Source organism: Mirounga angustirostris, unplaced genomic scaffold (assembly GCF_029215605.1).
Source record: "Mirounga angustirostris isolate CCGP_5_RB_7025 unplaced genomic scaffold, mMirAng1.0.hap1 SCAF_16, whole genome shotgun sequence".
Taxonomy (NCBI): Eukaryota; Metazoa; Chordata; class Mammalia; order Carnivora; family Phocidae; genus Mirounga; species Mirounga angustirostris.
The window spans coordinates 58,984,367-59,054,924 of NW_026991724.1; the positions used below are offsets into that span (position 1 = coordinate 58,984,367).

General features: G+C 45.2%; 3 protein-coding genes, 1 long non-coding RNA gene and 2 pseudogenes across 5 annotated transcripts in view; all 6 read left to right on the plus strand.

The window, feature by feature from the left end:
• Positions 1 to 7,732: 7,732 nt before the first annotated feature.
• LOC123855127 (zinc finger and SCAN domain-containing protein 4-like) lies at positions 7,733 to 10,018 on the plus strand. The gene is made up of 3 exons (XM_045890493.3): positions 7,733 to 8,086; positions 8,688 to 8,853; positions 8,944 to 10,018. Exons 1-3 carry the CDS (start codon positions 7,733 to 7,735, stop codon positions 9,690 to 9,692), a joined length of 1,269 nt encoding a protein of 422 aa, XP_045746449.2. The 3' UTR covers positions 9,693 to 10,018.
• A 14,822-nt stretch (positions 10,019 to 24,840) lies between these two features.
• LOC135362842 (uncharacterized) lies at positions 24,841 to 30,559 on the plus strand. 2 transcript variants are annotated; one of them, XR_010408189.1, is made up of 3 exons: positions 24,841 to 25,440; positions 29,444 to 29,554; positions 30,546 to 30,559. It is a non-coding gene; the product is annotated as an uncharacterized LOC135362842 (long non-coding RNA). The 2 variants fall into 2 exon arrangements; XR_010408188.1 differs by lacking the exons at positions 29,444 to 29,554; positions 30,546 to 30,559 and adding exons at positions 26,901 to 26,953; positions 28,226 to 28,353.
• A 143-nt stretch (positions 30,560 to 30,702) lies between these two features.
• On the plus strand, positions 30,703 to 32,286 carry LOC135362841 (zinc finger protein 530-like; annotated as a pseudogene).
• Positions 32,287 to 37,030: 4,744 nt separating this feature from the next.
• On the plus strand, positions 37,031 to 48,548 carry LOC123855129 (zinc finger protein OZF-like). The gene is made up of 3 exons (XM_045890494.3): positions 37,031 to 42,012; positions 44,570 to 44,696; positions 46,007 to 48,548. Exons 1-3 carry the CDS (start codon positions 41,980 to 41,982, stop codon positions 47,272 to 47,274), a joined length of 1,428 nt encoding a protein of 475 aa, XP_045746450.2. The 5' UTR covers positions 37,031 to 41,979; the 3' UTR covers positions 47,275 to 48,548.
• A 12,838-nt stretch (positions 48,549 to 61,386) lies between these two features.
• Positions 61,387 to 62,420, plus strand: LOC123856227 (vomeronasal type-1 receptor 1-like; annotated as a pseudogene).
• Positions 62,421 to 62,736: 316 nt separating this feature from the next.
• The window catches only part of ZNF134 (zinc finger protein 134), an 11,506-nt gene continuing 3,684 nt past the window's right edge, over positions 62,737 to 70,558 (plus strand). The window contains exons 1-2 of the mRNA XM_054511704.2: positions 62,737 to 62,814; positions 66,862 to 67,261. Coding sequence (XP_054367679.2) covers positions 62,737 to 62,814; positions 66,862 to 67,261 — 478 coding nt within the window. The remainder of the gene's footprint in view (positions 62,815 to 66,861; positions 67,262 to 70,558) is intronic.

A 70,558-nucleotide genomic window follows, 5' to 3' on the forward strand; every position in this document is an offset into this window, starting at 1 on the left:
TCCTTATCTCCTTAATTATTTTTCTGTGCTTATCTTAATTTCATTATTCTTTTCCTCCCTTTGTTGTTTAATATGGACTTTTTTTGGTTTTTTTTTTTTTTTTTGGATTGTGTGCTTCCTCCCTCTCTTCTTACCCTGGGTGTATGAAATCCTGTCTCCTGTGTGCTTAGAGGAAGGGATACAGTTCAGCTATATGCTGTTAGATCTGGTGAGTGTGTAGTAACAAGGGGATCAGGAAGGACAATCCAGCTCCCTCCACAGTAGGTGGCCCCGCTGGTCAGTTTTCATCTTTACATGGCCGCAGAGAAGCAGCACTGGGCAGAGGTGTGTCTGTCAAACCCAAGTCATAGTCCCCCAGGTCTGCAAGATGAGAGGGGATGGTATGATAGCCCAGGGGCCAGTGATCAGTTTGACTTGCTGATAATCCTCAAACCCTCTAGACATCACAGTCTATTCTAGCAGTAAATGAGGTAGCTGCTGCCTGCCAGGTGATTTAAATGAGCAATTAAAGTGATTTTCTTAACTCCTTCCTTCCCGGCAGCCTTTAACTTGCATCCAGCCAAATCTAAGATAGGCCTTGATTGCTCCCAGGGTTTTCTCACAGGGCTTTGCTAGTTTCTAGAATCTAAGTTTCTTCTAACTTTTAATCTCTCTGTGGTGATTTTGGGACATAGCCAGTTGCCCACCTGTCAGTTCCCTGAAAGTGTCTTGAAATGGCTACTCCATAATTCCCTCTAGTCTAGTCTGATCCTCCCCTCCCTATTGCTGCCACACCATTTTTGGGAGGCTTTTCACCTTCTCTTGCTGGAACATGCATTTCAATTTGACACATAACTGAAGAAGACCTACCAAGTGCCAGGTTCCATATAGACAGCTGTGGGCAACGTTATAGATGAAAATCCTCGCCCTCCATTTGATTAAATTCCATGATGGAGGCAGGGAAGTGATAAACAAAAGCAAGGTAAATAGGTAGAATGTTGAGCTTGCCCAGTGGTGATAACGGTTAAGGAGAAAAATCAGCAGATGAGTGAATGGGGACTTTCAGGGCATAACTTCAAATTTTAGAAAGCATGTCCAGCACAGCTCTCACCATGGAGATGTTTGAACAAAGACCTGACAGGAATGCAGGAGAGCTGGGTGGGGAGGTATACTCCATAAAAGTGATGTAGGAAAGACGTTATTAGAGTTCGAAGCCTACGGCCAAGAAGGAATTCTTGAGATGTTTTTGGTGCAAAAAGCTGATTTCATTAAAGCACGGGAACATGACCCGTGGGCAGAAAGAGCCGTACTGGGGTCATGAGGAGTGCCCATTATGTACTTTCAAGTTGGGAGGGGGTTAGGGATAGCGTTAAGTCTCTAAGGAATTTTAGAAACAAGGTTTCCAGGACCTTGAGGGGGCTAGCTATTGTTGGGAAAAGGTCATTTATTACCATCTAATAAAACCTGAGTCATGAGACCCTTCAGATGTATATAGGTGGGCCATATGCTTGGGGGATGATTGCCAACACGTATCTTGGGGGTTTAGAGATAAAGGAAGTTTCCAAAGGAATTTTTATACATTAAAGTAGACTTACAGGATTGGGGGTTGGGCGAGGTCAGGCTAGGACTGCCTTTTGCCCTTAGCAAAGTATTAACATCGAGGCAGTTGAGTCCCTAAAGGAATGTCACTCTGCCTGTTTCAAGGACTTCTCAGTGGGCTATAGGTAGTAAGGAAATTTTAATTTTTCTTCTGCCTTTGATTCCCACATCAAAAGGAAGAGCTTATAAAAGAGATGGGAAAGAAGCTGCCGGATCCCAGTACCATGTGTGCCCAGTGAGGCTCAAGCAGCACAAAGGGGCGAGAAGAGGAGCTGAAGGGGACAGGACGTGGGGCCAGGTCAATAGGGTCTCCGGGCTACTGTTACGAATCTGGCTGTTACTCTAAGTCAGTACTCCTCAGAACATGGTCAGAGGACACTGCCCATCTCCACTCTCCACAGCAAGGCTAGTACATAAATAGTAAATGATCATTTGGAAACCATTAGAGCAAGTTGACTGAGTTTAAATCTAATGACATCAAAAGGTCTTCCATTTTGTGTAATGGCTTTTTTTGTTAGTAAATGGCTAATTTGTTATATTTCTAGTAAGTCATTTTATTGCATCTTGTGAAAGTGTGTCCATTGATGTGGTTTTGGAATATAGGTGAGGTTCGGTGGGGTGAGGTCCAGAGCCGACGACTGAGAGAATTTCTGAGACATCTTTGGTACAAAATGGTGGTTTTATTAAAGCACGGGGACAGGACCCGTGGGCAGAAAGAGCTGCTGCACGGGGCGGTTGAGGAGTGGTGATTACATACTTGAAAAAGGGAGGTTTCAAAAGAACTTTCATATGCTAAAGAGGACTGACCTACAAGATACCAGAGGTATCTTGTCAAGTTAAGGTTGTTTTCCCCTCTAGCAATGTATTAACCTTGAGATAGTTGGGAGATCCCTGGAAGAATGTCACACATGTCCCATGGGTGGGGGGAGTGGGGGGAGGTTGCAGGGTGTCAGCTTGTGCTTCGTCTTCAGCTATTCTTCAGCTAGCCTTCTGCTCCCTTATCATCATGACAGATGGGAAGGAATGAGGAGGGTGGAGATGGGCAGGTCCTTCACCAGAGGCAGTTGGGAAGCTCTGCCCTCAGTGACTGTAGGGTCCTCAGGGCGTTCCACAATGACAAGAGGAATGAGTCACACTTGGTTATAATATGGTCCCTCTAGTGGCTATTTTTGAGAATAGGCTGAAGGCTAGCTGGAGGAGAGGCCCGTCAGGAGTTAACGTCAATAATCCAAGATTGAGAGAGTGGGGACTGGGCTGAAAGTCCTGGCTGTAGAGCGGTGAAGGAGGTTTGATTCTGGACACAACTTGAAAGTAGAGGGAAGATGGGCAATGATTATGTTGCTGCACCAGTCCCTTGTCGAACCCAATCCTTTTGTTCCCCAAATTCTTCCCTCATCTTCTATGGAATGGTCTCATTCCCCATGAGTCAGGAAATGGAAGTGCTGAGTTTCATAGAATCTCTTCCTGTTGCCTTTCTTCCTACTCAGTACAGGACAGTCCCCCACCAGCCAGATTTTCAAACCAGGAGTCTCACACCATTGTAACTTCACCTTCACACTGTCCTTACATTAAGTCTCTCAGATATGATGTACTTTCTCAACATAAAGATAAGCACCAATTTCTCTCTTCCCATTGAAATGATCTTTGTTCCAGTCCCTGTGGGCTCTTTGCTGGACTAGGAACCTCTCCTCTGGAGTCCTGGGGTATCCTCTGATTCACCAGCCTGGGATTGACACGGGAAGAGGGAACATTAGCCTGGTTCTCTGCCACACTTGCGATCCACAAATCTCAGGGAATTAGGAAGTACCAGCAAGTTTGTGTGTGACTCACTTAAGACAAAACTTGGCCAGAATGTATGTGAGACTAACACTAATCTTTGTATTCTCCTTCAGTGTGAGTGTTGTCACATTTCACTGCAGAAATATTAGTGTGTTTGATTGTGGCCGATTGCTCCAGCCCCAGGGATATTATCTCATAATATATTGGAGAGCTGAAGGTAGAGCAAGATGGAGATCCCATCAGGGATTCCATCAACAGGAAGATTTTATCCAATCACGTCTGTAAATCCATCATTGACCCCATACCTTATAAAAGGGAGGAGCCAGTGCGGAGTGAGTCTCGCCGCAGCTCACCTTTTGGCCCAGGATTGCCCAGTTTGAAGTTCAATCTTCCTGAGTAGGTGAGTTTCCAGAATGAAAGGGAAATCTCCAGTTTTGTGCATGTGTATGTGGGTATAATTATTGGGGGAAAACTCCTAGGAACAAAAATACGGCGCTTATTCAGGCATTAGGTGTGGTGTCTCTCCGGGTTGGATGGGGGCCCCCAAATACAGGGCGACCAGATCGGGTGGAAATCGGTGGCCTGGGAGGTGAAAGGAGTCACCTGAGGCGGAACAAAGGTGATAGAAGTTTATTGAATACACTGCAAGGCAGCGACGGGCAGCTCAGCAGAGGAGAGACTGCTTGCAATAAAGGAAGGTGAGCTACGGTGATGGATAGAATTTTCTGGTTTTTTGGTAACTGTACCTGGTTGTAAGTAGCTCATTGATTAGTTAGGGCTTTTGGATAATTTGAGGTGAGTTGCCCAATGGGCCCGTCCATATTCAGCTAGGGGATCGCCGTGCTCCTTTCTACATTCCATTGCTCAAGCCTGTTGCCGAAAAGCGGCCTGTGTTCTATTGGGGATGGTCTATTTTGCCAGATGCTGTGGTTCAGTAGGGATTGATGTTGTGGACTCTGGAAAATCCTGGCGGGACTGAAAGAGTTCTCCCCTAGAAAGCATTTTTGTATGGCTCTGTTGTCTTGTTAATTTTGTTTCTAGTAAGACTTTTATTTTTTAAGATTTTATTTGACAGAGAGCTTGAGCACAAGCAGTGGGGAGGAACAGTGGGAGAGGGAGAAGCAGACTCCCTGCTGAGCGGGGAGCCTGAGACAGGGCTGGATCCCAGGAGCCTGGAATCATGACCTGAGTCAAAGGCAAGACACTTAACCGACTTGAGCCACCCAGGCGCCCTTCTAGTAAGACATTTTTATGGCATCTTGTTGAAGTGATGGTCCAGAGCGGATTGGGGTGGGGGTGGGGGCTAAGAGTCAAAGGGTAAGTATCAGCTATTTAGCATACCCTTACTAAGTGCTTAAACCTTAGGCTAGGTAGGGTCTGTCCATGTGCTTTACGTAATATTAACTCATTGAGTTCCAGTGACACACTGGGAATTCTGTGACAGGTGGGGACCTCATGGGTAATTTGCCTGGGCCAAACAGCTTGTTTCACATTGGAACCTGGCAGTCTGATTTTGAATTCCAAGGTCTTAATCACGATGCCCTACAGTGGTGTCCCTGTGGGATTGAGTACTTGTCTACAGGTGTGACCGTGTGGTTTGTGTGTGCCTGGGGTGGTCCTGAAAAAACTTGTGGGGAGGCCTAGATGAAGAGATCTTCAGGGGGAATAAAAGACCAGTGTACCAAGATGGGGCTGGAGAGGTGAGATGGCCCTGGCAAGGCCTCCTGAGACCAGGAAGGACTTAGTACTTCTTCCTGAGGGCAAGGGAAAGTAAAATGGGGTGTGACTCCAGGAGATTAGCATTATACTAAAGTCATCTGGATTAGGAAGAGGAAAAAATATATTCCATTTTCTTCTGTGATTCTGAATTCATCTTTACCTCATTTATAGATGGGATCAAGGTGGTTAATCCTGTCAGACTACCAGATGAGGTTGACACTGCGAAATATCACCTTAACAAAAATCAGTTCATTTTCTGTGCCCATGTAATACACCAATTCCTTGTCTTTTTGTTTTATAGTATGACATTTTTTAAAAACTTTATTTAATTTTTTAAAAGATTTGTCAGAAAGTACAAGTGGTGGGGAGTGGCAGGCAGAGGGAGAAGCAGACTCCCGGCCAAGCAGGGAGCCCAGTGCTGGACTCGATCCCAGGGTTGGGATCGTGACCTGAGCGGAAGGCAGATGCTTAGCTTAACCCACTGAGCCACCCAGGCATCCCTAAAAGATTTTGTTTTTAAGTAATCTCTACACCCAACATGGGGCTCAAACTCACAACCCTGAGATCAAGAGTCACACACACTACCGACTGAACCAGCCAGGCACCCCTAGTATGAAATCTTGAATTCCTTACCATATATAAGATTGAAAAGGACACAAAAATAGACAAATTACATAGAAAATAGATTTAGTTTTTTGAATTGGGGTATAATTGATAATACCACATTAGTTTGAGGAGTACAACATAATTCGATATTTATATTGTGATCACCACTAAATCTAGTTAATATCCATCACCATACATAGTTAGTTCTTTTCTTGTGATGAGAGCTTTTTGTTTGTTTTTTGTTTTTAAAGTTTTATTTATTGAAGTAATCTCTACACCCAACATGGGGCTCAACCTCATGACCCCAAGATCAAGAGTCCCATGCTCTTCTAACTGAGCCAGCCAGGCACCCCTGTGATGAGAACTTTTAAGATTTACTCTTAGCAACTTCCAAATATGCAATATAATATTAACTGTAGTCACCATGCTGTTTATTGTATCTCCATGAAAGTTTGTAACTTTTGATACCCTTCACCCATTTTGCCACCCCGAGGGTCCTGGGAATCGAGCCCCACATTGGGCTCCTGGCTCAGCGAGGAGCCTGCTTCTCCCTCTCCTTCTGCCTCTCCCCCTGCTCATGCTCGCTCTCTCTGTATCTGTGTCTCAAATGAATAAATAAAATCTTTAAAAAACCACAATGAGATCATATGGTATTTATCTTTCTGTCTCTGATTTATTTCATTTAGCCTAATTTTTTTAGGGACCTCCATATTGTTTCCATAGTGGCTGCACCAGTTTACGTTCCCGTCAACAGTGTACCTTTTCTTCTAATCTTACCTACTCGATCTTCCAAGGGTTGTGCCTATAGTTGCCCAAACAATATGGTTTGCAAGTAGAAATAAATATTAAGTAAGGCAAACTCAACTTCATCTGTACTGCTGCCTGAATAAACATTTTTACAAAGACTTACAGATGACTAACATACAGATGGAAAGATGCTCAACATCACTCATCAGGGAAATACAAATCAAAACTACAGTGAGATTCCACCTCACACCAGTCAGAATGGCTAAAATTAACAGCACAGGAAACAGGTATTGGCAAGGATGTGGAGAAAAAGGGAAGGAACCTCCACTCACACTGTTGGTGGGAATGCAAGCTGGTGCAACCACTCTGGAAAACAGTATGGAGGCTCCTCAAAAAGTTAAAAATAGTTACCCTACAACCCGGCAATTGCACTACTAGGTATTTACCTGAAGGATACAAAAATACTGATTGAAAGGGATACATGCACCCTGATGTTTATAGCAGTATTATAGCCAAATTATGGGGAAAGCCCAAATGTCAAGGGCAAAACTTAAAAGAATTTTTTCTATACTCATTTTGTAAATGCCTTATCACACAATGGAAGCTCCCTTCTACTCCTAGTTTACTAAATATCTTTCTTGGATTGAGTACTGACTTTTATTAAGCTTATTTAATGTATCTACTACTAAGATGATAGTATATTCTTGAAAATCAATAATGTGGTAAATTACATTGCTTTTTGAGATTTAACCCAAATTGTATATAGAAGATAAAATCCACCTATTCATGATGTATTATTTTCCTTATATATGACTGAGTTTGATTTTCAGATATTTAAGGATTTTTGCATCTATGTTCATGAGAATTACTTCCTAGTAGTGTTCCTTTGTACTAGTAAGGTTTATCAGTAAGCTGATTAATTAACCTCATTAAGTAAAAGAGGAGTGTCTTTTTATATGCTCTTGTATAAGACTAGTGTTACTTCTTTCTTAAATGTCCCATAAAATTCACCAGTGGAGTAATACGGGCCTGAAATTCATTTTCTTTTTTTTAAATCATTCCAGTGATAAAATGAAATATCTCTCCTATTTGTAGCTTAAGTTTTTAAGCATCCATCACTATCCACTCTATGTAACATTTGACTGTTGTCTAGCTAGTAAAAGAAGATCAGAAAATACATCTAATATTTATAGATGTCCTGATTTTGTTTTGAAACAGATCTCCAGAAACACAGGACTTAAAACTGAATCCAGGAAGTTGAGTCTCTGATACATATTACTAGTCATTTCTGTGTGAACCATCCATGGATGATCCTGGGTCAAAAAATAAAGACTTTAAACCCAGCCAAGGACCTGCTCTCCAAAAGGCAGAGGACATTTCTGAGTTCCAGGACCCTCGGCACAGCTTATTTCAAAATTGCAACAACTCATGTGCAAAGCAGGAACTGCAAAGACTCTATAAATCATTTTACGCGTGGCTGCAGCCAGAAAAACACAGCAAGGATGAAATTATTTTTCAAGTGGTCTTGGAACAATTTATGATCAACAGGCACTGCAGTGATTCGTCGACTTTGAAAAAGAAATGGGAATCCAGTGGCAGAAATTTTGAGAAATTCATGGAAGATCTGAGTGATAGTTCTGTGAAGCCACCTGACTTAGTGAGTAGAAGGTTCTTTTTATCCTGGGGTGAGGGGCCAAAAAGAGTAAGGAATAAGTAGTCAGTAGGAGATAGCTGGAAGTAGAGAAAGAAGTTATTGTAGATGCAGTTATTTGTCAGATCACACTATTCCTCACCAAGGGAAATTTTTTGCAACCAAAGTGAGCAAAAATAAAGTGTTATAGTCATTCTTTCAGTGGGACATAATATAGGAACCAACATATTTATTTCATTGAGTTTCATTGGAGAGATGGTGGAAGAACTCACTGAAAAGTTGTCAGTTGGGCAAAACCTCAAGGTTGAGAATGCCTGGACAAGAGCTGGATCTTCCCTCAGAAAACTTTAGTATTCATATATGTTTTTAAAGATTTTATTTGAGAGAGAGCCAGAGCAGGAGGGAAGGGTAGAGGGAGAGGAAGAAGCAGACTCCCCACTGAGCAGGAAGCCCGATGTAGGACTCAATCCCAGGACCCTGGGTTCATGATCTGAGCAAAAGGCAGATGCTTAACTGACTGAGCCACCCAGGCGCTCCTTCATCGTTATTCATTAGGAAAGACACATTAATGAAGACTATATAAGTGATCATTGTTTTTTTGTAACAGGTCCATGTCCACATGCAGGGACAGGAAGCCCTCTTTTCTGAGAATATGCCCTTAAAAGAAGTCATTGTCCATCTAACAAAACAGCTGTCAAAAGCATCCCCAGCAGGGACAAATATGAGGATGCCCTCCTGGACTCCCCAAGATACTTCCTTGGAAACAGGACAAGGTGAGTGGGGTAAGCCAAGGTACTAGAGGGGTGTTGTGTGTGGACTCTTTCTTGGGTACAACTTCACTGAGTCACTTTATCCCCACACAGGAGATAAAGATAAAAAAAATGGAGACTACATTTATCACATGAATGACAGTATTACTAGTCAAGGCAATGAAATACCTTCCCTGCTCATTATCCAGGAAGAGGACTGTCCTAGGCTTGAAGAGGACAGTGTTTCTTTGAAGAATCTGCTCAGCTCTGGAAGAGCAGGTCTAGGCACATCCAGGTCCAAGGAAGGGTCCTTGAAGGGACCCTCATATCAAGATGCCCTTATAGAGGGGGGACCAGGGTTTCTCTCTCAGTCAATCCAGGTCATCCCTGAGCCTGTTCCTACCCACCAGAGAACTGAGGGGAGCTCCACATGTGGGGGACACCAAGGAAGATGCCATGAAGCCCACAACGCATACAGATGTGAAAAGTGTCCCAAGACCTTTAGGTATTTCTCTCAGCTAAAAGCCCATCAGAGAAGACACGATAACGAGAGAACATTTACTTGTGCTGAGTGTAACAAAGGCTTCTTCCAAGCATCAGACCTACACGTGCATCAGAAGATTCATGCAGAAGAGAAGCCTTTCACGTGCAGCACGTGTGAAAAGTCCTTCAGCCACAAAACCAACCTCCTGGCACATGAGAGAATCCACACAGGAGAGAAGCCCTATGAATGTTCCCTCTGCCATAGAAGGTACCGCCAGTCGTCCACCTACCACCGCCACCTGAGGACTCACCAGAAAAGTGCCTTCAAAGGTGTTCCTTCCACACCAGAAGCTTCCTCGGGTGCAGCCCCAATGGAATGATACATGAGTATCAATGCAAATATGTATATTTCCGTAGTACTTCCCTATTTAGAACATATACTTTCCTGATTATATTTTCCATTTATCGTCTTCACTAAAAAGTTTAAGGAGGAATTTCTCAGTTCACTAGAGTATCTCAGGTGCCTAGAAAAGTGGCTGACAAATTTCAAATAAACAATATCTGTTGAATAAATGAAGCTGTAATGTTGGTACTATTACTTAATCCCGGAATGTTCAACTCCAGGACACAAATAGCTCCCAGTGGTCAGGTGATGCTTTCCCTCCTGCTCCCCTGTGCTCTGTCCACACTTTTTATATCGCTCCTGGACCACATGCACCTAAAAAACTGGGAAATGAAAGCAGGAACCTGGAAAGGGAACTTTTATATTTAAATGATAAAATCAGGGGCACCTGGGTGACTCAGTTGGCTAAGCGTCTGCCTTCAGCTCAGGTCATGATCCCAGGGTCCCCAGTGTAGCCCCACGTTGGGCTCCCCGCTCTGTGGGGAGCCTGTTTCTCTCTCTGCCCCTCCTTCCCTGCTCTGCTCTCTTGCTATCTCAAAATATTTTTTAAAATAAATGATAAAATCATTTACTTCACTGGAAATATTAATAGCTAAACTGAACCTGAATGAAACTGAAAGTTGCAGAGTGCTATTTGATCGATAGACACCAAAAAGGTAGAATATTTTCCCATTCATTCTTCCGAAGATGGCAGGTGTGTGGGGGGGGGGGCGGGGGTTGCGGATAGACATGGGCTTATTTTCAGAACAGGTTTGAAAGTGTGGTTTGGAGAATAAGGTTTTTGTGCAGCGCTGACATAAAAGTGCACATGGTGAGCTATCGTCTATGAAATTGGAGTTTGGTACCCAAAGTGGGCCCACTCCCCACTCTGAGTTAGAGACAGATTACACATGGAGTTGCCCCACAAGGTCGACTTCATTTGTGCAAATAAGGACAGACAGACAATGGCCCTGAGGTCACCACCCAGCGTTCCTAGCCAGAGCTTACGGGTATTAAGGCTTCCAGGTGAACTTGTTTATACAAGGTCTTTGTAAACTTGGGACTGAGGGTCAAATTCCAGAGTGGAAAGACTGAAAGAATCATGGGCCTTGTCTCGCCTGCGGCCCGCAGCGCTCTCCGGGAAGCCCCGTTGTCTCCCCAGGGAGCTGAAAGTGATTCCCACGCAGCCCGCGAGCAGAAATCCCGCGCGGCGCTGTGTGCTGAAGACCGGTAGGCACGAGGTTCTCCGAAGACTTCTGGGACTTGTAGTCCCGATGTCCCGCCGCGCGCGCTCTTCGGGTACTGTAGTCGGCGGCGAGCTCTGCGCACGCGCGCGGCGGTTGCCTGGGAATCCGTGGTTAGGGGTGTCGGCGTTAGGAGTTTAGCTCTGAGTACTGCGTCGGCCCGTGTTTGGAGTTTCTATGCTCAGAGGGGCCCCTGGGTGTGTGCAGGAAAAGTGAACTTAGGGTATGCAGCCCCCCCTCTCCACGAGGTCCTCAGCTCGAGGGCCGGAGTGGCCCGGTGCCCAAACACACGCTCCTTCCCCGGAGGAAGCCACGACTCAGGTAAGTCTAACGAGGCGCCGGTCCACGTCCCCCGCGGGGCCTCGGAAACAAGGACTGGGGCACAGAAACCTTGATCAGCGGGGGCTCTGCTCGAGAGAACCTCGGGAGGTCTGCGCGGAGGGACTGCGCTTCAAGTTACCGCGGCCACATGGGATCAGAGGTCGCATCTTGGAGGGGACAGCAGAGGTCGCGCGCATGGGACGGTCTGGGGGTAGGGACCGCCACGGCAGGGAACACCAGGCCCACGGAGCCACAGCGCGGAGCAAACGGCCGGGAGAGCTACAGACGAGAGGAGCAGCATAGGTGGTGTCGGCCCACACCACAGAGTGCCCCTGACGCTGGGCCCAGAGGCTCTATCCCTGCCATTCCCTGCGGAAGTTACAGTCGGGGAGACTGCAGCCAGCGACAGAGGACGTAACCCTTCTAAAGTTGCATCCACAAATGTTCCCGAGTGTATGGCTGTGCCCAGTGAGAGTGTACAGATTTTCAGAAGGTCCAGCTTTGTGTCCCTTACGGCTGAGTTCACCGGAAGAGCAAATATTGTCAGGATTTTCTGAATGACTATACATTTATCTGAAGACCCTTGCTGCTGGGACAAGCAAACAGGGACTGAAGAGAGAGAGAGCATGTCATTCAGGGATGTGCCCTTTGTGACCCAGCCTTCCTTTTGGTGACTTTGAAGAATATGATCTTTATTGCTTGCCAGATTTTATTGCCACTAAGGCAGGGCTTCTTCCAAGGCATGAAGAGAGATGGTGAAATAAATATGGCACTTTCAAATATTTGGGGTTTCCAAGATCCAGAATTTTATGTGCAAGTTTCATTGAGATGTAAATGACATACAATAAACTTCATATATTTTATTGTGCAATTTGATATATACACTGGCAAAACTATGACCATGAACATGATGAGCATCTATCACTCCTAGAGTTTCATCCAGCTCTTAATCCCTCTCACCATGCCTTTCATGACCACCCTTCCCTAGACAACCATTGGCTTTATTCCAGTATAAATTACTTTGCCTTTTCTAGAATTTTTTACAAATCAAATAATTACTCCCTTTTTTGTGGCTTCTTTCATCCCACATAATTGTCTGAGATTCATTCTTGTCATTTGTGTGGGGGGGGCTCCCGGGGCTCTAGAGGAAGTCCAATCCATCTGTAGTACAGATTTGTAAATCATTTTGAACAATTCCTGTTGTGTCTCTGCACAGAAGAGAATGTTTGACTATGGTGCATCCAGTCACCATGCACATGTAATTGCCCACTATAAGCAGGATTCTCTTGAGTCAACCAAATTATAAAGTCAGAAGGCCCTTGCTGTATTCCATTGTAAATTGAAAACAAGCAGTTTTTGTCTTCATGTTTTCCAACATTCAGCCCTTTTGTGCTCATTTTCAGTGATACTCGTATCTCTAAGTTTTGTTTCATTTGCTAGGCAAGGAAAACCTATTTCCTAATCTGATTATGACTATATAACTCTATTCTCTACATAAAATTGAATCATTTCCTCCACCATCTGTTAAAGGGACTAGTAATTTTCAAATTCTTGATAGAAATTTATTATTCTGTGTAGAGTGGAGTAGTCAGATCCTGCAAATCATAATCCTGTAAGTTCCTTTTCTTTTTTTTTTTTTAAGATTTTATTTGACAGAGCACAAGCAGAGGGAGAGAGAAGCAGGCTCCCTGCTGAGCAAGGAGCCCGATGTGGGACTCGATCCCAGGACCCTGGGATCATGACCCGGGCCGAAGGCAGCTGCTTAACTGGCTGAGCCACCCAGGCGGCCCTTATAATCCTATGATTCCTAACACGAACATTATTTATGTGCTTGTACAAAGATCATACTCTTTCATCTTCATCAGTGGAAAAGTTCATGACATTCTGAAACAGTATAACAGAAGGAAAATTTTGAACTTGGGAAGTTGGAGAAAATCTCTCAGTTTGAGTATTTTTGAGAGAGAGGAGTTGTAAATTTTATGTAATATTAAATTTGCCATTTTAATAATTTTCAGGTATACAATTCAGTAGCATTAATTTGTAATGCTGTACATCTACCACCACTATTTCCAAAGTTTTTTACTTTTTTTTTTTTTTAAGATTTTATTTATTTATTTGAGAGAGAGAGAGAGAGCACAAGAGGGGGGAGCGGGAGAGGGAGAAGCAGGCTCCCTGCCAAGCAGGGAGCCCGATGCGGGACTCGATCCAGGGACTCCAGGATCATGACCTGAGCGGAAGGCAGTCGCTTAACCAACTGAGCCACCCAGGCGCCCATTTCCAAAGTTTTTTTAGAAACCCAAGCATAAATTGTGTATCCATTAGGCAGTAACTCCCCATTCACCCCTCCCTTCAGCCCCTAGTAACCTCTAGGCTATTTTATCTTTTTATGAGTTTGCTTATTCTGGATATTATTATTCGTGGAACCACACAATATTTATCTTTCTGTGTCTGGCTTATATCACTCAGCATAACATTTTCAAGGTTCATTCATTTTATGGCATGTTTCAGCATTTTATTGTTTCTCACCACTGAATAATAATACCCCATTGCTTGGGTATGCCACATTTTATCCATTCATCTGTTTTGTTTTGTTTTTAAGATTTTATTTATTTATTTGTCAGAGGGAGAGAGAGAGTGTGCATAAGCAGGGGGAGCAGCAGGCAGAGGAAGAAGCAGTCTCTCCACTGAGCAAGGAGCCCAATGCAAGATTCAATCTCAGGACCCCGAGATCACGACAGCCGAAAGCAGACGCTTAAGTGACTGAGCCACCCAGGCAATCCCTATCCATTCATCTGCGGAGGGACACTTGGGTTGCTTCCACTTTTTAGCTGTTGTGATTAATGCTGCTATTAACATGGGTATACAAGTGTGTTTGAGTCACTGCTTTCAATTTTTTTGGAGTATATACTCAGGAATAGAATTTTTTGGTCAGATGACATAATCTATATTAAACTTTTTGAGGAGCTTCTATACTGTTTTTCACATCGCCAACATTTTACATTCCCGCAAGAAATGTAAGGGGTTCAAATTTCTCTGTAGCCTCAGCAATACTTATTTTACCCTTTTAAAAATAGTTATCTTGGTAGGGACGCCTGGGTGACTCACCTGGTTAAGCATCTGCCTTCAGCTCAGGTCATGATGCTGGGGTCCTGGGATCTAAGAGTCCTGAATTGGGCTCCTTGCTCAGTGGGGAGCCTGCTTCTCCCTTTGCCTGCCACTCCCCCGGCTTGTGCACTCTCTCTCCCTCCCTCTGACAAATAAATAAAATCTTTAAAAAAATAGTAATCTTGGTAGATGTAGATGGGTATCTCATTGTGGTTTTATTTGAATGTCCCTAATGACCAATCATGTTGACATCTTAAGTAATTTACTCCTGCTGTTTTGCATTGTCCTTTTCTTCATCCATTTTTCCCTCTCTTCTGGCCTTCCATTACTGGGTAAACATGGACTAATGCTTACTCTACTCAAATGAAACTCTCTGCCTCCACCACCTCCTTAAAGCTCTATCCCATTTCCCAAAATGTCCCTCCTAGTCAGGTTTGCAGGACACATGTTAAATTCCTTGCCCTACTATCTCTGTTCCATTCCCCAAATGAAGTCAGGGAAATCTGGCTTTCTTCCAGTGAGTAAACTCCACACAGTAATATAGATATCCAACAGAAAGTTGACACCTCCCATCAGAAATAGAAGTAATATATAAAATGAGTGGAGTCTGTCATTTGGGGATTTTCCTTCCCCCTCTTTCAGCTCACAAAATAATTTCCCTAACTCAAGTAACTCTCCTTATGAAAGGGATTCCTCCTCCTTTACACAGGATTTTCTTTCTACTTTAAAACAGGTCTGAGATTTCATGCTATACAGTTAACCCTTGAACATGGGTTTGAACTGCGTGGGTCCACTTACACGTGGATTTTTTTTTTCTATAAATACAGTACAGTACTCTAAGTGTATATGTATATTTCTGTTTAAGATTTTAATAACATTTTTTCTCTAGCTTAAGAATACAGTATACAATACAAGCAAAATATGTTAACTGTTTATGTTATTGGTAAGGCTTCTGGTCAATAGGAGACTATTAGTTGAATTTTGAGGAAATTAAAAGTTAGAGGGATTTGGACTGCTGTGATGGGAGAGGTGGAGAGGGTTAAGGGGGTGGGGAAATGGAATTGGGGGTGTTGCACTGCTAAACCCCTACATTGTGCAAGAGTTAAGTGCACTCTGGAATTCCTGTGTGGTCCTGACAATGATATGGGGAGAGAAGCAGCCTCAGAAATCTGCATGGGGTCACCAGAGTGCTTGGCAGAAAGAGGACTAAGCTGTACACGTGCTGGGCAAGGACAGAAAACAGCTGGCAGGGTGCTGAGAACTGGCTGGAGGTTGCACAGACCGCATAGTGCAGGTAATGTTTGAATCTTGACCAGCCAGAGGGAAGACGCCTCCCTGAACACCCTGGATGGCCAGTGAAGATCCTAGAAAGACCACACCTTAGAACTAACAAGGTACCTTAATATTTATTTTATCAGATAATTCCTTAATCTGAGGAAAGTGCTGGTCTCTCACTGCTCCCGTTTTCCTGAGGGAACTGGCTAATTCTTTCCCTCCGTGAACAGACGTAATTCAAAGCCAGCGGGCCAGGTGTCTGAGGTCGCACCTGACAGGGGACAGCGTTGGCTGGGCACAGCGGGGGTGGAATTTCAGACCCCACGGAAGCTCGGTGGAGGACAGGGCAACGCGGGGGCCAGGGGACACATCTAGAGGGCGTGGGCACCTCCTCTGGGGACCTCAGTCTCCCCCCCCAGGCCCCTCTGAGTCGAGTTCCCCTTCTAATCCAAAAGGCCGAATTGGACTTTCACACGCGGCCTCCAGGGGGCGCCCGCCCGGGTCCCGGGAGAGGGGCGGGCCCCGAGCCGCCCTAAGGGTCCCGGGGTAGGAGAGCCGGGAGCTGTGGGCGCGCGCGGAGGTTACTGTGTCGGGCTCCTCCCCGCCGGGCCCCCCGGGCCCCCCGGGCTCCAGGCGCCGCGTCTCCACTGCTGGTCCCGGGGGCGAAGGGCCTCACTCTGACCGCAGACCCGAGCCGCCAGCGACGCGCCCGCGCGGCCCTCCGGGGGCCGAGTCCGCACCTGTCGCCCCCGAGGCCAAATCCCGACCTCTGCGGGCGACCCCAGGAGGCGCACACGAACCCGCCGGGATTCGAGCCGGTTCTCGGGCCCCAGGTCGGAGGGCGGCGGGCACGGACTCAACATTTTGTCGAAGGCTTCAAGCCTTCGGGCCCGGCTCACAGCCCGGTTCGCGCCCCAGGTCGGCCTGCCCGTCCCCCGCGAGGCCACGCCGGACGGCCGGTGCCAGCGGAGGGTCCCGGCGTGAGTGTCGAGCCCGCAGGCGAACCCCGGGCCCTGGGGGAACGGCCGCCGGCCTCTCCGCACTCTGCCGCGACAGTGTCGCCATCCGCCCGCCTGCAGGGCAGGAAGAGCCCGAGACCCTGTGGCCCTGGCCGCGGCCTCCCAGTCCGCGCGGCGTCGCGGTCGCCCCCGCCTGGAGCCTGCCCCCTCTGCCCTGACCGCAGCCCCGAAGCGCCCGGTACCGACTCCACCGCTCCGGGCTTGGCCTCCTGAGGCGCAATCACACGCAGTTTACTCCGCGTCCGAGGGGCTCTCCCCTGGGAGCACGCGAGCTCGGTGGAACTTGCTGCTTCCGCGACCCCTGCATACGAGACTCCCAGAAACCCGCCTTCAGGTCGTGGGGGGGGCGAAGCCGCTCCTCCAGCCTCCGAAGCCGACGGCGCCACTTCCCAGAGGCCCTCACGGGGCCGGTGACCTTTGCTCCGCAGGGACGGGTGCGGGGCTCCCTCGCGGAGCGGCCCCGGAAGCCTTCGGCCCAGCGGCGAAGCGAAGCCGGCGAACGCTCCGGACGCGGTGCGTCCGTGTGGGACGTAGGCTGGAGGCGGGACTTCCGGCGTCGCTCGGAGCGTGGTCGTTTTGGGCGCTCGGGTGTCTGTCCGCGCCTGCGCGGCGTCCCGAGTGCGGGTCGGGCCCAGGGCGACTCGAGTGGAGGTGTTGTCCCCACTGCATAGCGGCTTGTCCGAAGGTCAGCGGCGGTGATGGTGGCTGTGCCCGGGCGCCCGTGCCTGTTGCCCTCCATGCACGACCCCGCTCCACCCATAACTTCGGGTGACGGCGGCCTCATCGAGGGACCCAGCGCGTCCTCCAGGTCCTCACCCAACGTTATCCCACCTAGACCCTAAAGCGCCGAGGGACGGGCGCCTGGTCACGTCACTAGCCTCCAGACCTCTGTGTGCAGAACAGTGCGGAGTTCAGGGTTGGGGTCCCCCTATCTCAAGCCAGCGTGATGAGTTGCGGGAGGTTAAGCTTTTCAGTTTTCCGAAAGCTGCTGAGTTAGACTGGCAAAGGGATAAGCACTGAAGCACAAGAAGTTTGAGCCCTTGTGCAAAGTCACACATCTTGTAAGAATTAGCACTGAGGAATCAGGTTCGGTGATACTCCAGTCACCCCAAAGTCACCTGGAGCCACCCCAAAGGCACCTGGCAGGGGTACTAGGGAAGGCTGACCTTACGGAGTTCTGCCATGGTCACTTGTCTTTTAGGACTTGCCTCTTCCCCCAGATTACCATAACTAGAGAAGTGCTTATGGACCCCACACAGGTGGAGGGAGGGTTCTCCAAGTCCTACTGATGGCCTCATCTTGGGTGGTTTTCTGGGGCTCTTGTCAATTTTCCAGGCCTTGAGCCTGGGGACCCCAACCCAGGGTCCAAAGGTCCGTGGTAGGGGTTATGGGAGGTGATTCCTATGTTGGCAGCTGATGCAATGAGGTATGGAAGGTTGACTTAGGCATAGGTACCAGAATGTGCAAATGCTTGCAGTTGGTGCAGAGTTCATTCAGGGAACCACTTTTATTTTATTTTATTTTGTTTTATGTATTTTTTTTTTTCTTTTCTGGTCATGGAAACAGAACTGGCATGCAGGACGTAGATATAAAGTGGCTCTATGAGGTGTGTGGTATCTATTCTGGAGATGATGGGAATGATGGAGGGTTTGGAGTAGTGGAGGGTGGTGATCTGACCCAGGTCTCATCCGGCTCTCTGTGTAAGGAGACAATAGGAAGTCTGAGGAGTATGTTACTGCAATAATCCAGGCAGTTGTTGATTATGGCAAGACCATTGTGGATACTGTGGAGGTAGAAGAAGTGGTTGGATTCTGAATTACAAAAAAATAAAGTACGGCTGCCCAGATTTTCACATTTTAAGGGTGAAAGAGAAATGTTTTTGGGTTTACCACCTGAAAACATAGATGCTTCATTAGCCAGATTGTAAAGTTGGTGGTAGAGTTAATGATCATTGGAGATATGAGGAGTTTTGTTTGTATGTCCTCAAAAGACATCGAAAAAAGAGTTTGAGATGCTTCAAAAAGGAGTCATCAAGTGGGTAGTTTGCCTCACAGGCCTGGAATACAGGGGAAGGCTTTAGGTGGTAGCCAATTCTCTAGGGTGTAGTTGTGGATCACAATCGGGAGGGGGAGTCCTTGTCATGACAGGAATGGTATTAGCAGTATGGGTAGGGGAGGGTGGGTCCATGATTGGGTCTCATGCTTGGGCACCTGGCTGGACATGGTAGACATTACAAACAAGTGTGGGAGCAAAGTGGCCATGGTAAAGGTATGAGAGAGGGGCTGATCTGGCAGGTGGCCAGTGCTTCTGAGTTATGAGTAGACAGGAGATTGATGTGAATGAAGGCAGAGGAGTAATTGACACAGGATGACACTGAGGCCAGGACTAAGTGCTTTTCCACCACCCTTTGATTCACCAGTCCTTTGTCCTTAGGGGGTTGGGTCAGGACAAGAGAGAACAGACTCCAGGCCAGAAACCACCTGATACCGCACAGAATCCGGGAGGCCCCAGGAGACTAGGGTTGAGAAATACTGCCTTCTTGAATGTCCAAGCAAAAGAGAAAAAAGTAGTTTGTAGTATGGACTCTTGATTAACTGGTTTGCATAAAATTGGCATGCTTCTGTCTGTGCCCTTTGCCATTTCTAAAAATTGGCTAGGCCTGGGAAGGACAGTCTCTCTCCCAGGTCAGCAAAATTTTTTAAAATGTCAAAACATTGTATTAAACAGTTTTTAAAAAATGATTAATACACACTCACCTAGTCAGCATGCATTTGTCAGATATCAGGTTGCCGGAGTGGAATGGAGGAAGAGATACCCCAAGCAGAGGGTTTCTGTGGAAGAAGTGTCACAGGTCAGGACTTCAAAGGCAGGTCCATCAGCCCAGAACACTCACCCATGTGAGAAGTGTGTCTGGTCTCATTCCTGAAATACATTTTGCACCTGGCTGATCTACCTGGGCAGAAACCATACTTGTTTGGGACATACGCAAACCTACACCAACTTCAGAAGCATTCTAGGGCAAAGAAACTCTCAAAAAAGGGATATGGACAGGGTCTGGTTTGTGAAGAGCTGCAGATTGCATGTGTCAGGGAAGCATTTTGCATGTAGGGAAGTTGGGAAGGACTTCCTGGCCATACTGGGCCTTCTCCAGCCTGGGGCCATTCCCAAAGGTCAGTAGCCCAACAAAATTACCGAGTGTGGGGAGGCCTTTTACAGTGGAAAAAACTCATTACACATCTGGTGAATGTGAGAAAGCTTCCACCACAAAGACATTCTTGATCACCATCTCAGAGTCTGCGCTGGAAAAAGGCTTTATGAGTAGGAAAGCGTTTTCCGGGAAATACTCACTGGTTCAGCTCCAGGCAGTCCACACTGGAGAAAGGCCTTAACGAGTGCAATGAATGACGTGGGATATCCTTTTTTTAATTTTAAATTTTACTTATTTTTTTTAGAGCAAGAGCGAGTGGGGGGTGAGGGGCAGAGGGGGAGAGAGAGTCAAGCAGGCTCCATATTCAGCGCAGAGGGACAAGCAGACTCTGCGATGAGCACGGAGCCCCATGCGGGGCTTGATCGCACAATCCTGAGATCATGACCTGAGCCAAAATCAAGAGTCAGACACTCAACTGACTGAGCCACCCAGGCACCCCGGAATGTGGGACGTCCTTTAGCCAAAATTCCTACCTCGGTGACCATTGGACAGTTCGTGCTGGAGAAAGGCCTTATACATGTGGCAAATGTGGTATATCCTTTAGTCAAAGCTTCCACCTTACCATACCCTGCAGAATTCACACTGGAGAAAGGCCTTATGCGTGTGGTCATTGTAGGAAATCCTTTAGACAGCCAACCTCATTATGCATGAGAGAGGACAGTGGAGAAAGGCCTTACAAGTTTGTCAAATGTGGCAAAGCCTTTATGTGCAAATATAACCTTGTTCAGCATCAGAGAACTCAAGAGTGGAGAAAGGCCTTATGACTGGAGCTAATGTGGAACATTCTTCTTTTTTTTTTTTTTCAAGGATTTTATTTATTTATTTGAGAACGAGAGAGAGCACAAGCAGGGGGAGCGGCAGGCAGAGGGAGAAGCAGACTCCTCGCTGAGCAAGGAGCCCGACGCGGGACTCGATCCTAGGACCCTGGGATCATGACCTGAGCCGAAAGCAGCCACTTAATTGACTGAGCCACCCAGGCATTTTTTTTAAAAGCTAAGTTTCCCTTTAAGAAAGCCATGAGTAACCTAGATAACTGATTGCTTGAGTGACCTCCCTTTTCCCTTTTCACACCCTAACGTCCAGCCCACTTTTACACTTTAAATCCGCTTAACTTTAAATCACTATTGGCGGATTTAAAGCATTAGTGAACCTGCAAAACCTGGGCACCCCACCCTTGGACAATAGAGGCGGAGCCCCAGGTCCAAGCTTCCTCTCTTCCTCTCTACCCTTGACCTGCTATGCGGCCCTTGGCATGCCTTGTACCCTCCGGGACCTGTGAGTAATAAATCTTGTTCTTCGAAATTCGCTGATGGTTTTTGCCAAAGTGCAACTTGCAGTCGTAGTAAGAACTACAAGAGCCAGGAGCACCTGGGTGGCTCAGTTGGTTAAGGGTCTGACTCTTGATCTCAGCTCAGGTCTTGATCTCAGGGTTTTGAGTTTAAGCTACAGGAGCCAATCCAACCACGAACATTGGCTCTGTGGGGCTCACCACAAGTAGTATGATCCAGGCAAGTACCTTAGGCATTTCTAGCTGTAGCCTCGCTTTCAATAGGCTGAGACAGACATAGGAGACTTGTTACTATCCAACTGAGAAATAGTTTGTAATGTTTCTCCTTTTCTACCCAAAGAATTAGTGTTGGACTTTCCCTGCACACCAGCCTATTTTCCTTTCATCTACTCCACCTAAAGTCACCCCCTTGGTAATCTCATCCAGTCTCATCTTTTCAATAGCTCCTAGGAAATTACAAACTAACAGTTTTCAGACTTACTTTTCTGTCAACACTACTGTCTAAAATTCTAGAGATGTGCCTGCTGCCTTGACAGCTATATTCACATGCTTAACAGGCATCTTGTACTTAACTATGTTGGTATCTCAATTCCTGATCTTCCCTCCTAACCCATTTCTGCTGCTCTCCCACAATCTCAGCTGATGGCAGTTCACTGATTCTGTTCATGCATGAAGTTTGGGAGTCCTTTTCCACACCTTTCTTATGTTCATGCCCTATCTGCAACCCAGCTGAAAATCCTTTAGGGATTAAAAGAAATAACTTCAGAATATATCAAGTGTCTAATGATGCTGTATCCAGTACCGCTCCAACTTTGATTGCAGACCTCATTCCCTCTCACCTAGATGTCTGTAATAAGTCATCTAGCTAGTCATCCATTGGCTTTTAACCTTACCTCTCTTCACTTACTCAGCCCACCTTCTCTTCATTTCTCATTCAGGCACTTAGCATGATATTCCAGTTCCTGTCATGATTCCTCTATCAATCTGAGTAAAATGGAAAGTTTTTCCAGTGGCCTACAGTGCCTTTCATGATCCAACGTACCTTCTACCAAGCTGTTCCTCACTCACACGCTTTTGGTTGCATTAGCTTTCTTACTCTAACTGGAACATGAAAGGTATGCACTGGCCCAAGGCATTTATTCTAGTTGTTTCCTCTGTGGAACACAAGGCTATACAAATGGTTAACCCCACATTCTTTTATTTTTTTTTTTAAGATTTTATTTATTATTTATTTGACAGAGCGAGAGAGGGAACACAAGAAGGGGAGTGGGAGAGGGAGAAGCAGGCTTCCTGTGGAGCAGGGAGCCCGATGCGGGGCTCGATCCCAGGACCCTGGGATCATGACCTGAGCCACCCAGGCACCCCTCCCCGCCACATTCTTTTATTAATGGAGCAGCCTACTCAACTCTCTTTTTTTTCCAGCTTTATTGAGGGATAGTTGACAAACGCTCTTCAATATCACAACCGATCTTCACTCTCCTGCACTTCTCATTGTTGTTACCCTGTTTTCTATTTCAAAGCACCTATCCCCTTAAAAGACACTATGTTGTTTATATTTACTTTTATTATTTCTGATTAATATCCTTAATATGATTATAAGCAACATGAGATAGGGTTTGTTGTCTTGTTTCCTGAGACATAACCCACCAAAAAGACTAACACACCAATATGCTCAATAAATGTTTATTGAAATAAAAAAAATGAGACACCACTACCTCCTTGTTCATCTTTACTACACTAGAAATGTTTTCTTAATTCTCTTTCTCTGTGTCTCCCTCAAATCTGGTATTTTTAAGTATCCACAAGGATTTTTAAGACATCACATTTGGAGACAAACCCTCAGGATAGCCAGGAACCCAGAATGTAGTCTGCTCACATCATTACCTTATTTTATAGGACAGAAGGTCCTTTGGTCACCTGCTATTGATATTTAAATTATATCAATAATTAAAGATATGTATCCTCCCTGGTATTACTGGCACTTTTTATGGGTAACATTAATATCAGTAGCATTCAGGGACTTGCACATTTTGCAAATGTTTTGCAGAGATCATCTCAACCTTCATGTAGATGCAGTCACAGCAATTAGAGGTGAAATGATAATAACTTCCCAGAAAGAGATGAGATCACAGATACAGAGACCTCTATCTCAGGGCTCATATATTCATTTTCTACACGTGCATCGATACAACCATAACAGCCACTGTCCTGGCAGCAAGTGACAATTTGGTAAGTGCTATTTCCAGATAAGTATCAAATTATAAGAATAGAACATTATGCAAATCATAAATATTATCTTGAAAATCAATTCTGCTTGTTTGGGTTGGGACATAAATACAAAGAGAGGCACTGGGATGGTTTCTGAGGGACCCAGAGACATGTCACCCTTGTCTACTTGCTTTAGGGCTACCTACTTTTCTGTGTTCTCTCTGATAGCCTGAGTTCATCTTTCATCTCTGACCAAACTGACTGATCCTCACAATACCCAGTCTGAAGCCTCCACTATGCATGAAGTGAAGATCAGTAAGAAGGTGTGTTTAACTCACAGCTACTGAGTATTCTTCTAGCATTTCTATAGCCATTATTGGCATACACATTTTTTTTTTCATTTCCAGGCATAATTTGCTAGTGGAAGTTAGTAGGAATATTTTTTTCAACCCTTTACTGATGTTTTCCCAGAGCTATCCTGCCACTATCTTTGAATGACTACATAATCATTAATGGTTTTCAGTGATTTTCATTTCACAACTTTTTCTGAGATAATTGGAACTCCTCATACAGACACCCTCCCTGCAATACAGTAGGAATGATAATAACTTCCCATCAAATGGATGAGATCTTGGTGTCCCAAAACCTTACCTCATGGTATCCCCTTTGCACATGTGCTCCCATATTGGGAACACTGTAGACACCGTCCTATTCCAAAATGACATTTGGTAAGTGGCTCTTTAAATAGTTGTCAGATTCCTAAAAGGAACTGATGTATCTAAGGCTATGGAGTAAGAAATACGGATATAAAACCCATGTTCCTCAGAGTTGGACACGATCATTGAGAGTCATTTTCTGTGGGAACCCAAAACGGAGTTCCACCCTTGTCCTCCTGCTTTACAGCAGCCTAACATCCCTTTTGTATCTTCTCTGTTCTGTCCCTGTGTGGAGTCTTTTTCTTTTGTTCTTGACCCAGCATGCTGAAATTCACAAAACTGACTCTAACGTTTCAAGCTAGAGGCACTTGAAAAGAAAAAAGATAAACTATTAGGTGGATACATTTTGTGTCTGAATGACCCTAGAACAGATTTATAGTCATTGGGAGCATCTGAAATAACACTTTGAGAATTCAGGAGACTGCTAAGCTTCAAGAAGTCTGAAATGTCTCTAAACACAGGTGATCACTTGATCTTAGTCAAAAGGCCGAGAAGCGATAAAACACAGGTGATCAGTGGCAGACAACACTCCTCATAAATCTTTTTTTTTTTTCAAGATTTTATTTATTTATTTGAGAGAGAGAATGAGAGAGAGAGCACATGAGAGGGGGAAGGGTCAGAGGGAGAAGCAGACTCCCTCCTGAGCAGGGAGCCTGATGTGGGACTCGATCCCGGGACTCCAGGATCATGACCCGAGCAGAAGGCAGTCGCTCAACCAACTGAGCCACCCAGGCGCCCCAACACTCCTCATAAATCTTAAGTGCAGCCCCTTGAAGGAGAGAAGGCCCTCCCCCACCCTCGGAAGCTGGAGACACCACCTCTCAGTATCTCTCCCTCTCAGTCCTTCCCCGTGGGTTTCCAGGTGAGCGACGACCGGCGCCAGGGCTTTTCGAGCTGAGAACTACATTACCCAGAGGGCGCTGCGCCGGGCGCCGTCGGCGTGTAGCTAATGAAGGCTCCTGAGAAGGGCAACTTCGACGACCGGCGCCAGGGCTTTTCGAGCTGTGAGAACTACATTACCCAGAGGGCGCTGCGCCGGGCGCCGTCGGCGTGTAGCTAATGAAGGCTCCTGAGAAGGGCAACTTCGTGCGTGCGCATCACGTCGGGGCGGGACTTCGGCGTCCTCTTCGTGGCGGTTGTTTTGGCTGCTCTTAGGTCTGTTCGCTGAATGACACACTTTGATGCGCCGGTGGACACTGAGGTAACAGGACCGGGAAGGCGCGAGAGGAGGCGCTGTCCCCTGGGGTCCGCGGCTGGCGACGCCGCCCGGGCTGCCCCGCGCCGGGACGGGGACCGCGGGTCCGGGTGTCCGCTCCGCCACAGGGTCCGATGGCGGCGGCCGCGCGCAGGGAGCCGGCTCCGGTAAGCGCTCGTCCCCCCACCCAGACCCCCGCGGCCCAGGCCCCGGCGTCCGGGACAGGCAGGCGGCGGCGGGCGGGGGCCCCGTGCGGGAGCGGGCTCCGGGCCGAGGGCGGCCGGGGCCGAGGCTGGAGCGGGGCTGAGGCGGGAGGATTCTGCCCTCGGGGGACAGAGAGGAGCGTGAGGCGGAGTCACGCCCGGACTGCGGGCCGAGGTGCCGTACCTTCGTTCCTCGGGCCCTGGAGGATCGTGAACAGAAGAGAGACGCAGTCAGTGTTAGGGTGTTAACAGCTTTCCAAAAGCTGTTCAAGAGAGTGAACAGGTTGGGATGGGGGTGATGAAGACAAAGAGGCCCCGGAAGTGGAGTTCTTGTCCAGGGTCGCAGAGCTGGGGGGAGCACTGCAGACTGAAGCACAGAGGTTAGCCTGAGGTCACTGGGTTCCAGGGCTGGGTGAGATGCAGGGGAGCCTGGAGCCCCTGGAACCCTGCCGCGGTCACCTGCTTCTCGCAACTTTCCTCTTCATGCAGATTGTTACAAGTGTAGAAGCACTCAGGGAACCCAGAGGAGTGAGTGAGTGAGTGGATGGTGTTCCAGAACCTCACTGGCCCTGATCCCTCTCATGATCTTTGTGACTGTGGTGTCCTGGAACTCTTCACATCATTCTTCCAGGCCTTGGGCCTGGGGACCTGGAACAGATTCTAAGCCCAGGGTCCTCAGATCAGGCTAGAGGTTATATGGAGTGGTTCCTATTGCTGGCAGCCAGTGGAGTGAGGTGTGGAGGAATGTTGCCCCAGCATGGGTACCAGTGTGTGCAGACCCTTGGAGGGGAGACTGAGCTGGATAAGGGAACCTCAGTGTCCTTTCTTGTGGGAACAGAGAGCAAGGGGGCAGGAGCCAGACCTGAATGGCACCCTGAGAAGTTGGGTGTCTGTTCTGGAGGTGATGGGAACAATGGGAGGTTTGGAGCAGTGGAGGGATCTGATCAAGCTCTTATGGGGCTTCCTGTGATTGCACCGTGGAGAACAGACTAGGGGTGTGAGGAAGACCAGGGAAGAGGGTACTGCAGTAGTCCAGTGAGTGTTGATGATGTGGACCAATGCGGTGGCCTTGGAGGTTGAAAAAGTGGCTGGATTCTGAATCAAGTTTTTTTTAGTAGATCTGTGATTTTCTGATTTTGAAGGTGAGAGAGAAAATAGTAGAAGTCAGGGGTGACTGCAAGATTTTTGGTTTATCAGCTGGAAGGCTAGAAGCTCCAACTGGGACGTAGAAGTCGGTGATAGGATTAATTTTCCTTCAAGATACTAGTTTTGTTTTGGCCATGTTAAGTATATGAGATGTTTCAGAGAACTAATGAGTAGAAGTAGAAATGGGTAGCTGGATGCACAGGTCTGCAAAATGTGGACCAGGATGGAGCTGTGTTTCTTAGCTTGGGCAGCTAAAACAAAATACCTTTATTTCTCAGAGTTCTGGAAGCGAGGAAGTCCAAGATGAAAGTGCTGGCAGCTTCATTTCCTGGTGAGGGTCTCTCTTCCTGTCTTGCTGATGGCGGCCTCCTCACTGTATCCTCACATAGCCTTTTGTTGGTGCAAACAAGTGAAGAGAGCAGGAGATCTTTCTCTCCTTAGAAGGGTCCCACCCTCCGAATCTAAACCTCCCAAAGCCCCAACCTCCAAATACCATCACACTGGGGGTTAGGGCTCCAACGAATGATTTTGGGAGGGTGCATACACTCAGTCCATAATTGCTGTGGATCACATTTAGGCGGGGTAATCCCAGCCATGATGATGTTAATAGTAGTCCAGGAAGGGGAGGGTGGGATCAGAGGGCTGGGTCTCATGCTTGGTCACCTATTTGTGGAGTGGCAGACATCATAAACACAAGTGAAAGACAGAAGTGGTGGTGGGAACAGTGTAGAAGTGTATGAGATGGCCACCATGTACAGATGGCCAAGGCTTCTGAGGGATGAGATGCAGAGGCATAGGGGTGGTGGAGGCAGTGAGGCCAGGACTGCTGCTTATTCAGTGCTCTGGGGTCACCAGGATTTTGTCATGACCTTGGTGTGTCAAGGGAGTTTCAGCCAGGCACGTGGATTAGCTCAGGGGCCAAGCTCAGGGGCCAAGTGGTCATGTAGGAGAATTGCTGGACCTGGGGTGGAAGGTCTCTGGCACTGGTTTTGAATGAGGGTTAGGAAGAGAGGAAGGCTTGACAGGCGAGAGCCCATCAAGTACAGCACAAGTGGAGGAGGGTCATGGGTGGTTGTGAGTGGCTGAGGTTGAAGCAAGGACTAGTCAGGCAGGGAGAGCTGTAGAGCAGGATTCTGGGCTGTCTCTGCCACTGGAGATGGGGTAGTTCTGGATCCTGTTTGAATTGCCAGCACTCTATATGCCATGTGCTGAATAACATGGAGCAAGGAGAACTGGGGGAGGGAGTGGGAACTGAAGGCCTGAGGGCCCTGGCATTGAAATGGGAGCCCACACCCTTAGTTATGTCTGAGGGGTATGATCTGGGGGATCCTAGCAGAATTGCTTAACGAGAAAGAGTATTTCCCTACAGGCCAGGCCCGGAGCTTAGGTATCGTCTAACTGCACACCTACCTGTGGCTGCTGTGGATGGATATAGTGATCAAAGGGACCAGGAGGAGAGAGTGGGATCAGTGGCATCAGGGCATCTCTTCTCTGAGATGGGGAAATGAGGAGGTGGGTGAGCAGGGGAAGAATGAGTGGGTAGATGAACTTGGGGTCCTAGGAGCGAAGCTGATTGTGGAATGAACCGTCCCATTATTGGCAGAGTTGTGTGACCTTTGAGGATGTGGCCGTGTACTTCTCCCAGGAGGAGTGGGGGCTCCTTGATGAGGCACAGAGGCTCCTGTACCACAATGTTATGCTAGAGAACTTTGCACTTACAACACCCATGGGTAAGGCCTTCATTTTCCTCTCAGTACCCTGAACTGTCTTTCTCCCTCTCCCAGAACCAAACCTTGGGCTTCTAACTTCCCACTTCCTTGGCATATGTGTTAAGGGTGCCACTGCTAAGCTGTGTGCCCTGTCCCATGCAATGCACTCCTCAAGCAGCCCTAACACCTGCGACCCCATGGTGTGCAGGGAAAGGTCTAGGAGTCTGGAGTCTGGCAACCACCCTAATGGACCTCACTTCATTCACTCTCTCCCTGATGGGATTACTGTGTCCAGATCGATGGCACCTTGTGGCCCAGGTTTTGCCCCTTCTTTTTATTTTATTTATTTATTTATTTGATAGAAAGAAAGTGTACAAGTCGGGGGAGAGGGAGAAGGGGGCTCCCCGCTGAGCAGGTCCTGATGCGGGGCTCGATCCCAGGACCCTGAGATCATGACTTGAGCCAAAGGAGACACTTAACCGACTGAGCCACCCAGGTGCCCCTGCCCCTTCTTTTTTTTTTTTTTTTAAATTGAGATGTAATTGACATAACATTATGTTAGTTTCAGGTGTACAGCATAATGATTTGATATTTGTATATATTGCAGAATGCTTACCACATTACATCTGATTAGCATTCATCACCATGCAGAGTTCCAAATATTTTTTTCTTGTCATGAGAACTTTTAAAGATTCCTTGTGATTGCCTATATCAGGAATTGTAAGCATTGTCATGGTCACTATTTACGTGGTCCATAGACCTTTCTTTTTCTTTTTTTTTTTTTAGATTTATTTTAGAGAGAGCGCACGCGCATGAGGGCATGAGCGGGAGGGGCAGAAGGAGAGGGAGAGAGAATCTCAAGCAGACTCCCCGCTGAGCATGGAACCCAACACAGAGCTTGATCTCATGACCCTGAGATCTTGACCTGAGCAGAAACCAAGAGTCAGATGCTTAACTGACTACGCCACCCAGGCGCCCCCTTTGTGGTCCATAGACCTTTCTTGAAAGACCCTCTTTTGAGATTTTATTGTAATGTTCTTTCCTGTGGTCTAATGTTTCCTGAGTTGCTCTGGGCCAGTGCTGACCACTCACCTGTCCTGTCTTTCCCTAAGGACTTGCTTCATTCGGGTCCCATGTAGTTACACAACTGGGAGTCTGGGGAGCGCCCTGCTTGCTTCACAGGGTGAACATGACAGGATGGTCTCAGAGGAAGCCTGGCCCTGGTGAGTGGCAGCTGGTGAGGGGTGGGGGGCATGACATCAGGGCTGTGTTCTGAGCATACCAGGAACCTGCCCTGTGTTCACCAGTGTTTTGGTACATTGCCACTGGACACATCATTTACACTGTTTTCTGCGTACTTGACACTTTTCTGATTCTGAGTGACATTTCATCTGTGACTTCCATTCCCTGGCCATCCCCAGGTTTCTGACCTCCATGTATCATTTGTTCCTCTCCACTGCACGGTCTGCAGTGCTCCCACACGTAATGTGTTGTGAGGTATGCACATAGCCTTAAACCCAGATACTCAGTCCCACTTGTATTTCCCTCGGCCTGGACACAACCATCATTCTGTGTAGCGCGGACTTGTCCCTAGACAACAAGTTCCTGCTGAAGGCTGTTGGAGAGGAGTGAATTCGTGATTCTGCCTCCCCTCCCTGTGTTGCACCCCATACTTGTGCCCTTTGTCTCAAAAGGTCTCCCTCATTCTCATCTTTAGAGGCCCAGTACTGTAAAGCAGCCCTCCCTTCACATTGCTGCCTCATTCTGAAATTACTCCCATGGATTAAACATTTTATTTATTTGAGAGAGAGAGTGAGAAACAGCATGAGAGGGGAGAGGGTCAAAGAGAGAAGCAGGCTCCCCGCTGAGCTGAGAGCCCAGTGTGGGACTCGATCCCAGGACTCCGGGATTATGACCTGAGCCGAAGGCAGATGCTTAACTAGCTGAGCCACCCAGGCACCCCTATAACACACATTCTTGATGGGACTTCACTCTCTGCAAAGTTAAAATATACTGTATCAGTATTTCTCTACTTTTCACATTGTTGGTTTGGAGCAGAGGATGAGGAAGTACCTTCTGAGCAGAGTGTTTCTGTTAGAAGGAGTATCACAGGTCAGGACTTCTAAGGCAGACTCATCAATCCAAAAGACTCATTTCTGTGAGAATTGTGTCCCAGTATTTTTTTTTTTTAAGATTTAATTTTTTTTTTGACAGAAACACAGCGAGAGAGGGAACATGAGCAGGGGGAGTTGGAGAGGGAGAAGCAGGCTTCCCGCTGAGCAAGGAGCCCAGTGTGGGGCTTCAGGACCTGAGCCAAAGGCAGACGCTTAACTGACTGAGCCACCCAGGCCTCCCTGTGTCCCAGTATTGAAAGACGATTTGCACCCTTCTGAGCCAAGCAGCATATTCTGGGCAGAAGTCATACTTGGGTGGGGCATCCAGAGGCTTCTGGTTTGGTGCAAACCTTCACCAGTACCAAAAGCATGACAGTGGAGAGAAAATCTTCAGAATAGATGTGAACAGTGCCTTGTTTGTGATGAGCTGCAGATTCCATGTATCAGGGAAGCCCTTCACCTGTGGGGAGTGTGGAAAGGACTTTCCAGCTACCTCAGGCCTTCTCCAGCACCTGGACACTCCCAGCGGTGAGAAGCTACAGTGCAGCATTGAGTGTGGGGAGCCCTTTAACAGTGGAATAAGTCACAAGTGGATTGAATGCAGGACAGTTTTCAGGAGCACTCACATCCTTCACCACCAGTGATTCCACACTGGAGAAGGTCTTGATAGATTTAGCAAATGTGGAAAAGCCATCAGCTACAAATACAGACCTCTTCAGCACCAGCAAATTCACGCTGGGGAAAGGGCTTACGAGTGTAGTGAATGTGGGAGATTCTTTAGCCACAAAACCCATCTCATTTGACACCGGTGAGTTCACACTGGAGCAAAGCCTTATGAGTGCATAGAATGTGGCAGATCTTTTAGCCAGAAATCTGACCTCATTCAGCACTGGAGAGTTCACATACAACATGGTAAGTTTTGACATGTGTAAACACTTAGGAAACCATCCTTGTTATCAGTGATGATGAGCATGCCCGTCACCTGCGTCTTTTCCTTATTCCCTTTTATAATCTCTCCTTGACCCTCCAGGCCACCTTTGATTTACATTCCTTTACAACTGATTGCATTTTCTAGAATTTTATGATTGATGATAAAGTGTTTACTCTTTTTTTCTGTTTTCTTGACACTGCTTTGAGATTCATAAATGGTGCTTATAGGACTATTTAATTCTTACGCTTTTTATTTCATGTGTCGTCAACAATATCATCCATTCATCAGTTTATGGGTATTTTGGTTATTTCCACTGTTCAGCTATTGGAAATCTGATGTAAAAATTTGTTTATAATTCTTTATATGGATATATGTTTAATTTTTCTTATATTAATGACTGAGTGCACTGTCTGAGTCATAGGGTAGGTGAATATATAACTTTTTTAAAAATACTGCCAAACTGTAATCTAAAATGGTTGTGTCCTTTTGTACTCCCACCAGCAGTGTGTGAGACTTCCAATTCCTTCACACCCTTGTCAATGCCTGGTAAGATGACTTTTTAATTTTACTGTTTTAAAATAAGCATTGGTATCTCATTCATTTTAGTTGCATTTCCGTATGGATTTATGATGTTGAGCATTATTTCATGTATTTGCCATCTATTTATCTTTTAAAAAATATGTTATTTATTTATTTGACAGAGAGAGAAAGAGAGCACAGCACAAGCAAGGGGAGCAGCAGGCAGAGGGAGAGCGAGAGGGAGAAATAGGCTTCGCGCCGATCAGGGAGCCCGCTGTGGGACTCGATGCCAGGACCCCGGGATCATGACGTGAGCCAAAGGCAGACGCTTAACCAACTGAGCCACCCAGGCGCCCCTCTATTTATCTGTTTTAATAAAATGCCTATTCTTCACTTCGGGCTAGTTTCTATTTTATGAAATTTGGTTATTTTCCCTTTAATAACACGTAAGATGATGAAACAACAAAGACTTATGTTGGAATTTTATTTGTTCTTCAGTAATGTGAGCAACTTCTTTGTTGTGTGGAATAATTGTTTTTGAATACTGGAAGAATATTCTGTCATTTTTTTTCTTTAATTTTTCTTGGGGGCATGTGCAATGTAGTGGCTACCTATACCATTTAGTAGCGTATTTTCCATCACTTTTCTAGGGGTAGACGTTTGATATATTCAGCAATACAATAAATTAAGCCCTAGTCTGCAGCATTTGCCAACTTCCTTGGTATAAGTTCTCCCACGATGGCCAGTTTCAAACCGAAAACGAGGTTGGGACGAGTTGGCAGTAGCACACCGTTCTCTTCACGCTGTTGATACAGTAGCCACAGATAACCTCAAGAACATATATGATGAAACAGCAGAATGATAAGGGAGTGATGCTATTGGAGTATTTGTAATTTAAAGCTTGATATATAATTGACAAATGCACATATTTGAAATGTATATTTTGATGTTTTGAGTCATAAAAACTAAAGTTTCGGGGCGCCTGGGTGGCTCAGTCGTTAAGCGTCTGCCTTCGGCTCAGGTCATGATCCCAGGGTCCTGGGATCGAGCCCTGTGTCGGGCTCCCTGCTCAGCGGGAGGCCTGCTTCTCCCTCTCCCACTCCCCCTGCTTCTCCCTCTCCCACTCCCCCTGCTTGTGTTCCCTCTCTCACTGTCTCTCTCTGTCAAATAAATAAAATCTTTAGAACAAACAAACAAACAAACAAAAAACTAAAGTTTCCATGTGCCCTTTTTAAATTCGTTCTTCCCACCATATAGAATTACTGATACGAGGACATATTCTACCATTTGAATAAGTAATGGCTACTTTCAAATATAAACAGAAGTGGAAAAGACTCTCATAGAGCCTCAGTCTTCCATCATTTTTTATGGTCTTTCTGGTTTCATCTTCCTTTGTACATATCAGTGGGCTATTATTTTACCCATGAAACATAGACATCATGTTTTTCAGTGCATACTAAAGAATGCTTTTCTAAAATGTAAGAGCTTTTTCATAATGCTAATAACTTTCTCCCAGAATAAAAATATTTTAAATTATGATAAATATGAAAAATTCAATGATGAATTTTATCAGTTTTCTCAAAAATGGGTTTGTTCTTTAAGGTAGACTAGTTACAGGGGCATCTGGGTGGCTCAGTCATTAAGCGTCTGCCTTCGACGCTCAGGGTCCTGGGATCAAGCCCCACATCGGGCTCCCTGCTCAGCGGGAAGCCTGCTTCTCCCTCTCCCACTCCCTCTGCTTGTGTTCCCTCTCGCTATGTCTCTCTGTCAAATAAATAAATAAAATCTTTTTAAAAAGGTGGACTAGTTACAATCAGGATACAAAATATGGGGCTCCTGGGTGGCTCAGTCGGTTGAGTGTCTACCTTCAGCTCGGGTCATGATACCATAGTCCTGGGATCGAGCACCGCATCGGGCTCATGCTCGGTGGGGAGCCTGCTTCTCTTTCTCCCTCTGCCACTCCCTGTGCTTGTGCTCTCTTTCTCTCAAATAAATAAATAAAATCTTTTCTTAAAAAAAAAAAAGGGTACAAAATGTGTTTTGTGGGTCTGTTAACCTATAGGTGCTGTAGGAAACAGAACGCCATAGCGACCACTGGTGCATGTTCGCTCAGACTCTGAGATCTCTGAGAAAACTCGAGATTGCAGGGTTAAAAATAACCCGAAAGGATCAGAGTGAAATGCCCTTGGGACGTGTGTGGTCAGTTCTAAAGTAGGCAGCAGAAGATGCTTAGTAGATAGGAAGCCAACACTGGGCACTCCCCTCTTTGTTCCTTTATTCTGTTTTAAAGATTCTTACGTGCTTGACTGATCCTGTATACGTGGAGGAATGTGTCTTACTACACCCCTGCTGTAAATCATTATAGATCTATATCGCTGTAGAAGGTATGTGAGAGGGCGCCTGGGTGGCTCAGTCGGTTAAGCGACTGCCTTCGGCTCAGGTCATGATCCTGAAGTCCGGGGATCGAGTCCCACATCAGGCTCCCTGCTCGGCAGGGGGTCTGCTTCTCCCTCTGACCCTCCTCCCTCTCGTGCTCTCTGTCTCTCATTCTCTCTCAAATAAATAAATAAAATCTTTAAAAATAAATAAATAAAATAAAAACACTGTAAAGGAAAAACATTAAAGGATCTCATTTGTAGAGGATATAATTACCTTCTTTTTATATGTAGAGGATTAATTTAAAATGCAGTAGAATTAATGATACCTAAATATAAGAAAAACATACAAAATTAATAGTTTTCAGATATCTCAGCATTAATAAATATACATATATTTTAAATACCTATTTTACAACATCCTTACATATTCATAAAAACTTGAATAATGAGGAGAGAGTTATCCAAAATGTCTTTTTTCAGGAGGCTGGGCCTGTGGTGACAGTCACCACAATCAGAGGATGGGTGGTGGGGAATCAGCAGAACCCTAAGACATAATTTAAAATTCTCTGATCTCACCTCAAATTATCCATTCACCTGGTGCAGTAATGACAGTGCCTGCTTGGGGAGTTGAGAATAACTCTGGAAAGCTTTCTGTCTCTTCTATCGATTAGCAGAAACAATAGTGATTAATCAAGAAGCAGGGGGAAACATTAGTGAGAGAAACTTTCCTGTGATCTGTGGAGACTGAAAATCTCCCCAGAGGGGGGCAATAAATAGTGAGATCTGGGTCAGGAGATACTGCAGCCCAAGGAGATAGTCTAAGTGGACAGTGTGCTTCCATGATAAGGTTTCTATCCATATTATTATTGTTATTATTATTTAAAGATTTTATTTATTTATTTGACAGAGAGATAGAGAGCACAGATAGGCAGAGTGGCAGGCAGAAGGAGAAGCAGGCTGTCTGCTGAGCAGGGAGCCCTATGCGGGGCTTGATCCCAGGGCCCTGGGATCATGACCTGAGCTGAAGGCAGACACTTAACCGACTGAGCCACCCAGGTGCCCCCAAATTTATTATTAATATTAACGATTCTTCAGACCTCAGAGCAGCATCCTTATTCATGATGTGGGCAGAGAAATAACATCTTACAAAAGAACCAGAAAATGAGTTGTAGATAGATAAGGAGGAAAAGGAAGACTGGGAGAGTATAGATTGGATTTCAAGAAAAGAAAGAGCCTAAAAGCATCCAAAGATACTAGAGTGGCTACTTTTAAAAGACCTGGAAGTGACCATTGCATTTAGTGACCGTAAACTTTAGCTGACCATGCTGACAGCAGTCCTGCAGGACGTACAGGCCGAAGCCCGTGGGTAGTAGGGGGCAGCCTGCCATGAGACAGGGACAGACTGTAGATACCCGCTTTTAGCTCTGAAAGGAACAGACATGGGGCGCCTGGGTGGCTCAGTTAAGCGTCTGCCTTCGACTCAGGTCACGATCCCAGGACCCTGGGATCGAGCCCTGCATCGGGCTCCCATGGAGCCTGCTTTTCTCTCTCCCTCTGCCTGCTGCTCCCCCAGCTTGTGCTCTGTCTCTCTCTGTCAAATAACTAAATAAAATCTTTTTTTTTAAAAAGATTTTATTTATTTATTTGAGAGAGAGAATGAGACAGAGAGAGAGAGCATGAGAGGGGGGAGGATCAGAGGGAGAAGCAGACTCCCCGCCGAGCAGGGAGCCCGATGCGGGACTCGATCCCAGGACTCCAGGATCATGACCTGAGCCGAAGGCAGTCGCTTAACCAACTGAGCCACCCAGGCGCCCCCCAAATCTTTAAAAAAAATAAAGGAAAAGACATGAAAGCTTCCTCTCCCTTAAGTCCTCCCGTACAACTAATTGAAGTACACAAGAAGTGAAGACAGAAAAAAATGGTCAACTCTTCAACTCACCAGTTAACATTACTTTGTCAGTGTAGGAGTCAGAGAATGTCAGTCATTTGGTTAAAACCTTGCAATGTCCCCTAGCTTTTCTGAGAAAAGGCAAAATCCTTGCAGAGTCCTGGGGAGCCTCACTGGACTTGGTGCCGTGTTGCCTCTCTAAGCTCTTCTCTGACAAGCTCCTTCCGCTCTCCTGGTTCCATATGCACTGGCTGCCAGCTTTGCTGGAACACAACTGCTGCCTCTTCCCTCTGCTTTAATCTCACCTCCCCAACTACCCATGTGAACCTCCCGCTGCATCTCTTTTCTTTTCTTTTTTTTTTTATATATTTTTATTTATTTATTTGACAGAGAGAGACACAGTGAGAGAGGGAACACAAGCAGGGGGAGTGGGAGAGGGAGAAGCAGGCCTCCTGCCGAGCGGAGAGCCCGACGCGGGGCTCGATCCCAGGACCCCGGGATCATGACTTGAGCCAAAGGCAGACGCTTAACCAACTGAGCCACCCAGGCGCCCCTCCCCTAACTGGTTTGGTGCTGGTTTTCTGGCTTTCTTCCATGATCTTTCTCATACACTGAGAATAATGGGTGACAGGTTATGTGCTTCATGGATTTGTTGATTGAAACAGTGCCTAAAGTTTTCTCCACTTTCTACAGGTTCATCTCTAACACTCTGGCAGTTCCTTCTCATTTCCCCCTCATTGTTCTGCTCTTCAAGGTGGTTACTGCACATGGTTCTCTGAAATAAAACGTGATCCTAGTTGGGAGACACACCCTCAGGTTGGCCGCAAACACAGCTGCCCCCGTCCCAAGTCTCTCTGGATAAAGTAAGTCGTACTTACTACAGCATACAGGAATGTAAACCCTTCTCAAACCTCCTTCTGGGATCATCTTAAGTCCCTATACAGGCATATGGTCAGTACAGTTACAGATGGGATGATAATCACTTCCCAGCAAGGGGGCTGACCTCATGGTGGGCCAAACCATTCTCCTGAGGATAAAATGCCCCCTTTTCATTTGTGCTCTGTGACCATGACGGCCACTGTCCCCCCAGGGAAATGTAATTTGGTAAATAGACCTTCTCTTTAGGCAAAGCACAGAAATAGAATATTTACTAGAAAACCTAATATACCTGACACTAATATAGCACGTATGTTAATTATGCTGGAATTGAAAAAGAAAAGGAAAAAAGAAAACCTAATAAATAGTGTGTGGAAGTTTAATGATCTTGTTTCTCCTGAGGTTGCAATATGAGCCCTGATAAATATAGGTAGGAGGCATATTTTCCAAGTGTTCCTCAAATGTTTAGTCCTCATCTTCCTGTCCAGGGGTGCATGAGATTTAACCTCTGTCTTCTCTGTTATTGCTGCATCTGGAGTCTTCCTAAGTAAATACACTGAACTCAAAGTCTTCATCCTCTTACATGTAAGCAAATATTAATTCTATTTTAGAGACTAGATTGTACAGGCAGGAAAGCCAATCTGTGCCAGTTCAATCTGTTTTTGTTACAGAAATTCTTTAGTATGTAAAATTTTTATCCTATTAGATCAGATTATGGAAACTTGTTTTAATTTAGTTATATACACATAAGATGCACAATTTATTTAATCGCCTTTTAATTTTTCTCCCCCTGCATCTAGGGCTCTGTTTTCAAATCAGTAAGTAATTAAGAGCTAGCATTATGCTCGCCACACCTGCATTTGCTTAGTACCTGGGGTGTAAAGTTCTTTTTCCCCCCCCTCCATCTTAGGCCCATGCCCCCTAGAGCGGCATGCTTTTTTTTCCCCCCTGAGGCTTTGCTCCTGTCTTTGGTTGATAAGCTGAAAGTGGGAGGAGAAAGGGTCCTGGTCTATCCAGGCAGTAGCCTTCCCTGGTAAGGCCCCAACTACAGGATAATCAGCCGGTTTTTGCCTTTTTTCTTTTTCTTTCTTTTCTTTTCCCTCTTCTCTTAGCAAAACCTTTTAGAATGGCTCTTATCTGTAGGCAGCTAATTGTTACACCCCCCCCCACCCCCGTGGGCTGTCCACCTGACCATCTCTCCAAGTGGTGCTCTCCCTCTCCAGGGCGTCCCGATCAGCCTCAGAGGGGCTGGGACCACGAGCGACCCCAGGAGGGATGACAGGTGGGGTGGGGACAGCCAGGACCCTTAGGAGGGGTCAGGGAGGACTGTGCGGGGAACGTGCAGCCTGCCCCCAGAGGGGCGCGAGTGATCTTCCCCAAGGGCTACTCCGAAGCACCGAGCACCTCGGCTTCCAGGCAGCGCGCAGCGGTGTGCCTTGGGGGAGGTGCGCAGCTTGGTGGCTGGAGACCTCCTGAAATCCCTGTCACCAGAGGCGCACTGAGAAGTATTGCTTTACATGCCGGGTGGCTGGGAATCCGGGAGCCAGGGGATAATTACCCCTTCTTGTCGGGATCGCGGCTGGAGAGCGGTATCTCGGGTGTATTGTTGGGATGGGGGCAGGGTCCGCACTTTGAGAGGCAGACTTGGCTACACTTGGAAGGAAGGGGCAACACCGAGGAGCGCCGAGCAGGGCACTGAATGCCAAGACAGGAAGTCTTCCCGGAGGGCTCAGACAGTTGGCGCAGTAAACGAGCCAGGCAGTAAGTGCTCAGTCAAAGGCATCTCTTGGGGGTGCCTGGGTGGCTCAGTTGGTTAAGCGACTGCCTTTGGCTCAGGTCATGATCCTGGAGTCCCGGGATCGAGTCCTGCATCGGGCTCCCTGCTCAACAGGGAGTCTGCATCTCCGTCTGACCCTCCCCCCTCTCATGCTCTCTCTCATTCTCTTTCTCAAATAAATAAATAAAATCTTAAAAAAAAAGGCATCTCTTGGGGACTTTCCCCAGAGTTCAGAATCATCCCCTCCCCCTGGCCAAATGGAGGAATAATTCCCCTTTAAGGGAATTATTAATTATTACTAATCTTTAAGGATCACTCCAACATGGAAGCAGAAATTACACTTGGAGAGGCATATTAAAGAATTTATTATACTCACAGATCCTAGAAGAGAGAGGCCAGATGCAGACTCAGGGGCCAGATGGAGGAGAGCCCAGGAAGCCGGTTCAACCAAGCAGGAGGGGAGCAGAGAGAAACAGAGAAACAGAACAAAGACCAACAGGAGTTAGAGACAGGAGAAAGCAAGAAGGAACACTTGTGGCAGGGGCCAGCCTTATCACACTGGTGCATTGGTCACCTGGTGTTCACAGCCTGTTTGTGGGGATGTTGAAGCATCAGGGACATAGGAAGTTTAAAAATTTTAGTTCACTGAGTGTGTGTGTTGTTTGATTGTTTTATGGGCTACGTTGTGTCTGGATGTCTCTAATAGCATGTCTCTAAAAATAGTGAGTGATAAGCGTGGGACTGAAAACCTCCACCTTCTTCTCTTTTGTTTGTGGGTTCAGGATTCTTTTTGTTGTGCCTGTGACATTAGATTTCTAGTAAATATCTGTGGCCGATGCAAAGTAGATTAAACTTCATCTCCTATTTAGAGAAATAGAAGTCATGCTAAATAAAAAGTGATACAAAGGTTGCAAAAGTTGGAGAGCAGGAATGACCAGGAATTGTAGATGGGTTCCATGTGACCCCGACATGTAACCAGATGTAAAAGTGCTTTGATAGACTCTGAACTCAGCACTCGCTTTGGATCTGCGGAATTTGTTGGGATTTCTAAAGCTTTCGCCCCTCTCAGCCTTTGATTAGTGATAACTTAGTCTGTCTAACTGCTTAAGTCCCAGCCAGAAAAACTGTGGGGTGGGCATTTTCCTATTACTGTCCCTGAAAGAGAGATGCACCCAGCTTAATCCCTAATTGTGCCTGCACAAGGAAATGAGATAGGACTTTATTTGTCCATGAATGACTGCAGTTCTTAACAGCATGTTAATCTAGAATTCACTGAGATTCACAGAACATTTGTAGACTCAGTTCACCTTTTTTATTTTTAAATTTTTTGATGACTTTCATCGTACATAAATTGTACACTTTTACATACTCTCATTGAATTACGTAATTTTTAGCTTCTATTTTTGGCATTGCTTACTAAATATTTGCCGTAACTCTTGGAAGAAATACACACATTTCTAAGTGGTTTATTTATGTGCTCCATACACACTTGTTAGAACAGTGCGTAAACCTGACACTTCAGATTCCGTGTTTATGATTACTCTTCCGGCTACTCTAAATGTCCTCTTCAACTCTCTTACTGCTCACTGTGCTCATGAATGAAAAAGAATCACCTTTTGGAGACAATATCCTCAGAGTGACCAAGGTTCCAACACAGACACATGCTCTCATACCTAAATGACTTCTCAAAGTCACTGAGGTCTTGAATTTTTTCACCCTTCCCTGATGTTTCCCCAGAGCTTCCTGCCACTATCTTTAAAGAAATACATAAACATTATCAATAACTCTGTCATTTCTATTTCACTACTGTCTTTCTGAGATAATCTGAATTCCCCTTGCAGAACTTTCCCTTCAGTAACAGAAATGATCATCATTTCCCAGCAAGCTGATGAGACCATGCAGTTCAGGTGCTCCCTTCCTCTTGAGATTCAGATACCCCCTTAGTATTGGGGTTCAGATGCTCCTTTAGCACTTGTGCTGCAAGTGTGAAAACTGCAGCTACTGTCCCATACCAAAGTAGCATTTGTTGGGGCGCCTGGGTGGCTCAGTTGGTTAAGCACCTGCCTTCAGCTCAGGTCATGATCTCAGGGTCCTGGGATCAAGCCCCACCTCAGGCTCTCTGCTCATCGGGGAGTCAACTTCTCCCTCTCACTCTCCCTCTGTGCTCTGTCTCTCTCAAATAAATAAATATTTTTTTAAAAAACAGTATTTGTTTAGTTGCTCTCCATTTGAGTTATGTATCAAATTCCTGAAAGGAGTTGGATATCTTGGAATATGGGGAAAGAAATATCCTATGGATTAAACTGTTCCTCAATGGGTAGGACACAATCACAGTATATACGCAAGAGAGATGTTCTCTGTGGGAACCAGAGGCAAAGCTTCACCCTTGTGCAGTTGCTTCAGGGCAGCCTCCACCTCCCTCTTCTGATGAACCTGTCTAGGGTCTTTTCCTCTTTTCCTGACCAAACATACTGAAACTCACAAAACTCACTTCTAACTCTTGAGGTTTCATGCATGTGAAGAACAATAAGATGATGTTTATTAGTCTACAGCTAAGGACGTACATATTTTATGTCGAAATGACTTGATGGAATATGTCCGCTTGTATCAGTAGCCTTTGGGGACTCCTAAAATACTGTTTTTATTCTCTGGGAGCCTGCTGAGCTTCATGGGGTCTGAAATCATGCTTCTAAGAACTTTTGAGCACTTGCAGACAGCACCCCCTACAAATCCGCGTGAATCCCTTCAGGAAGCCTCCGGAACCTTACTAGACCTCGCAGAACCTCCGAGCCTTTGGGATGGTTCCGGTGGGGAGCACCCTCTCCTCTACCGCCTCTGCCACGTTACCCAGAGGGCGCCGCGCGGAGAAGCTGCGGGTTGAGCCAATGAAGGCCCAGCATAAGAGCTCTTCCGTGCGTTTAACAGCGCTTGGGGCGGGACTTCCGGCGTCCTCGTGGTGGCGGTGGTTTTGGGCGTTCCTGGGTTTGTTCGGCACCGTCAGGCCGGCGCGGGACTCTGGTGACAGGACCGAGAAGGCGCAAGGAGAGGAGCTGTCCCTGCCGCGCAGACTGGGGCCCCCGGCTAGCGACGCCGCCCGGGCTGCCCCGCGCCGGGGGCCGAGACGGGGACCGCCGGTCCAGGTGTCCGCTCCGCCCACCGAGCCCGATGGCGGCGGCCGCGCGCAGGGACCCGGCTCCGGTAAGCGCTCGTCCGCCCACCCAGACCCCCGCGGCCCAGGCCCCGGCGTCCGGGACAGGCGGGCGGCGGCGGGCGGGGGCCCCGTGCGGGAGCGGGCTCCGGGCCGAGGGCGGCCGGGGCCGAGGCTGCAGGGGCGCTGGAGGGAGGCTGCAGGGGGCCTGAGGCGGGAGGAGTCTGCCCTCGGGGGACAGCGCGTGAGGGGCGTCACGCCCGGACTCGCGGGCCGAGGTGAGGTTCCTCTGTCCCGAGGGCCCTGGGAGCCATCGGTGGTTGTGAAGAGAAGAGGGACACGGCCTTAGGGCTGTGAAAGTTTCCAAGGGCTGCTCCGAGGGAGAAGAGGCTGGACCGGGAGTGATGAGGACAGTGAGGCACTGGGAGGTTGAGTCCAAGTCACAGAATTGGGAAGAGGGAGTACTGAGAACTGAAGTACAGAGTTTACTGAGCCTTTCAGCCCAAGGTCTGGCCTCCAGGGTTGGCTAGAGGTACAGGGGAGGTTCGAGCCCGCTGAACTACACCACGGTCCCCAGCCTCTCTGACTTGCTTCTGCTCGTAGTCTCTGAGGCTGAAGTAGCGCTTATGGAACCTACACAGTGAAGTGCAGGGTGTCCCTCCCCTCACTGGTTTGGATCCCAGGCGTATCAACTTTGGGACTGTGGTGTCCTGGGACTCTTCACCTGCTTTTCCGCCAGCCCTTTTGGTTTGCTGATCTGGGAGAGATCCCAAGGGCAGGGGGCAGTCTAGATTCACTTTGAGTCCAGGTTATATGGAGTTCTTATCTCTGGCCCCCAATGGAAAGGAGTGTAGACGCTTATCCCAGGAACAGGGCACAGCATTTGGAAACTCTTAGGAACAAAGAGCAGGGGGGCTGGAGTTAGTTTTGGAAATGGCTGCCTGAGAAGTTGGGCAACTGTAATGGACGTAATGGGAGATTTGGAACAGAGGAGGGAGATGATCTTACCCAGGTTTAAGTAGGCTCCATCTGGTTGTAGAGTGGAAAACAGACTTCGGGATTGAGGGAAGAGGAAGGGTGACCAGGGAAGAGGCGACTGCGATAGTCTAGGAGAGTGTTCGTGGACCAGAGTGCTGGCTGTGGAGGTGGGAGAAGTGGTTGGATTCTGGATCCATTTTTCAAGAAGGGCTGGTTTTGAGGGCGAGAGAGAGAAAGGAAAGAGTCGGAGATGACACTAAAGTTTGGTCTTAGCAGCAAGAAGTGTGGAAGTTAGATCAACTGAGATAGGAAAATCAGTAGTAGGAGTGATCCCCCACTGGGGATATCAGGAGCTTTGTTTTGGACCATGTTAAGATTCTAGATACTTCAGAGACCAAATGAGTAGTGGCATCAAATGGGCACTGGACACAGGTCTGGAAATCTGGAGTGGGGTTTAGGATGGAGGCATCCAGCCACCTGGTGACTAGTATGTGCACCAAGGTGGAGCTGTGGATCATATTTAGAAAGTAGAATTCAGCTCATGGCAGTAATGTTATTAGCGGGTCAGAAAGAAGAGTAAGAGTTCCAAGGGCTGGGTCTATTGCTCGGGTACCTGTTTGGGGGTTATGGGTATCATAAATACAGATGTAGGAGAGAAATAACCACAAAGGGAGTATGTGGGGAGGCTGGTCTTGCAGGTGGCCAAGACTTCCAAGGGAAGAGTGGACGTGAGATAGATGAAGAGAACTATTTGAGATAAGATGGGTTTATTATAATTTTGTGGTGGGCTTTGGTGGGTTCTGGGGTATTTGCTGGTGTGTGAGGTCTGGGGCAAATGTGGTCATCTGTGAGAACCACTGTGCTTGGTATGGGTACCAGTATGGCTGAGCTTTGAATGAGGGTTAGGTGGAAAGAGGAGGGTTGTGGCTGCTGGGGGACTGCAAGTGCACACAGAAGTGGGAGAGGGTTGTGTATCTGAAATTCACATACAGCTCCATGTGACTAATGTTGAAGCAAGAATTAGAGACAGGCGGAGAAAGCCTTCGAAGCAGCATCCAGGGCTATCCCTGGTGTTGGGATCCATCGGAGGTCTGGGCTAGTACTGGATCCTATTTGAACTTGCCAAGTTCTTTCTGGATGCCATGTACCAAGTAGTATGGAACGAGTCCAGGGAGATGCATATGGTGCGGGGCAGGGAGTTGGCAGTGGCTGTGGGGATGCAACTATGGGGTGTGAGGATGTGAGAGCTGCATGTGGAGAGAGGAAGTGTGCACTTATGGTCCTGGGCCCTGGTCCTGGAGACTTAAGGATGATAGGTGACCCCAAATTTTATTGTGAGGCATGATATGGAGGACTCCATGGAAGTTGCCTGGCAGGAAGAGATGCAGCCCTGTAATCCAGTTCCTGAACGTAGATGGTGTCTCTCTGCCTACCTGCCTGCAGTTGCTGAGAGCTGGGCATGTAGATTAATAGAACCATGAGGAAAGAGCAGTACCAATGGCATCAGGTCCTGGTTTCTCCTCTCAGGTGGGGAGCTTGGGAAGGGGATGGGCATGGGGTAGATGTGAGAGAGGGGATTGTGGGTCCTCAGGAGGGAGGCTGTGGTTTCATCTGTCCCCAACACGACAGGACAATGTGACTTTGGAGGATGTGGCCGTGTACTTCTCCTGGGAAGAATGGGGGCTCCTTGATGAAGCTCAGAGACGCCTGTACCATGATGTGATGCTGGAGAACTTGGCACTGATAACCTCTCTGGGTAAGTCCATCACACCTACCACAATGACCTGGGTAGCAACTTTGCCTTTCTGCTTTTCCCTACGGGCTGCTCTGTTCTTCCATCCAGACCATGGGCACTACATCCTTTCCTAGTTCCCTGGGTAGGTGCTGTTGTTGCTAGGACTGGATTGTTCGCACTGCCCTCTTCTCTCCCTGCTACCTCAACACCTGCTGCCCTGAAGTCTAGTAGCAAAGAGTTCTAGGTAATCCTTCTAAGTTTTTGCAATCAGTCAGATGGATCCCACCTTGCTTGCTCCCTCCCTGGCTGGGTGACTTCTGCAGATCCATGGTACCTACTTACTTCAGGTTTTGCTCCCTTTTTCTGATAGTTCTACATGCCTACATGTGCCAGGAATTGCCATCACTGACATGGACACTGTTATGTGCACTATGGGCTGCTTTTGGAGACCTTTGTGTGAGGTTCTTTTTGTAATGTTTAGTTTTCTGTGATTTGTCATGTGGGCTGGTAGTGGCCACTTACATGTCCTGTCTTTTCCTTAGGACTTACATTATCCATGTCTGATGTAGTTGCTCAATTTGGGTTGTGGGGGAGACTTCTGGGCACTTCACAGAATGATATGACTCCTGCCATGGCAGGAGGGGCTAGAGGAGGCCTGGCCCTGCTGATTGGCAGCTGAAACAGGACATGACATCAGGGCTGTGTTCACCTAATACCAGGAACTTGTTCAAACTAGTGTTTTGGTGCCATTTCCAATGGCCACACCTCATTTTCACCTTTTCTTCCCTATTCTTGATACTTGACTAGTTTGTCATTTTTACTCTGACCTCTCGTCCCTGGCTGCTGGCAACTTCCCTGCATCTATCAGTTGCCCATTCCTTTCCACTGCTGCCATTGCAGTGTTCCCAGCATTGGCTCATGCATAACAGCTGGTGAGCACATATCCTCAATAGTCCTTGAACACTAGCTACTCACTAGCAATCATTTTTCTGTTCCTGGACAAAAACTTCTTCATAATACTCACATGTGAGCAACACCCCTCCTGGAGGTCATTCTGAGAGGAGTAGGTTGGAAACTCTGCCTGCTTCTCCTTAACTCTGCTGCATTGCATTCTTAACTTCTTTCATTTTGTGAGGCCTCCCTACTTCTTAGAGGAGCCTTTTAGAATCCCAGTACTGCAAAACAGCCCCTTCCTCATCTTGCCTCCCAACTTCTTCATCCTGAGAACAGTCTCACGTATTCATTCTTTGGTATGTCAGGCACATATTTATAATGTGGCTGCCACCTGTCCCCAGAGACAACATACTTTACTAGCATTTCTCTGTTTTCAGATTGTTTGTGTGGCATAGAGAATGAGGAGGTACCTTCTGGACAGAATGTTTCTCTGGGAAGAATGCCACAAATCAGGTCTTCAGAGCCAAATCCATCCACTGAGAAGGTTCATTTCTGTGAGATGTGTGTTCCTGTCATGAAAGATATTTTGTACCTGGTTGAGCATCAAGAAACACATACTGGGCAGAAATCATACACATGTGTGGCACGTGGGAAACAATTCTGTTTCAGTGCAAATCTTCACCAACACCAGAATGAGCACAGTGGGAGAAAACCCAATAGCAAGGACATGGACAGGGCTTCCTTTGTGAAGACCTATAGAAGTCATTCATTAGGGAAGCCTTTCACCTGTGAGGTTGAAAAGGACTTCTTGGCCAGTTTGGGACTTCTCCAGCATCAGGCCACTCCCAAAGCGGTACTGAGTATACACAACAGTACTAAGTGTGAGGGTTCCTTTCACAGTGGAAAAAGTTCTTACAAATGTGGTGAATGTGGAAAAGCCTTCTGTCGCAAACGTACACTTGTTCAGCACCAAAGAATTCACACTGGAGAAGGACTGTTTGAGTGCAGTGAATGTGGGAAAACCTTCAGCTACAAGCATACATTTGTTCAGCATAAGACAGTCCACACTGGAGAAAAGCCTTTTGAGTGCAGTGAATGTGGAAGAGGCTTCAGGTTCAAATATAAACTTGTTCAGCACCAGCGTACTCACACTGGAGAAAGGCCTTATGTGTGTAGTGAATGTGAGAAAGCTTTTGGATGCAAATCCAAACTTGTTCGACACCAGAGAATTCACACCGGAGCAAGGCCTTATGAATGTGCTGAATGTGGCAAATTCTTTAGACAAAGTTCTAGCCTTGTGCAACATCGGAGAATTCACACTGGAGCAAGGCCTTACGAATGTGACGAATGTGGGAAGTCTTTTAGCCAAAGCTCTATCCTCATTCAGCACCGGAGAGTTCACACTGGAGAAAGGCCATATGAGTGCAGTGAATGTGGGAAATCCTTTAGACAAAGCTCCAGCCTCATTCAGCACCGGAGAGTTCACACGGGAGCAAGGCCTTACGAGTGTAGTGAATGTGGGAAATCATTTAGCCAAAGTTTTAGCCTCATTCTACATCGGAGAATTCACACTGGAGAAAGGCCTTACGAATGCAGTGAATGTGGGAAATCCTTTAGCCAAAACTATAGCCTCATTCAACACCATAAACTTCACACTAGAAAAAGGCCTCAGGAGTGCAGCCAGCCTGAGAAAGTTTTCATTTAACAGTCTTCTCTGATTCAACACCAAAAACTTCATTACTCACATCAGTTTTATGAATCAGATGTGGAAAAACCTTCAGCCAAGATCTAAACCCATTCAGCATGAAAAAGAAATTCCATGTAAGATAATGGCCTTAAACCTTCAGGGAATACGCTATCTCTTTGTTCAGTGTGAAGGCACTAGAGAGCCTCTGTGAGGAGCCATCTACCATGCATTCCAATCAGGAGTTTTCAGGAGCTGCATTTCATATTCTGACCTGCTCAGACCTTGCCAGAACTCTGTCACTGCCAGTGGTGGCAACAGTTATCTCCCTCTGACACCTAGCAGGTCCTCCTCATGGCATGCACGTCACCTTAGCATGCTCAGAGAAGACAGATGTTTGTGCTCTCTCCCGTTCTCTGCTGGAAATCATAGTCTGAACCCCTGGGGTGGGAGCTTCCCATTCCCTTCTCTCTGACTATGGCATGGACCTGATCCACTTTTTGCCCAAAGAACTCAGTCTAGGAACCACTGATATTTTGCAAGTTTTACCTTCTTCATGGATCGTTGGTCTTACGCAATATTTTTTATGGATTTTCCAGCCTCCCAAGTCACTGATGTGGGACCTGTCTGCCTCACATTTGCTCTGATTTGTGCAATAATAAAGGTCTTATTAAGTCACATTTAATCTTAAGATTTTTATTCATTGTGTGGAGTGGGTTGAAAACAGTTGGGCTCTGCCATTGTGGAGAGGTAGACAGCTTTCTTGAGGACCTCAAGGGGGGCAGTATAATATCAGAGACTACCTCTCACTATATTTTTTACCTAATCAGCATTCCTATCTGGGTAAAAAAAAAAAAAGAATAATTAATTTGGTGTTTGTCCCCAGCTCCTGGCACAGAGCTTCTAAAACCCTTGGGATTTCCTGGATAAGAGTCTTTTCTATGATAGTGAAATGGCTCAAGATGGAAGACAATAAAGGAACTTCAGGATGGGAGCTGGTCACCAGACATTAGAGGGTTCTAACTTTAAGCCCCACCCTTGACATCTGGGGAGGGGAAGGAGCTAGAGATTAAGTTCATTCACCAGTGGCCAGTGATTTAGTAAACCATGCCTATGTAATGACACCTTGATAAAAACCCCTAAACAGTAGGGCTTAACACCAGCCAGCCAGGACAGGGGGTGCACACTGATTCTACTGTGATAGAGGTTCTTGCTCTTGGAATTCTTTTGGAACTCACCCTATGTACCTCTTCATATCTTTGTTGATTTGTGTCCTTTATAATAAACTAATAGTATAGCATTTTCTTGAGTTCTGTGAGTTATTCTAGCAAATTAGCAAACCTGAGTGGGTGGGGACTAAAGGCAACTCCAAATTTGTAGTCAGCCTGGTAGAAGTGGGGGTAGTCTAGGGACCCTATTTGCAGCTGGCATCTGAAGAGACAGTTGTAGGACTGAGTCCTTAACCTGTGGGGTCTGTGCTAACTCCCAAGCAGCTAGTGTCAGAATTGAACTGAACACCCAGTTGGTGTTGGAATGACACATTTGGTATCAGAAAAGGCCATATACTGCATAAGGCCTTGTAAGAAAGACTACAGGTATCTGTGGTCCTAATTTGTGGCCTGGATGCCAGGATTTTTGTAGGCCCAAAGATCACCCTGAGGAGGGTACAGTTGTGACAACCAACAATGCTTTTGGAAAAGGCTAGTACATGATAATTTCTCCCAGTTACAGTGATGGAAATCAGCAGCACTTGAATTATGCTTGAACATGACATTAAGGCCTGATTGTCTAAAATGAATTAGGAAAATGCAAAGTGCTTAATTTTTCTCTGAAATTATTGAGATGCCTGAGTATTAAAGCAGGGTTTGTTTGGGGTTTTTTTAAGATTTATTTATTTGAGAGAGAGGATGTGCACACATGTGCATGATTGGGATGAGGGGCAGAGGGAGAGAGAATCCCAAGCAGACTCCCCACTGAGCACAGAGCCTGACATGGGGCCCAGTCTCATGACCCTGAGATCATGACCAGAGCCGAAATGAAGAGTTGGATGCTTAATCGACTGAGCCACCCAGGCACCCCTTAAGACCAGTTTTAAAAGGCCTCATGGGAGCTTGGGAGTTGCCCGAGAGGCTCAGTCTGTTAAGCGTCTGCCTTAGGCTTGGGTCATGATCCTGGGGTCCTGGGATCGAGCCCTGGGTCTGGCTCCCTGGAGTCTGCTTCTCCCTCTTTCTCTGCCCCTCCCCCACACTTGTGTGCTCTCTCTCTCCCCCCCTCCCTCGCTCCCTCTCACTCTCAGATAAATAAATCTTTGAAAAAAAAATAAAAGGGGGCGCCTGGATGGCTCAGTCAGTTAAACGTCTGCCTTCGGCTCAGGTCATGATCCCAGGGTCCTGGGATCGAGCCCCTCATCGGGCTCCCTGCGTGGCGGGGAGTCTGCTTCTCCCTCTTCCTCTGCCTGCTGCTCTGCCTACCTGTGCTCACTCTCTCTGTGTCAAATAAATAAAGTCTTTTAAAAAAAAAGAAAAGGCCTCATTAGTAATGGAAATCTTATTGACACCATTGATGGTGACTTCCTCATTGCACAACGTCCACTTAGATTTTTATCGGCCCAGAGAACCTTTGCTGCATTCTCCATGTTCCATTTGCTCAGTCGTCATCTCAAAAAAAGAGCCTCACTTGCAAAGCTGAGATACAATTCTTTTTTTTTTTGAGATACAATTCTAAGGTGTTTTATTGTTTATACCCCAAATCTGCAATCTTTGATCTGACATCCAGATGCTAAGAGCTTCTTGAAATCTTATTTTTGCTTTCTACACTAACCACACTTCAATTCATATATGAACTCAGTAGCATCTTTATGATGTGTTATAGGCTATTTGTAGCAGAATACATAATTCCTGTTTATAATTCTGATGGGAACTTTCCTTACAGCAAAACCACTAGATCCAAAAAATTAGGGAAGTGTACTTGCACCCTACCCCAATAACCCTTGGCCCAGTGGCACATGGCTGCCATTTATATCATGGAGCATAAGCTGGTCGCAGATAGAGGGGAAAGCCAGATCCACCGTCTGGGGTCACAAATACGTTTTCTACTCTAGAGCCATGTACATCCCTGTGCTCAACAATTACTGCTCTAACATTCCGCTGTTGCCATTGGCTAAAAAAGACTCCATATTTTGATTACTAATTGGGCTTGTTGCCACCACCATCAAACCTCACATCGTTCAGTTGGAGAATCCAGAAAATCTAGGACCTCTCTTCTAACCTGAATTGTCCTAACAATTATCTATAAAGAGGTCAGTCCATATACTCAAAGAGCTGTCATTACTGATCTGTCACTTAAAAGCTTCCGAAATCCTACTCAAGGACCTTACCTCAATCTTCCAGCTGTCCTCTACTCCTGCAGCCCCTTTTGCTCTTCTGTTACTTGCCTGTCCATCTTGATGTTCCTAGTTCAATATATTCACTAAAATCTCAAGAATGCCAAATCTGTTTTTTACTTTAAGAAATTCCTCCAGTATTACTTTTGTCTTTGTTAATATTCTGCCACATTTATACAGAGAATAGAAGATCATTATTTGATATTGTTTGACAACATCCCTGCCTCCTAAATCTAAAACAAATCTCTTGTGGGCTGCCTGTGTTGAAATGGAAATGATGCCTCCCCTCAATTTAGCATCAATCCCTCCATCCTGCCTATGACTTTCCCATGTCTTAGCTTCTGAGAGGTTTTGTTCTTGATTTATCAAATCTCTTGACTTATAAATCACCCATCACTGATCTTCAGTCTCTTAATCTCCTTGACAAAAAACATCAATACAGTTTGTGTACTTCATAAAATAACTACCCTTCACTCTGAGCTAGTACATTTTCTTTTCTACTATTGCTCTCCCTCGTCCTTTATTGCTAAACTTCTACAAGCATTTTCTCTCCTTTTGTTTCTATTACTTCCAATTCCTATGTAGTTCTCTACTCATGTGTATGAAAGTTTCTGTCTTCACAACTCCATCACCATTAATGAACTTAAAAACAATAATGACATCTAAAATTTTCTTTAACGTTTCAGCAGCTTTTGTACCATGGGGTTTTTGTTGTTGCTGTTGTTTTGTATTCTTAACTGAATATGCTGGCTTAAAAAAAAAAAAAAAAAGCATTCTCTTTGTACTGTAATGAATAAAAGCCCAATCAGCAGTTATTTCTTCACAGTCTGTCTATGTTCTGTTGGTCATCTTATGCAGTGGCATGGTTGTAAATATCATTATAAGCTCAAAACTTTAGTGTGTATCTCCATGTAAAAATCCTGTGATCCTCTATCTAATGATCTGCTTGCAGCCTGTTCCTGGACATCTAGTAGACATCACAGATTCAACACCTTTAAACTTCTCCTGAGCTTTCTTTTTCTTTTTTTCTTTTTTTTTAAAGATTTTATTTATTTATTTGACAGAGAGAGACAGCGAGAGAGGGAACATAAGCAGGGGGAGTGGGAGAGGGAGAAGCAGGCTTCCCGGCGAGCAGGGAGCCCGATGCGGGGCTCAATCCCAGGACCCTGGGATCATGACCTGAGCCGAAGGCAGACGCTTAACGACTGAGCCACCCAGGCGCCCCGAGCTTTCTTTAAAAAACTTCTTAAAAATAGGGCACCTGGGTGGCTCAGTTGGTTAAGTGACTGCCTTCGGCTCAGGTCATGATCCTGGAGTCCCGGGATCGAGTCCCGTGTGGTGCTCCCTGCTCAGCAGGGAGTCTGCTTCTCCCTCTGACCCTCTTCCCTCTCGTGCTCTCTATCTCTCATTCTCTCTCTCTCAAATAAATAAATAAAATCTTAAAAAAAAAAAGTTAAAAAAAAAAACTTAAAAAATAAATCTTATATTTTTTAGAGAAGTTTTAGGTTCACAGCAAAATTGACAATAAGGTACAGAGATCTCCTGTATATCCCATGCCCTCACATATGCATAGTCTCCCTCTTTATGAACATCCCCCTCTACAGTGGTACATTTATTATAATTGATGAACCTACAATGACTTGTTATCACCCAAAGACCATGGTTTACATAAAGGTTCATTCTTGGTGTGCATTTTATGGGTTTAGGTAAATTATAATGACGTGTCCACCATAATAGTTCATACAAATTAGTTTCGCTGCCCTAAAATTTCAGTTTCTGCTCTAAAAATTCTCCACTAATTGTCCCTCCCTCCTGCCTAACCTCTGGCAACTACAGATATTTCTATTGTCTCCATAGCTTTGTCTTTTCCAGAATGTTATGCAGTATGTAACCTTTACAAAATGGCCTCTTTGACTTAGTAATATGCATCTAAGTTCCTTCCTTGTCTTTTCATGACTTGACAGTGCTCTAAGTGTTGAATGATATTCCATCGTCTGGATGTACCACAGTTTATCCATTCACTTACTGAAAGACATCTTGGTTGCTTCCAAGTTTTGGTGATTGTGAATAAAGTTGCCTGTAAACATCCATATACTGGTTTTTGCCTGGATTATGTTTTCAGCACCTTTGGGTAAATACCAAGGAATGCAATTGTTGGATTGCCTGGTAAGCCTATGTTAGTTTTGTAGGAAACTGCCAGACTGTCTTCCAAAGTGGCTGTGCATTTTGCATCCCCACCAGCAATGAGAGTTCCTGTTGCTCTACATCCTTGCCAGCATTTGGTGGTATCACTGTGAGCTTTCTTTTCACTCTCCTCTGACCATAGCTTTCCCATTCTCAGTTGATATCAACTCCATTCTTCCAGTTGCTGAGACTAAAAATCTCAGGCTCATTCTTGACTCATTCTTTTTCTCATACCACAGAATCAGTCCCATAGGAAATCTGATTAAGTCTACTTTCAAAACATCATGAATCTGACCCCTTTTCATCACTATGCCTGCCCTTAGCCTGGGAAGAGCCACCATCCTCTACCCAAATTTCTGCAATGGTCATCTAACTGATCTTTATCCTATGCTTCTTCTTTTCCAGTCTTTTGTCAACTCTCCAGCCAACATGACCCTTTCAAAGTATGAATCAGGTAATGTCCATATTTGATCAAAACCCTGGAAGCACTCCTCATTTTACTTGGAGAAAATTCAAAATTCTCATAGGACCTTAAGGGAGCTTCACAGATCTTTAGCTTATGTTCCTCTCTGACTAAACCCTCTGCTTTACTCATCTAGTTGCATGGGCATAGATACCTGGCTTTGCTTGGCACATGACACTGGCCGATACCTGTGCTTGAATGATATGCTCAAAAATGCCACATGGCTTAATTGATCTTTATTCAAGTATTGCCTGAAGTTTCATTTTGCCATGAAGTCTCCCTTACTATTCTATTTAATATTGCACCCTCTTATTCCCTGCTTATCCCCCCAACTTTAGCTTATTCCCCTCCAAGGTACCTATCATCATATAGCATAGTGGATAATTTATTATTCATTATTATCTACTATTTGTCTCAATACAGGTAAGTTCTTTGCTAGCTTCCCCCTTCCTCTCACCCCCTATAGATCACTTACACCAAGAATAATGTGACACACTTTAGGTGCTTAACATCTGTTTATTGAAGTAGTGAATAAAAGTTGCCTTGGGAGTGCCTGGCTGGCTCAGTTGGTAGAGTGTGTGACTTTTGAGCTTGGGTTGTGGGTTTGAGCCCCATGTTGGGTGTAGAGATTCCTAAAAAATAAAAATCTTTTAAAAAAATGTTGCCTCACTTTCCTCATGTTTATTTTTTAACACTTCAGCGATTTTTACTTAATGTTTCTTTTTTCCCCATCTTTCAGAATACAGTTGGACTTTGTAAGAATCATATTGGGGTAGGCAAAATCCTCAGGTTGCCCAGAAACACAGACCAGCCTTGAGTGAAACTTCCTTCTTTCACTTCATACATACATGAGACCAGTGTCATCTGTTTCCACCTGACACTTTTCAGACAACTTAGCTTTGTTTTCCTCTTGCTTCCTGCTTTTCTTTCTTTCTAAATGGATTAATTAATCACTACTAACAGCTTCTAGTAATTTGTCTGTGTTACAATTTTTTTTTCAGAGATAATTTCAACTCTCCGTGGAGACACTGTCACTGCAATTATAGGTGAAATGATAATCACTTCCCAACAAAGAGATGAGATCATGATTTCAACTCCATGCAGACACTGTCATTGCAATTTTAAGTGAAATGATAATCACTTCCCAGCAAAGAGATGAGATCATAATGCCCCAAAACTTTATTTCAGGGATAAGATACACTCTTTGCACACATGCTTCTGATGTGACCACAAAATCTGCTGTTTCTATGGGGAATGATAGTTGGTAAGTAGAGCTTCCTTTTAAAGATTTTTTTTTTTTTAATTTATTTGAGAGAGAGAATGAGAGAGAGAGAGAGAGAGCGCGTGAGAGGGGGGAGGGTCAGAGGGAGAAGCAGACTCCCCGCTGAGCAGGGAGTCCGATGCGGGACTCGATCCCGGGACTCCAGGATCATGACCTGAGCCGAAGGCAGTCGCTTAACCAACTGAGCCACCCAGGCGCCCCAGTAGAGCTTCCTTTTAGATAAAGAGAGATTCTTAGAGAAAAATGACATTGCTAAGAAAACATTTTAAGAAATATTATGTGTTAGTATAATCTCATTTTCCTGGGGTAGGAACATGGACACAAATATATGCAGAAGAGATATTTTCTGAGGGTTCCCAAGAAGTAGAAACCTAATAGCTGATGTCTGTCCTCTGCCTTCTCTGTCATAGCCCTCTCTGAATTTCTGAGGTTAGGGAGCAGGAATCATCAGGTAATATTACTGTGTTAAAAGCTCCATGTGACCCTGACGTTTAACCAGATTTATAAAAGTCCTTTGATATTCCCTGAACCTTAGCAGTTGCTTTTATTCTGTCATGATTTTTTTTTAGGGATTTTATTTATTCATTTGAGACACAGAGATAGAGAGAGAGCATGGGCAGGGGGAGAGGGAGAAGTAGGCTCCCCGTTGAGCAAGGAGCCCGATGTGGGGCTCAATCCCAGGACCCTGGGATCATGACCTGAGCCGAAGGCAGACGCTTAACCATCTGAGCCACCCAGGTGCCCCCCACCATAGTACCTAATTGTGCCTCTACAGAGAGCAGTTTGCTCAGAGAAATGAGATGGGGATGTCTAGGTGGCTCAGTCGGTTAAGCATCTGCCTTTGGCTCAGGTCATGATCCCAGGGTCCTGAGATCAAGTCCCGCTTCGGGCTCCTTGCTCAGCGGGGAGCCTGCTTCTCCCTCCCTCTGCCTGCTGCTTCCCCTGCTTGTGCACTCTCTCTCTCTCTCTGACAAATAAATAAATAAAATCTAGGGGCGCCTGAGTGGCTCAGTCGTTAAGCGTCTGTCTTAGGCTCGGGTCATGATTCCAGGGTCCTGGGATCAAGCCCCACATTGGGCTCCCTGCTCGGTGGCCAGTCTGCTTCTCCCTCTCCCACTGTGCCCTACTTGTGTTCCCTCTCTCTCTGTCAAATAAATAAATAAAATATTTAATAAATAAATAAAATCTTAAAAAAAAAAAGACATGAGATGGGGCTTTTTTTGTACATGAATCTGTTTCTTAAAGAACACGTGGGGCTAGTATTCACAGAACATTTGTGCTACATTATTTACCCAAACATTGTTCTTCTCACTCTTGCTCAATTAAAATATCTAATTATTATTAAAATTCATGTTTATTAATCTTTATTACAATTATGATTCAAGGGCAATCCTCCTATCTCTTTCTTTTACTTGGATTTGTTAATCAACTTCTAATGTGTATTCTATTTAACTTTACCTGTGATTTCCTAAATTTTTCAACCGGTATTATAAACCTTCTACCTTTTTTCCAAGAAATATTTTAACAAACATATTCATATGCATAAAATAAATGTTCTTTTCTTCTTCACTCTCCCACTTTCCTAAGCTCACATGTCACTGGGTTTATGATTTGTTATCAGTTATTGTGTATCCTTCCAGAAATGTTTTGATTCATTAGCATTTCTTTTTCTTAATTAATCTGTACTTCACAAAGATTCCAGTGTTTCCCAAACTTTAATGTCAGTTACATAATTTATTTTAATTTGATAATTTATTGCCTATTAATATAAACAACTGAAATATTGCAAAAATGAAGACAGCTCCTGTTTGATGAATCCTAATTTAATTCTCTGGAAAACATCTAAAATTTAGAAGGTTATAAAGAATTGCTATTTAGGGTGCTTGGGTGGCTCAGATGGTTAAGCGTCTGCCTTCGGCTCAGGTCATGATCCCAGGGTCCTGGGATCAAGTCCCGCATCAGGCTCCCTGCTCCTTGGGGAGGCTGCTTCTCCCTCTGCCTCTCTCTCTGTCTCTCATGAATAAATAAATAAAATCTTAAAAAAAACATTAAAAAAAAGAATTGCTATTTAATTAAATGTGGATAATGGAACTGAACATTTTTAATAATATTTTATAAATATAGAAAGATAAATATAGATTTATAAATATAGAAAGATCCTATTCTTATACCATTATAAAAATGTTCAAACTGAGAAACGTTAATTAATTCATTTTATATTTATATTTAGGCAAAGTTATATGAGATTATAATATGATTATGTAAAGTGAAGATGTGAATGTGAATTAAATATTTGGCAAATGAGTGTATTTTTACATATAAATGGTATCTCCTTTTATATTTATTATGCATTTGCATGATAATTTCTAAGAAAAAAACAAAAATTTTTGAGAAATACTTATTTATATAACTTTCAATGTTAGAAAATATATGATCATTCATCTCATTGATGAGAGTGGGCATCTAGAATATGATTGGTTGCCTCTCTTTTCCATTGTTCTTTTTTTTTCTTTAAGATTTTATTTATTTATTTGACAGAGAGAGACACAGTGAGAGAGGGAACACAAGCAGGGGGAGTGGGAGAGGGAGAAGCAGGTTTCCCGTGGAGCAGGGAGCCCGATGTGGGGCTTGATCCCAGGACCCTGGGATCATGACCTGAGCCGAAGGCAGATGCTTAACGACTGAGCCACCCAGGTGCCCCTAGCTTTATTTTTTCAATAAGTGTGGAAATATTTTAATAAGTATGTATCGTTTTATTTTTAAGAAATACATGTTTTTATTTTTAAGAAATTAACCCTTTTTTTTCCAAATAAGTGTGGAAATATTTATTTTTTAAAGATTTTATTTATTTATTGGACAGAGAGAGAAGAGAGGGAACACAAGTGGGGGAGTGGGAGAGGGAGAAGCAGGCCTCCCGCTGAGCAGGGAGCCTGATGCGGGGCTCTATCCGAGGACACTGGGATCGCGACGTGAGCCGAAGGCAGACGGTTAATGGCAGCCACCCAGGCACCCCAAGTGTGGAAATGTTTTTTATTTCTTTTTTCTTTTTTGTTTTTTAAGTGTGGAAATATTTTAATAATATGTATCGAACAAACTTTTCTTTCCCAACTGATTTTTAAATTCATTTTTACTCACACTAAGTTTCTACTATTTTTCATACCTGTAAATCTTTATCTCTCTATCTTACATACAAAAAGATCTATCCAATTTTATCTATATTTGTCCCCTACCTCCCTACATGTCCAATACTTTGCAACATTTTATAGCTCTGTTTATAATCTATCTCATAACCTTGATTTTACTCTCTGGCTGTTGACTAAAATCAAGCTGTAATTGCATTTATTTTTCAATAACCAAGAGAATTAATCCTCTCATTAAGCAATTTCATTTGGGGATGCCTGGCTGGCTCAGTTGAAAGAACATGCAACTCTTGATCTCAGGGTTGCGAGTTTGAGCCCCACGTTGGGTGGAAATTACTTAAAAATAAAATCTTTAAAATAAAATAAAATCCTTTAAAAAAACAATTTCATTTGTTTTTCTTCTTTTTCACCAGCACAGGAAACTTGTATACATTATTATTTGGTTATAAGTTAGGTTGTTTAAGCATACATTTATTTATTTTATGGATTCATTTGTTAATGTTAAAGCTCCCCACTTGGGACCGTGGCTTATCTCTGCTTTATTTAGATCTTTTTAAAAATTCATGCATTTTCGGTGGCGCCTGGGTGGCTCAGTCGTTAGGCGTCTGCCTTCGTCTCAGGTCATGATCCCAGAGTCCTGGGATCGAGCCCCGCATCGAGCTCCCTGGTCTGCGGGAAGCCTGCTTCTCTCCCTCCCACTCCCCCTGCTTGTGTTCTCTCTCTCGCTATGTATCTCTCTCTGTCAAATAAGTAAAATCTTTAAAAAAAAAAAAAGTTCATGCATTTTCTTTCATTTTTTCTTCCACATTTCTATAATTTTATTATCAAATTATATAAATAAGCATATCTTTCATAACATTTTGTGCTTACATTTTTAAATACAACACTGTCTCTAGAGAGAAAAATGTAATTTATTACTTTTTTAAATGTAGCATTTGTGTATATTCTAAACACTTATTAGTATTAATAATAATTCATTTTATTCATTGTATTTAGCCATTATGCTCCTGCATCTTCTCTGAATGTTATACATGTGATTTTGTGATTTCCATAAATACATCCAGGATTATATTTCGGCTTATTGACAGACTATGCCTGAGATATATTAAGCAAAAAATGGTGGTGTACAGCATTGTGATCTTATTTCAGAAAAATTTGTAATAATATTTATCCACTATAATACAAAAATAAAAAAGGCAAAAAAAAACCAAACCCCAATACCTAGTAATTTTGGAAAAAATAGAAGTTGTGCTTGAGGTATTATTTCCTTAATATACTGCATCTTTATTGCTGAGACCATGATTGGAAGCCCAGATGTTACTCCTAAACAATAGATATGTTTTGCTTGCCTGTATAGTGTTTTAATAAAAATTGAGAATATTGCAGAAACCGACCTGGGTTTGTTGATACGGCAATACAAGTTAAAAATTGGTCAGAGCTGGGAAATACCCACCCACCTGGTTGGGTCTTGCATGTTTCACTTTGCAACTCTACCTGTGTGGCTGGCTTTCCTTTTATCACTTTCCTCTCCTTGTAATGAAGGCATATAAATTGTTGGTGCTGACTTAGGAAAAATACTAGAAAAAAAAGTAATATAAATAGATTTCAATGAACTCATATCTGAAAATGACAGGGTAAATATGCAAAATAAAAAAGAATGGTGCTGTAGACAATGAAAACAAAATTATGGCAAACAGAACAGTGTTTGTCAGTTATTGCAACAAATACTTTCCAACTTTAATATAGACCTTTTCAAACATCTACAAAAGAGAAACCGGTAATGATATGAACCACATGAATCCTTCACATGGTTACAACAGAAACCACCCAAGGCCACACTCATTTCATCTGTGAACCTACCCCATCTTTCCTTCAGCGAAAATTCATAGGTCCTTGTATTGCCCTCTGGACCCATCCATTATGACATTCATCATGGTCCCGGCACCTATGGGATTCCGTATCATTAATGAATATTGCCTCCATTTAGGTGGTGTTCCACTTCTGTTTCCCTTTTCTTATCAGGTTGAAACTTCTACAAAAAGAGAAAGTTTAGATAGCAAAAAGATCTGAACCCTTTCTTTTTTTTCTTTTTTTTTTTTTTTTTTGAGAGACAGAGAGCATGAGAGGGAGGAGGGTCAGAGGGAGAAGCAGACTCCCCGCTGAGCAGGGAGCCTGATGTGGGACTGGATCCCGGGACTCCAGGATCATGACCTGAGCCGAAGGCAGTCGCTTAACCAACTGAGCCACCCAGGTGCCCCATGAACCCTTTCTTTATTTTCCCTTTAGAATGTGTTGATTTTGGCAGGCTCTGTAGCGCAATGGACTTCTAGAATGTGTTGATTTGGTCTTCTATCATTCTCCAAAGGTGACTCAGTTGGTTAAGCATCTGCCTTCACCTCAGGTCATGATCCCAGAGTCCTGGGATCCAGTCCCCTATTGTGCTCCCTGCTCAGCAGGGAGTCTGCTTCTCCCTCTGCCCCTCCTTCCGTTTGTACTCTCTTTCTCTCTCTCTCTCTCTCGCAAAAATAAATAAATACTCTTTAAAAATACTATTTTTTTTACTTACAATACGTGCAGTAATTTGTTCTTACCTTGTTTATATATGTATTAATATAGAATATATGTTCAAGTTATGGTGTTTAAAATATAGAAGTAATTCCTTTTCTTTGGATTTAACCTGAATTTGGCACACATTTAGGTTTATTTATTTATTTTTTTGGTTTTATGTTCGAGTTATGTTTTATAATATTTTTGGCACCATATATATTTAAATATGTAAAAAAATTGAAACCAAAACCATGAACCAGATATATTGAGAGCAGTCTGACTTCATACTTTCTCCTCTATTCTTTTATCACTATCACCTACAGGTGCTCATTTTTATAATTTTTAAATGTGTTCTTACATTTTAAAAATATGGTCATATACACACAGATAAATGGATATTAGTTATACTCCCTTTATTAGGAAAATATAGCTAATTGCACACAATATTCTGACACTTTCTATTATTCACTTAATTGTATGTCCTGGAAATGCAGCAGTAGAAAGAACTTTACTCATGGCTGCCTAGTGCCCCATTGTGAAAATGCACTATCATTCCTTCAGTCTCCTCTTCATTGACATTGGGTTGGTTCCAATTTTTGTTATTACAAATAGTCCTGCAAAAAATTGACTTGCATGTATGAAAGGCATGTCTAAATATTCATATTGAGTTGAGAAATTATGTGATCAGAGATGTTTTAGTGTATTGAGAATAACAAAATTTTCTATTTTAGTCTCCAGATTCCTGTGATTCAAATAAAAAGAGCCACCAGTATCCCCTTTAAATTGACGAAATGGTTTCCATTAACTTAAATGTGGGTATTATTTTCCTCACTCAGGCTGGAGCTGGGATCCTTGGAAACTCCTCACTTCTTTGTCTTTATATCTTTACTTCACTCACTAGGCACATGTTGAGACCCACAGACTTGATTCTCATCCAGCTAGTCATAGCTAACAACTTGGTTCTTTTTAATAAAGGAATTCCGGGGCACCTGGGTGGCTCAGTCGTTAAGCGTCTGCCTTCGGCTCAAGTCATGATCCCAGGGTCCTGGGATCGAGCCCCGCATCAGGCTCCCTGCTCTGCGGGAAGCCTGTTTCTCCCTCTCCCACTCCCCCTGCTTGTGTTCCCTCTCTTGCTGTATTTCTCTCTGTCAAATAAATAAATAAATAAAATCTTTTTAAAAAATAAATAAATAAAAAATAAAGGAATTCCTTAGACAATGGCAGCATTTGGGTTGGAATCTTTCATGGATGATGCTGGATGTAAGTTTGTCTTCTATTTTCACCGAATGGCCAGAGGGGTTTCCCTCAGCACCACCTGCCTCCTCAGGGGTTTCCAGGCCAGTCAGCTCAACACTAACACCTCTATGTGGTTAGAGCTCAAGATTAGATTCCCAAAGTGCATTGGCTTCTGCTGTTTCCTCTGCTAGATCCTGCATCTCCTGTTAAATATCTTTATTGCTTTATATGTTACTGGACCAAAAAAGAGAAACACCAGTATGGAAAAAGCATATGAATATTGTAATTCGTCCATTCCGAACAAATCTGTAGTTTTACTACATGCAGTCATGTTCCCCTTCGTTGATCTTGTTTCGGCCTCATGGCCTGGTCTAGTGGCTCCATAGTCTTTGTCCTGCTCAGGCACAAGCAGAGAGTCCAACACATCACAGCAACAACCTTTTCCCTAGACCTTCCCATGAGGTCAGAGCCACACGTACCATCCTGGTCCTGGTGAGCATATTCATCTCCTTTTATTTTCTCTCTTCCATGTTGTCTTTGTGAGTAACACTTATTGTGAACCCAAGCCACTGGTTGGTGAGGGTCTGTGCACTGGCATTTTCTGGCTTTCCAACATTCAGCCTCTTTGTCTTCCTTGGCAGTGACACCTGTGTCTCTTAGTTCTCTGGTTTCTGGGGAAGAAAATTATTTTTCCAAGTATGGTCTCTGGACAAGTTCCCTATAGGGCATCCTATAATTTATTTATTAAATTATTTATTTAATCACTTTTTTGTGTGTGTTTACACATAAAACATTCATGTTTTATGCCAGATGATCTATTATCACATAGGGATCAGTATGGAATAACAGCAAAAATAACCCTGGCCTCATACTGCTTATATGATTGCCAAAAATGAACATGGTATACATGTGACAATGACTTTCTAAAACTGCATAAGCTATTCATTGGAGAATATCAGGCAATAATGATAATGACATGGGGGAGATTTTCAGTGTTCAGGAGCTCTGGAATGGAAACTCACTGTTGATTCAAACTCTGAAGTGGCATCCAAAAGATTCATTGCATTGTTAAAGCAATTGAGTGAAAAATGTTTCAAGGGAAAAGAAAATGGGGAATACCCTAAATTGGTACAACACAGGTGGACTTAAAAGAATGAAAAGAAGTTCATGATGTTTAGCTAAGAGTATGTGGTATACAATGTGGCAAGGCAGGAAAGCAGGTGCTATCTTCTGGCAGGTGCTGGAGGTCATGTCAATGATCAAAACCTTTCATAGGAAAGATCATGGATCTCTGAGAATTTTTGTCAGTGAAATAATCAAAATTGTGGTAAATAAATAATTTAATTTAATTAAAATTAATTAAAATAAAATTTAGTACACATAGTTTTTATAAAAAATATTTACAATATTTTTTCCTTAAAAAAATAAGTGGTAAAATAATGCACTTCCAATTTAGCAATATTTAGGGGTCAAAGCTGAGAAAGAGTCTCTCCTTGACCAAACTTTAGTCAGGTTCCTCAGAATCCTATTCCCAACTGGACCTCAACATTTGGACTTCTTTGCCCATCTTTGCATTGCCCAATTTTAGCAAGAATTCTATTAAGTTAGTTTAGCCAGAATCCATCCCTCATTAATAGCTGATAACCCTTGATATCTGATCAAATTGCTCATCCTACCATCCCCCAGATGGTACTAATCACACTTGCCTGCTTTCAGCAAGAATCCCCCTTACCCCTGAGGTTTCCTACTACCTAGTACATTTACATCCATTTATTGGATGTTGATTTGGTCTTCTATCTGCTTCTTGGCTATGAACCCCTAATTGTTCATGCTATATTTGGAATTGAGCCAAGTTCTATACTGGAATCTCTTTTCCACTATTACAACAATTCCTGATTAAAACCTGCTTTTACTGCTTACCTACTGTTCAGCTCTGGTTTTCTTTAATAGATCTTGAAACTTATTATTCTTTATGAAATAAAATTGATTTTTAGAAAATTTTGTCAGTTGTTGGTACTTAAAGGAAACTTTCAAAGAGTTCCATTTTTATTTCACCTTTATTTTCATCTTTAAATAATCATTTGGAAAGCCTGGGTGGCTCAGTTGGTTAAGCATCTGCCTTTGGCTCAGGTCATGATCCCAGGGTCCTGGGATCAAGTCCCACATCCAGCTCCTTGCTCAGCAGGGAGCCTGCTTCTCCCTCTGCCTGCTGCTCTCCCTGCTTGTGCTCTCTCTCTGTGACAAATAAATAAATAAAAATCTTAAAAAAAAAATAATCACTTGACTTAGCACTAATTTCATAAATACTTGGTCATTAAAAATATATGTGGTTAAATGTACAATTCTGCATTTCTATTATGTCTACAACTAAAATTGTATTAATTTTATTTGTTATATATATATTTTTTCTTTTTTAGAGAGAGGGTGTGGGAGAGGCAGAGAGAGAGGGAGAGAGAGAGATTTTTTTTTTTAAAGATTTTATTTATTTGAGAGAGAGAGAATGAGAGACAGAGAGCATGAGAGGGAGGAGGGTCAGAGGGAGAAGCAGACTCCCTGCCGAGCAGGGAGCCCGATGCGGGACTCGATCCAGGGACTCCAGGATCATGACCTGAGCCGAAGGCAGTCGCTTAACCAACTGAGCCACCCAGGCGCCCCGAGAGAGAGAATCTTAAGCAGAGCGCAACATGGGGCTTGATCTCATGACTCTGAGATCATGACCTGAGCCAAAATCAAAAGCTGGATGCTTAACTGACTAAGCCATGCAGGCACCCCTATTATAGTTCTGAAAGTATCTCATGTAAAATACAGTTTAATATATATAGAAATAAAACATGTACCTAAATTATCTAAATTCCATTTTAATCCAATATATTTAAGCACCCTGTTTGTTATGAATGATAAATCATAATGAAATAAATTTCTGGCTTTTAGTTAACTCAAGAGAAACATTGTGTCTCATAGAAAGAGCTGTTCTTGGGCGCCTGGGTGGCTCAGTTGGTTAAGCGACTGCCTTCGGCTCAGGTCATGATCCTGGAGTCCCGGGATCAAGTCCCACGTCAGGCTCCCTGCTCGGCAGGGGGTCTGCTTCTCCCTCTGCCCTCTTCCCTCTCGTGCTCTCTGTCTCTCATTCTCTCTCTCTCAAATAAATAAATAAAATCTTAAAAAAAAATAAAATAAAAAAAAGAAAGAGCTGTTCTTTTTCTTCTTTCTGTTCAATTGTCTTCTAATTGAAAATCTGCATTTTTTTTAAAGATTTTCTTTATTTATTTATTTGATAGAGAGAGACACAGCGAGAGAGGGAACACAAGCAGGGGGAGTGGGAGAGGGAGAAGCAGGCTTCCCGCTGAGCAGGGAGCCCGATGCGGGACTCGATCCCAGGACCCTGGGATCATGACCTGAGCCGAAGGCAGACGCTTAACAATTGAGCCACCCAGGCGCCGCTCTGCATGTTTTCTTTAGGGAGTTTAACTTGTGTTAATATTTTTCATGGGCTCAAGGTTTTATATAAGCACTCAGTGGCTTACCTTAAATGGGGAGCTCCATTACCTAAGAATGTTGAATCATTTAAGTGTTTCCTAAAGAAAATTGCCTGCCCTAAATCATCCCAGGGCCAGGTACTAGGCAACTGGAGACAACCCCTATAACCCAAAGCCCACTGGAATTATTCAAACTAGCCAGTTCTCCTTGACTTGCCTTGCCTGTAGAAACACAATAAAGTCTCAGGGCTAGGCCCTCCCTTGGCTCTTGCTTTTGTGTCCTAACTAAAACCTGGTGTTCCCTCTTTGGGCTTTTATGGTATGCTATGCCTCTCATTTCTAGGGAAATGCTAAGTAACATTAAGCTTTTCTCTCAATGGCATTGACCTATCCATGTTGTCACTAAGTCACCTTTATAAACTAAGACATGGGTTCAAATCAGCCTCCCCTGGCTGTATAATACTACATCTCATACCCCATTTCTTGGCGCCCTCATCTCTCTTTTCTATTGTGCCTATCACATTCTAACATTGTACATAATTCAGTATGTATTTCATATTTCTTCCTCTGTCTTTTTGAATACTGTAGAGTGTGAGCTCCTTGATGGCTGGGGTCTTTGTCTCTTGTTTTCAAATATATTCCATGCACTTAAGATAGTGCCTGAAATGCACAGGTGTTCATTGAATGTTTGTTAGAGCCGCGAATAAGCATGGTATTACAGTATCCTTGTTCATCTTCATCATCTGGCGACACTTTTTTGTTCATTTGTTTTTGGTGGGCAGCAAAGCAAGGTTTATTGAGTGATAGTACAAAGCTCCCAAAGAGGGAGGGGACCCGAGAGGGTTGCCCTCTGGCAACACTTCTAAATGTTTTAATTCTCCGTCAAAGTAGATATTCAGCATTTTCAAGAATGGAAAGAAATTACATTTTGGAGACTAAACCCTGTTGTATTCAATGTTTCAGCCCCCATGTATGCTCAACCTCATTCTCTCACTTCTCAGACAACTTAACCGTTTTCACTTGTCACAGGTATGTCCCCCAGAGCCATTTTTGAGTATATCTGTGCATAACCACAGAATTATATTAATAACCTTCAGTCATTTAAACAATTCATAAATGTTTTCTTTCTTCCTTTCCTTCTTTGCTTTCCTTCCCTCCTTCCTTTCTTCCCTCCTCCGCTTCCCCTGCCTTCACCCTCCCTCTCCTCTTCTTCATCGTTTACCAAAAATAATGTCAACTCCCAATTCAGACACTGTCCCTGTAATTGCAAGTGAAGTGAAAATCACTTCCTAGCAAAGAAATGAGATCATGAAGCTATAAATCTTTATTTCTGGGTTCAGATGATCACCTTTGCATATTTATTGCCACCAGTCCTGGCACATTAAAAAGCATTTATAATGGCCCTTTTCAGATAGGCGGCATATTCCTAGAGGGAAATCAATATACCTCAGCTTTGGGCTAAGAAGCATCTTTTGAATTACACGGTGCTACACCCTGGACTGGCCGCCACCAGCGCCCCCACCGGCAGGAAAGTGCCTTCGTCGGCCCAGTAACCCTCCCGGGGGTCCTCCCCGGCCCTGTCCGCTGACCTGACCCCTGATCCCGGGCCCCTGACCCAGCCAAAGCGCCCAAAACTGACTTAAAGCTTCTATCTACATGGATTTATAAACCAGCGAGGAAATGCGAGCGGACTGTGAGTGGACTCAAAATGACATTTCACACGATGTGTCCACGTGGTTTTGTGGCTCTGGGAATAGCTGCAAGAACGCTCCCAGCACTTTTTGGACTCACCCCGCAGCCGCCTGCACAGCACGGGACCTGGGCGCCGAGGCCCCGCCCCGTCATCCGAGCCTTGAGGCACCATTTCCCAGCGCCCCTCGCGGGGCCGCGCTGCCTAGGCCCTGCGGGGAGCGAGTCCGCGGTCGCTAGGGCCGATTGCTCAGGGAAACTACATTACCCAGAAGTCTCTGCGCCGCGCGGTGGCGGCACTATTAAAAGCGCCCGAGCCGTCTGGGCGGGACTTCCGGCGTCTTCCTCGCGGCCGACATTTTGTCCGCTCCTGGTGGAGCCCTCGGAGCAGATCGTTGGGAACGCAGGTTCGGTTCAGAGTGACGGAAGCGGGAAGGGACGGGAAGAGACCCTGTGCCAATTGCGGAAGGCTCGGCGGTGGCAGCGCCCGCGAAGGCTCCGCGACCAGGGCCAAGCGACGGCGGTGCGTGGGTCCCGACCTGGGACTCCTCGCGGCTCCGTGTGGTCCAGATTGTGATGGCGGCGGCCCCGGTGATGGATCCCGCGTAGGTGGGTACTTTATTCGCCGGACCTTGACGCCTTTCGGCCTTTCACTCCGAATCACGAAGCCCTGAATGAGGGGCGCCTGTTGACGTCTTTGCGGCCCAGGCTCCGGTGTTCTGGGCCGTGGGGGCGCTTATGGGGGGAGCCCCCATTTCTAACAGCCGGTGTGATGAGCCGTCGAAGTGTTCCTGGCCGAGCGATGATCACGAGCGAGGGCTTGGAGGCGCGGCTGAGCCGGCGGGATTCAGGAAACCCGGGCCCTCGTATTTGCAGGGAGCCTAAAGGGCGAGTCGTAGCCCTGCGTGGAAAGGCTGGGTGAGCCGAGTGCCCTCGCGGCGAGGACGCTGGGAGCCGTGGAGGAACATGGTGTGATCCGGCTCGGGGGCATAGATTACGGCGGGCTGGAGTGATGAGCATGGAGGCAGGGAGACCGGTGAGGAGGCCGCAGACTCCAGGAGTGTTGTGGCTGGACCAGAGCCGTGGCGGCGAGCTTGGAGGTGGAGAAGTGGGATTTGAAAGGTAAAACCGGCAGGATTTCTTGCTGTGTCAGATAATGGCTGTACGCGAAAGTAGGGAGTGAAGGGCCTAAACACTTGTTTCCTCTTCCCCCCGCTGAACTTCAGTGGGAATGGGTCCGTTGAAGCAGGGAGCTCCTTTGAAGGAATCAGGAGTTGCATTTTGGACATTGCAAAGCTAAGGTGTTTCACAGAGGAGGTGTCCCATGGGCATCTGGCCGTGCAGGTCTGGAGTTTGGCGGGCGGGGCGGGGGGGCTGTGTTGGAGACCACTGAGGGATGAGGCCTCAGGTCAAAGCCTGGAGATCAGATTCGGAGGCAGAATATTAAGGATGTGTTTATCTTATGTAGTCCTTGAGGTGAGAGATTGGAAGGCAGGAAGGAAGGGGTGGACATCCTTCATTCCCTCCAGAAAGAAGCATGGGAAGGAGTTCTGGCTGGTCTCAGCAGGAGAGGCCTGTAGGGTATAAAGAACCTGGCCTGAGATGCAGAGGCAGGTGTGAGGCGCTCTAGATTTGCCACTTTGGACTCAGCAAAGGCACTGCCTGTGGAACAGAGGAAAAGTTAGCCTCAGCCCAGTCCAGGGACCTGGTACATCAGTTCTCCAACTCTTAGGTGAGGAGAGATTATGAACATCTCTAAAGAAGGGCCACCGGCAGGCTCACCTTCAGAGGAGTATGTACTGGGTAGGCTGGTTTGGTGAGAGGACTAATGGACATTTGGCAGGTATACAGAAGCAGTTAAAAATTTAAAATGTATAGATATGATAAGTTTATATTAATGCTTAGTAATTGATTGAAGTGGTTGCCTGTGTTTGATTATGATGAAAGTCTTAAATATCACATTTTCTTAAAAGCTTGAAAACAAATCCCAAATATCAAAAACCTATCCCTTCATTTGCTCCAGAACCATTTGGGAAAATGTGAAGCTTGTGGGCAGTAAAAGTTAATTCAAGGATCCTTGGCATTTACTAACGTGTCTGATACAAACAGGAGCCCTGTAAGGTAGGTACCACTATTATCCCTGCTTTACAGATGAAGACACTGCAACACATCTTTGTTCATGGACACCCGTCTGATAGGAGACAACACTAAGGTCTTAGTATCTGAGATTAGACATTCAGAAATCATTCTCACCAAAAGGCAGGGCAGGAGTTAGGGGAATAGTTCAGTCCATGATACCCCACTTTGGTAACGCCACTCTCAACTCTTCCTTTCTGCCAGGTTGCTTTGATGGTAGAAGCACTGAGGATCTCTGCACTCACTTTACCTACCCTTCTACTTGCCATTGAGTTTGGGGATGCCGGTGTTACCAGTGGTCTTTTGCCTTGAATTGAGTGCTGTGGGATGAAGTGTGAAACAGTGCCCTAGGCACAAGAACCAGCATGTGCAAAAACATCACTTGAGGCTGAACTAGGAGTGTTAAGGGAACCTCAGGTCTCCATTACGTCTAGTGTGATCAGAGAGCAGGGGACAGGATTCAACTCTGGAATGGCAGCTTGTGGAACTGGGCTTCTGTTTTGAGAATGGTGGGAGCCATGGAAGGTTTGGAACAGGAGGGAGTGATCTGACTGTGGTCTTAACAGGCTTTCTCTGGCAGCCCAGTGAAAAAAAGACTTTGGGGTGAGGAAGCACTGTTGATGATGGCTGGACTAGACTGGTCACTTTGAAGCGAGGGACAAATGCTTGGATTCTGGTCCTTTTTTGGTTTTGTTTTGTTTTTCTTTAAGTAGAGTTAACCAGATTTTCTGATGTGGTTGGTGAGGGAAAGAATGGGAAGAGTCAGGGATGACTCCAGAGCTCTCAAAGTTTTTGGCCTGAGAAGGTATAAGGATGGAAAAATCCTCCATTGAGATGGTGAAGTTGGTGGTGGGAGTAACTTTCAGAAGTAATATCAAGAATTAGGCTTTGACCATGTTGAATCTGAGTGGAGGTACAGGTAGACAGCTGGGCACACAGGTTTGGATTTCAGAGGAGGGATTCAAGTCCGCAAGGTGGCAGTCAGTGTATGGATTAGAGTAGAGCTGCTTATCAGATTTATAGAGAGAACCTTTATGTCAGAGTGGCAGTGCCATTAAGGGCCTGGGAGGGGGTAGACCTGGCAGAGTGGGATAGGAGTCATCTAAGAGACAGGAAAAGGGAGGTTAGTGTCCATTTTGGAGGGAGAGAGTAGGATCTGGCAGGTGGGGAAGTCTTCCAGAGAGCGTGGACACGACATGGATGCTGGGGTAGAGCAGTATTAGAGATGAAATGAAAGTGAGGCCAAAGCAGGTGCTTTCCCTTCTCTGTGTGCTTCCCAGGTGTTCATGGTGACCTTTAGTGGGATGTGGGGAGTTGCAGTCAAGCTGGTAGAAGAGCTCAGGGGCAGATTGGGTCAGCTGGCAGAGTAACTGTGCTTGAGGTAGGGCAGTGGGTGTGGGCTTTGAATGAGAATTTAATATTAAGTGTTAAGTCTTTTATTGTTGAGAATATAGCATCCTTAGTATATGACAGCAAAGTGGGAAGGGGCTGGGTTTATCTGGTATCTTTATGTTGTTCTGGATTGCTGAAGTTGAATCAAGGAATAGGGCCAGGAAGGGAGGATTTAAAAGCTGGGTTCAGAGTTAAATGGCAGTGGGGACCATTGACTGGAGCCAGATGTGATCTTGGATGCATTAACCAAGAATTCTCTGGATGCTATGTGCAGATTTGCATGTGGGAGATACCTGTGTTGTGGGTATCCATAGACATGAGGGAGCTATGGTCTCGAGAGTGATGTGTACTGGAGATGGAATCTGAATTCATAGCCTG

What these genes read in the sequence shown, in the direction of transcription:
- LOC123855127 (XM_045890493.3), top strand. Translation starts at nt 7,733, where the DNA reads ATGGATGATCCTGGGTCAAAAAATAAAGACTTTAAACCCAGCCAAGGA. An exon ending in CTGTGAAGCCACCTGACTTA is followed by an intron (nt 8,087 to 8,687) that starts GTGAGTAGAAGG and finishes TTTTTGTAACAG; the next exon opens with GTCCATGTCCACATGCAGGG. An exon ending in TTCCTTGGAAACAGGACAAG is followed by an intron (nt 8,854 to 8,943) that starts GTGAGTGGGGTA and finishes ATCCCCACACAG; the next exon opens with GAGATAAAGATAAAAAAAAT.
- LOC123855129 (XM_045890494.3), top strand. Translation starts at nt 41,980, where the DNA reads ATGGCGGCGGCCGCGCGCAGGGACCCGGCTCCG. An exon ending in CGCGCAGGGACCCGGCTCCG is followed by an intron (nt 42,013 to 44,569) that starts GTAAGCGCTCGT and finishes CCAACACGACAG; the next exon opens with GACAATGTGACTTTGGAGGA. An exon ending in GGCACTGATAACCTCTCTGG is followed by an intron (nt 44,697 to 46,006) that starts GTAAGTCCATCA and finishes CTCTGTTTTCAG; the next exon opens with ATTGTTTGTGTGGCATAGAG.